At 43.6% G+C, this 72,089-nt stretch overlaps 1 protein-coding gene across 2 annotated transcripts; it reads left to right on the forward strand.

The window, feature by feature from the left end:
* Positions 1–18,814: 18,814 nt before the first annotated feature.
* Positions 18,815–53,105, forward strand: CCK (cholecystokinin). Of its 2 annotated transcripts, none has more exons than XM_068234494.1 (3): positions 18,815–18,888; positions 22,559–22,813; positions 51,709–53,105. In XM_068234494.1, exons 2-3 carry the CDS (start codon positions 22,561–22,563, stop codon positions 51,846–51,848), a joined length of 393 nt encoding a protein of 130 aa, XP_068090595.1. In that variant the 5' UTR covers positions 18,815–18,888; positions 22,559–22,560; the 3' UTR covers positions 51,849–53,105. The 2 variants fall into 2 exon arrangements, with proteins under 2 accessions (XP_068090595.1, XP_068090596.1); XM_068234495.1 differs by having other exon boundaries at positions 51,712–53,105.
* Positions 53,106–72,089: the final 18,984 nt, after the last annotated feature.

Below are 72,089 nucleotides of genomic sequence, written 5' to 3' on the forward strand. Positions count from 1 at the left end.
CCGTGTCAGCCTGCACCACCACCCAGCCCCAAGGATCAGTTGCCCACCTTCCTACATCAGGGAAACGGACCACGGGGATGGACACTTCTTTCGGACTGATTGTCGGTCCCAGGGGTGGTTTTAATCTGCAGCCAAAAAAGGTATCTGCCTCTGTCTCTCTCCTCTTGCCTTGGTTCTTTCTCTTTCTTCCTCAGTCTCTCTTCAGCTATCACTTGTCTCTTTCTCTATTCACTCTTTTCCAGGACACACTGCGGGGCATCTGGAACTGCTGCGGAGCTGAGCGAGCGCTGCCAGTAGATGGCAGGCTGCTCCCCTCACGTAGCATTCCAGACTTCCCCACGCGTCCTTCACTATAGTTATGGCCTGTATGTATATATAGGTATGAATGCCCCCTTAATATGGTAGCCCCCAAGTTAGGTAGTGAGTGACAGGGACCCCCAGGTTAGCTAGTGAGTGACAGGCACCTCCAGTTAGGTAGTGAGTGACAGGGACCCCGATAGTGAGTGACAGGGAGGCCCTTTAGGTAGTGAGTGAGTGCCAGGGAGCCCCTTTAGGTAGTGAGTGAGTGCCAGGGAGCCCCTTTAGGCAGTGAGTGAGTGCCAGGGAGCCCCTTCAGGCAGTGAGTAAGTGCCAGGGAGCCCCTTCAGGCAGTGAGTGAGTGCCAGGGAGCCCCTTCAGGCAGTGAGTGAGTGCCAGGGAGCCCCTTCAGGCAGTGAGTTAGTGCCAGGGAGCCCCTTCAGGCAGTGAGTGAGTGCCAGGGAGCCCCTTTAGGCAGTGAGTGAGTGACAGGGAGCCCCTTTAGGCAGTGAGTGAGTGACAGGGAGCCCCTTCAGGCAGTGAGTGAGTACCAGGGAGCCACTTCAGGCAGTGAGTGAGTGCCAGGGAGCCCCTTTAGGTAGTGAGTGAGTGACAGGGAGGCCCTTTAGGTAGTGAGTGAGTGCCAGGGAGCCCCTTCAGGCAGTGAGTGAGTGCCAGGGAGCCCCTTTAGGTAGTGAGTGAGTGCCAGGGAGCCCCTTTAGGTAGTGAGTGAGTGCCAGGGAGCCCTTTAGGTAGTGAGTGAGTGCCAGGGAGCCCCTTTAGGTACGGAGTGAGTTTCAGGGAGCCCCTTTAGGTAGTGAGTAAGTGACAGGGAGCCCCTTTAGGCAGTGAGTGAGTGACAGGGAGCCCTATTAGGCAGTAAGTGAGCGACAGGGAACCCCTTCAGGCAGTGAGTGAGTGCCAGGGAGCCCTTTCAGGCAGTGAGTGAGTGACAGGGAGCCCCTTTAGGTAGTGAGTGAGTGACAGGGAGCCCCTTTAGGTAGTGAGTGAGTGACAGGGAGCCCCTTTAGGTAGTGAGTGAGTGACAGGGGGCCCCTTGAGGTAGTGAGTGAGTGACAAGGAGCACCTTTAGGTAGTGAGTGAGTGACAGGGAGCCCCTTTAGGCAGTGAGTGAGTGACAGGGAGGCCCTTTAGGTAGTGAGTGAGTGCCAGGGAGCCCCTTCAGGCAGTGAGTGAGTGCCAGGGAGCCCCTTTAGGCAGTGAGTGAGTGACAGGGAGGCCCTTTAGGTAGTGAGTGAGTGCCAGGGAGCCCCTTTAGGTAGTGAGTGAGTGCCAGGGAGCCCCTTCAGGCAGTGAGTGCCAGGGAGCCCCTTCAGGCTGTGAGTGAGTGCCAGGGAGCCCCTTCAGGCAGTGAGTTAGTGCCAGGGAGCCCCTTCAGGCAGTGAGTGAGTGCCAGGGAGCCCTTTAGGCAGTGAGTGAGTGACAGGGAGGCCCTTTAGGTAGTGAGTGAGTGCCAGGGAGCCACTTCAGGCAGTGAGTGAGTGCCAGGGAGCCCCTTTAGGCAGAGAGTGAGTGACAGGGAGGCCCTTTAGGTAGTGAGTGAGTGCCAGGGAGCCCCTTTAGGTGGTGAGTGAGTGCCAGGGAGCCCCTTTAGGCAGTGAGTGAGTGCCAGGGAGCCCCTTCAGGCAGTGAGTGAGTGCCAGGGAGCCCCTTCAGGCAGTGAGTGAGTGCCAGGGAGCCCCTTTAGGCAGTGAGTGAGTGACAGGGAGCCCCTTCAGGCAGTGAGTGAGTACCAGGGAGCCCCTTCAGGCAATGAGTGAGTGCCAGGGAGCCCCTTTAGGTAGTGAGTGAGTGACAGGGAGGCCCTTTAGGTAGTGAGTAAGTGACAGGGAGCCCCTTCAGGCAGTGAGTGAGTGCCAGGGAGCCCCTTTAGGTAGTGAGTGAGTGCCAGGGAGCCCCTTTAGGTAGTGAGTGAGTGACAGGGAGCCCCTTTAGGTAGTGAGTAAGTGCCAGGGAGCCCCTTTAGGTAGTGAATGAGTGCCAGGGAGCCCCTTTAGGTAGTGAGTGAGTGACAGGGAGCCCCTTTAGGTAGTGAGTGACAGGGAGCCCCTTCAGGCAGTGAGTGAGTGACAGGGAGCCCCTTTAGGTAGTGAGTGAGTGACAGGGAGGCCCTTTAGGTAGTTAGTAAGTGACAGGGAGCCCCTTCAGGCAGTGAGTGAGTGCCAGGGAGCCCCTTTAGGTAGTGAGTGAGTGCCAGGGAGCCCCTTTAGGTAGTGAGTGAGTGCCAGGGAGCCCCTTTAGGTAGTGAGTGAGTGACAGGGAGCCCCTTTAGGTAGTGAGTGAGTGCCAGGGAGCCCCTTTAGGTAGTGAGTGCCAGGGAGCCCCTTTAGGTAGTGAGTGAGTGACAGGGAGCCCCTTTAGGTAGTGAGTGAGTGACAGAGAACCCCTTCAGGCAGTGAGTGAGTGCCAGGGAGCCCCTTCAGGCAGTGAGTGAGTGACAGGGAGCCCCTTTAGGTAGTGAGTGAGTGACAGGGAGCCCCTTTAGGTAGTGAGTGAGTGACAGGGAGCCCCTTTAGGTAGTGAGTGAGTGACAGGGGGCCCCTTGAGGTAGTGAGTGAGTGACAAGGAGCCCCTTTAGGTAGTGAGTGAGTGACAGGGAGCCCCTTTAGGTAGTGAGTGAGTGACAGGGAGCCCCATTAGGGAGTGAGTGAGTGACAGGGAGCCCCTTTAGGTAGTGAGTGAGTGACAGGGAGCCCCTTTAGGTAGTAAGTGAGTGACAGGGAGCCCCTTCAGGCAGTGAGTGAGTGCCAGGGAGCCCCTTCAGGCAGTGAGTGAGTGACAGGGAGCCCCTTTACGTAGTGAGTGAGTGACAGGGAGCCCCTTTAGGCAGTGAGTGAGTGACAGGGAGGCCCTTTAGGTAGTGAGTGAGTGACAGGGAGGCCCTTTAGGTAGTGAGTGAGTGACAGGGAGCCCCATTAGGGAGTGAGTGACAGAGAGCCCCTTTAGGTAGTGAGTGAGTGACAGGGAGCCCCTTTAGGTAGTGAGTGAGTGCCAGGGAGCCCCTTCAGGCAGTGAGTGAGTGCCAGGGAGCCCCTTCAGGCAGTGAGTGAGTGACAGGGAGGCCCTTCAGGTAGTGAGTGAGTGCCAGGGAGCCCCTTCAGGCAGTGAGTGAGTGACAGGGAGCCCCTTTAGGTAGTGAGTGAGTGACAGGGAGCCCCTTTAGGTAGTGAGTGAGTGACAGGGAGCCCCTTTAGGTAGTGAGTGAGTGACAGGGGGCCCCTTGAGGTAGTGAGTGAGTGACAAGGAGCCCCTTTAGGTAGTGAGTGACAGGGAGCCCCATTAGGGAGTGAGTGAGTGACAGGGAGCCCCATTAGGGAGTGAGTGAGTGACAGGGAGCCCCTTTAGGTAGTGAGTGAGTGACAGGGAGCCCCTTCAGGCAGTGAGTGAGTGACAGGGAGCCCCTTTACGTAGTGAGTGAGTGACAGGGAGCCCCTTTAGGTAGTGAGTGAGTGACAGGGAGGCCCTTTAGGTAGTGAGTGAGTGACAGGGAGGCCCTTTAGGTAGTGAGTGAGTGACAGGGAGCCCCTTGTAGTGAGTGAGTGACAGGGAGCCCCTTTAGGTAGTGAGTGAGTGACAGGGGGCCCCTTTAGGTAGTGAGTGAGCGACAGGGAGCCCCTTTAGGTAGTGAGTGAGTGACAGGGAGCCCCTTTAGGTAGTGAGCGAGTGACAGGGAGCCCCATTAGGGAGTGAGTGACAGAGAGCCCCTTTAGGTAGTGAGTGAGTGAGTGACAGGGAGCCCCTTTAGGTAGTGAGTGAGTGCCAGGGAGCCCCTTCAGGCAGTGAGTGAGTGCCAGGGAGCCCCTTCAGGCAGTGAGTGAGTGACAGGGAGGCCCTTTAGGTAGTGAGTGAGTGCCAGGGAGCCCCTTCAGGCAGTGAGTGAGTGACAGGGAGCCCCTTTAGGTAGTGAGTGAGTGACAGGGAGCCCCTTTAGGTAGTGAGTGAGTGACAGGGAGCCCCTTTAGGTAGTGAGTGAGTGACAGGGGGCCCCTTGAGGTAGTGAGTGAGTGACAAGGAGCCCCTTTAGGTAGTGAGTGACAGGGAGCCCCATTAGGGAGTGAGTGAGTGACAGGGAGCCCCATTAGGGAGTGAGTGAGTGACAGGGAGCCCCTTTAGGTAGTGAGTGAGTGACAGGGAGCCCCTTTAGGTAGTGAGTGAGTGACAGGGAGCCCCTTCAGGCAGTGAGTGAGTGCCAGGGAGCCCCTTCAGGCAGTGAGTGAGTGACAGGGAGGCCCTTTACCTAGTGAGTGAGTGACAGGGAGCCCCTTTAGGTAGTGAGTGAGTGACAGGGAGGCCCTTTAGGAAGTGAGTGAGTGACAGGGAGCCCCTTTAGGTAGTGAGTGAGTGACAGGGAGCCCCTTTAGGTAGTGAGTGAGTGACAGGGAGGCCCCCCCTCTAGCCGCCGCCGCTCCCCCCTCACCTGGCAGTGTAGTCAGACCTCAGGATCAGAGGCGACCCGACCAGTAGTACAAGCGGGTGCCGGACGCACCCGCTCAATATGCGGAAGTGATGTCACTTCCGCATATCAGTGCGGGCGCTGGGTCCTAGCGCCCGCACGATTGGTCGCCGGCTCGCCGCCTGATCCTGACGTCTGAGTGACGTGGCGGCGGCGGCTGGAGGGAGCCGCTGACAGAGGGGAGGGGTGGCGCGAAGAGGTCCATGGCACCCCAGGACAGATTGGGGGCACGTGCCCCCCCAAAATAGGGCTAGCGACGCCCCTGGCTGTATGTATATATAGGTATATGCTTACTTTATACTACTGTACCTGATTGTATGTGTGGATCGCATGTAAGTGTTTGTACCATCTCCAACCCTGTATGAGCCAAAAATAATTCCGGGTACAACCCCCGTTGTACTTGGCGAAATAAATATGATTCTGATTCTGATTCTGATTCTGAAATTCAATTTTGAAAAATGTAAAGTCATGCATCTTGATTGTACCAATGGTCTAGCACCGTACGTGATATGGATGGGGACATCAAACTTGGAGAGGGACTTAGGAGTACTGGTTGACAACAAGTGAAACAATCATATTAAATGCCAAGCAGCTGCAGATAAAGTAAATAAATGCTAGGATGCAGTAAATGTGAAAAAACTTGGGATCCTAGCATAAAACTGCCCCTGTTTAACTCTCTTGTATGGCTGCATCTAGAATTCTGGGAACTGCATTACAGAGAGGACATTGCATTTTTAGAGCAGGTGCAGAGACGAGAACAAAATTGGTCAGAGGGATGGAAGGTCTCACTTACCACTAGTAATGGTTAGTGAAACTGGGATTATTTAGCTTGGAAAAAAAGACACCTAAAGGCCTGTACCCACCTTGCGATTTTTCCAACACTTTTCCAGACGACTGGCAATTTTTTAGAGAGGCGAGCAGTGGTTTTCCGCGATCTCACGATCAGGATCACGCGTCACGATCTTTAAGATCCCAGACGACTCCGCGCAAAGAACCACGATCACTTAGCTCCTATCGTGTGATGTTGCATGAAGTCGGGGAGCGTTTGCCAACGTGGGATGTCGCTGTGATCCATCCTTCGTTGCGAGGTGAGTATTCAATTTGTACAAAGGCGCTGCGTAATATGTTGGCGCTTTATAAATACAATAAATAATAATAATAATAATAATAGGGGACATGATCTGCGTATGGGGGAAATAGTTTTTTGCCATCTAGTTAAGGTAAATGTTATATCTGCTTTTAAAGTCAATGGGAATCGGTTTTATTAAAAAAAAAAACAGATACTTACCTAAGGAGAGGGAAGGCACTGGGTCCTATAAAGCCTTCCCTCTGCTCTCTAGGTCCCCGTCAGCGTTGGCTACTCCGTAGCAACCAATTTGATCAAATACTGCTGTCTCCAGCGATGAAGGGAGGCTTCAGGGGTCCGAGTGCTCCCAAAGATAAGCCGTTCCATACTGCGCATGCATGAGCGCCCTCTTTCACACGTTTGCACGTGCGCAATATGGAGCCATCTTTCTTCGGGAGGACCCGACTCCCGAAGACGTCCAAAGTCTCCTACAGTGGGGGATTCGAACGGAGAAGCTGCTGCTGCAACAAGGGGACTGAGAAAGGAGTGGGAAGGCTCTATAGGACCCAGACCCAGTAAGTATCTGGCTTTTTTTTTATAAGACCGATTTCCATTGACTTTAAAGAGGGCTTGGGTGCTTTCCTTGCATTGAAGGACATTAAAGAGAATCTGTATTGTTAAAATCGTACAAAAGTAAACATACCAGTGTGTTAGGGGACATCTCCTATTCCCCTCTGTCACAATTTTGCCGCTCCCCGCCGCATTAAAAGTAGTCAAAAACAGTTTTAAAAAGTTTGTTTGTAAACAAACAAAATGGCCACCAAAACAGGAAGTAGGTTGATGTACAGCATGTCCACACATAGAAAATACATCCATACACAAGCAGGCTGTATACACCCTTCCTTTTGTATCTCAAGAGATCACTTGTGTGTTTTTACCTTCTGTCCCCTTCAGCTCTCCTGCACTGAATACTAGTGACAGGCTGTAAGGCTGATGCTTTCTTTCTGTCTAATTCCTCAGTATGTGTCAGCCCAGCTCCTTTCACAGCCTAACAGAGGAGGATTTTTATCCAGCTCTCTTCTATCACTGATAAGATAGCAGAGACCTGCTGGCTTATGTAAATAACACACACACTGGAGTGTGGCCTGGAGGGGTGTGCATAAACAGACCAGCACGGAAGAGTTGGCAGCCTTCCAGACACAGGGCGACAAGTCCGATAGGGGAAAGATAAGCGGATTTATTACAGAGACAGTGAAAGTAGAAAGTGCTGCAGTAAGCCAGAGCACATTAGAATAGGTTTAGGAACTTGAAGGATGGTAGAAAAAACGTTGTAATTTTTGTTACGGAGTCTCTTTAATGGCTATAATCGCTAGGAAATTCCCAGCAGTGTTGATCCAGAGATTTTATATGATTGCCATCTGGATTCTGGAAGGATTTTTGTTTCCTTTTAGGACTGATTAGTCCAAGCTTTGTAAAGGTGTGTACACTACACACGCACTACATCCGGCAACGACGGGTCTGTCAGACCTTCCCGCTGGGCGGATGTTCAGCCGACAGTAGTGTGTGTGTACGCGCTGTCGGCGGACTGATAAGGCTGTTTCTGAACGATCCGCTGAATGTCCGCCCAGCGGGAGGGTCTGACGGACCTGTCGTTGCTGGATGTAGTGCGTGTGTACGCACCTCAAGGGTTTTTCACCTTCCTCTAGACCAACTGAGATACGTGAGGGTGCAGGACAGCATTATACCTTATTTTCTGGTTGAACTCGATAGACATACTTTATGCTTTTTTCCCCCTCAGCTAACTGTGCAACTGGTTTTTACTTTAAACAGATTTCACAAATTTCACCTACTCATTTCCTACATATGACTGGACAATTTAAGTAATGCTAAATCTGGACCTTGCATGTACATTGAGACATATTTATCAATATGGGCCAAATAAACTGGATCAAAAGTAGACAAGCTGACCAGAGCAACCAATTAGGTTTTAATTGTTGAATGATTTTTTTTTCTCAGCATCTATGCTGGTTTTAAATTAATACAGTTTTGCATCTGATGTAGGATTCTCATATCTTACAGTATTATCAACTAATTCAGCAAAGCAATGAAAGCAGGGATGGTTCTAGACTTTTTGCTGCCTGAGGCAAACTTGTGAGGATGCCACCCCCCCCCCCACCCCCCGGTAGCCTGGAGGAGGTAGCAGCCAGGAAGGGAGAGCAGTGGGCACAGCGTTGGGGAGGGGGGTCAGACCCCCCTCCCCCATCCCTCACCTGGGGCTCCCCCATCTGTGCTCCCCCTCCAGCTATTTTTGCTAAATTTAGAGCGGGCAGCAAGCAGGGAAGCAATTACTCACCTACTTCCTTGCGTTCCACTGCTCGTGGCATCACTTCCTGCACTGCTGCCCACTGTACTTTAGTGTGCGGCATTGCAGGAAGTGACGCGGCGATCAGTGGATCACAAGGAAGTAAGTGAGTAATTGCTTCCCCACTCATTGCCGGCTCTAAATTTTGCAAAAATAGCTGGAGGGGGGAGTGCGGACGGGGAGCCCCAGGTGAGGGAGGGAGTTCTGACCCCCTTTCCCACTGCTGTGCCCGCTGCTCCCCCTTCCTGGCTGCTCCCCCATCCAGCTCGTGGCCCCCAAGAGCAGGCGGGCGCAGCCCCCTCCCCCCCCACACACACTTGTGCCGTCTGAGGAACCCGCCTCACCCTGCCTCATGGGCAGCCCGGGGCTGAATGAAAGCATCAGTGATAATGTGCAAAATGGAATAATCCAAAAGAACTAATCACTGATCAAGACTTAACTGATCTTACCAACATAAACATAACCATTTCCAGATTAACTGTCCTTCACACAGCACTTCATTTGGCTCTTCAACACTGAACAAACCTCAGACTCTCTACATTTAACTAGTAAGTAGTATGGTAGAAATCTGTAACTCGGAGCTTTATAAAGTTAGGGTGTGAAGGGGTTAAACATAAGCACTTTTGTTGAACTGGTGAGGAGAGGTTACAGTAATGTGTATAGATATATATTTGTTAGGATTCTCCTTGACGTACACAGTCCACCTCACTCAACCTGTCCAGCATATCAATGACACATCACCAGGAGAAAGATATTGGCATATGTTCTTAATTATATCCACCGGGAAAAGAAGTGTATTGGAGAGGTGCACTGACTAATAAGATGTTATGACCAGGCTTAGCCTACCCAGCATGATAAAGCATCAGCAAAAAAATTTGACTGAGATTATAGACCATGTCTGCTTTCATTTTCCCCCCTAAGAATTACATGTTTATTAGTTAGCAGCAGAGGGTACGTTCAGTATATTTATAGTGGCTGGATAATTAATTTTTATAGACAAACATTATGGGCCCCTTGTGTTCCTGGATCCCACAACAATCATATAGTATATAATGTTAACATGATAACCTTAGTTACTACCACTCTCTTAGGGCCCTTTTCCACTTGCGGCAATTGCGATGCTGAATCGCAAAATCACAAATCGCTATCGATTTTTAAATCACTAGGGTTTGCTAAATAATATAGGAATTGCGGTAGGTAATTTTCACTACCGCGTTTCAATTCTTACTTCAGCGCGGTCGTGTCTCGGAGCGATTTATACCACAATTTTGCTATGCAGTGCACTGCATAGCAAAATTGCAATAACCGAAAAAAAATTAGCAACTTGCTGAATTGCAATCGCTAGCGTTTAGCGCAAACTCTAGTATTGCAAGTGGAAACGGGGCCTGACACATTTTTTCAAGTCTTAAAGCCTACTTAAAGTGACATTTGACATGATGAGATAAAAATATTTACTTTAGTACTAGTGCTAATAAGAAATTGTCTGAAGTCCTCATACAGCAAGAGTTAAAAAACTTGAGTTGTTGAGTTGGTCTATGCAAAAAAGCTTGTTGAGCAGCTAGTCAAATTCAATCCAGTTTTCTGAAAAGTAATTATAATCAAAAACAGCTGAGAAACAGTTGGATAAAGCTTCTAATTAGGTTTTACTGCAGGAGGGTTCAAAGCAGAGCCGGGACAAGGTCCCCCAGCACCCAAGGCTGAGCCACCAAAGTGCTCCCCCCCCATCCCTCCCAGCTGTCACACACTGATTGCTATTAGACTAAGAGGTGGCCCAGGGCTCCCCCCCCCCCCCCCCCAACACCTTAATCTCTAGTTATCCGGCTTGCAGTCACTGCCATGTATCCCCTTTTCTTATGTCTCTCTGCTTCAAACACAATAGGGGAATGATAGCTGAGTGAGTTGTGCGTCCCCTCCTACACTGTGCCCTGAGGCTTGAGCCTCTCTTCCCTCTGCCTCGGGCTGGCCCTGGTTAAAAGGGTTATTACTTCACATACAAGAAAAAAGCTGCAGGGGATTGTCACTAGTAAAATATCGCTAAAATTAGTTATATATACTGCTAGTTTTAGATAATAAAATATCTGTAATATTTACTATTATTTTACTATGGCTAAACCTAACCCTAGTCTCACACAGAACCCTTACCTGGCTGGTGCCTAACCCTAAGAGCCCACTGGTGGTGCCTAATCCTAAGTCTTCCCCCCTGGTGGGGCGTAACCCTAAAACACCCCTTGGCGATGATTTTCCCTAAGACCCCCCCCCCCCCCCCCCCATCCTGGTAGTAACTAAGGCCAACCTCATTCCCCCCCCCCCCCCCCCGGGTTCCTAACCCTAAATCCCCTTCCTAAAGCCTTATCCCCACCAGGGGGCTAAGAAGGTAAGTTTCCATGCCTGCAATGCAATTTTCTTATTTGGGTTTCAACAAGCCTTTCCGCCGATATTGCACCCTCTTGCTGCTAATAGGGTGCCTCCAGGTGCTGAAATTTACAATTTATAGAGGAAATTTTTTTTTTATTTTTTTTCAAAAAGACCTTATAGTTTTTGAGAAAATTTATTTTAAAATTATCGAAGGAAAAAAGTATACATTTAAATGCGTAAATGACAGTTTTTAGTGAAACAATTTCCCTCCAAGGCTCCCCATTGGTTCCTTAACAGACCAGTGGGGACACTGACTGGCAGCAGGACAGCGGCACTCTTGTTCCTCCGTGATGCATATATGTGTCATCTTACGAGAAACGAGATTTGACGGGAGCTCCCGTCAGTCTACGCACCGGGCCCCAGCAATCAGCCTGCCAGCAACTTATCAGATCTTTTTAGGCTGTTTTGTTTTTTTTTTTTGGGAGGGGGGGGGAATTAAACATTTAAGTATTTATATAGCACTGACATCTTACGCAGCACTGTACATAGTATAATCTTGTCACTTAACTGTCCCTCGGAGGGGCTCACAATTTAATCCCTACCACACTCGGTCTATGTACAGTATGTGTAGTGTATGTATCTTAGTCTAGTGCCAATGGGGGGGGGGGGGGATAAAAAAAATATATGCAAAAATTTGGGTAATTTCTAATTAATAAAAAAAACCTAAAAACAGCAGCAGCAGCAATCAAATACAACCAAAAGAAAGCTCTATTCGTGAGAAGAAAAGGAGGTGAAATTAATTTGGGTGCTAAATTGTATGACGGAGCAATAAACTGTTAAAGTTGTGAATTGCCATATTGTAAAAAATTGCCTGGTCATTAGGGGTATAAACCTCTGGAGCTCAAGAGGTTAATTATGTCATAAGTTTATTTTCACTTCAGGTTCACTTTAACATCTATGATGAGCAAGTCTAGCACAGTGCTCTTATCATGAATAATAATATATATCTTATTAAATTGTGAATGTAAGTTCCTGAACTCCATGTCATGACTGCTTGAATAGATGCCAGACCGGACACCAAAGGAGTTCATTAACAAAAAAAGGGAAGCAAAAACTACTTGTGAAGTTATTTTCTTCATCTGCTACCACTATGGACATCTACACAAGCAGCTTTAGCTTACTTTGCTTTCGTTTTTTTGTAATTAAGCCAAATTTTGTGGCAGTTTTTTACTACAGGCAATTGGGCACAGAGGTTAACCAGGATGATACTGCAGGCAAATAGGCTCAGTATAGTGTAGATGAGCAGCCAGGCATCCTGTAGGTAAATTGTAAGGATGAATTGTGAGGGGAGGTTAGATGGATATTAATATTATTTATTTATAAAGCGTTAACAGCGCTATTCAAAGTAAGAAACAAACATGGAGTACAAAATAATATAGACAATGGTATACACCGATGATTGCTAGACAGAGAGATAGAGAGATAGATAGATAGATAGATAGATAGATAGATAGATAGATAGATAGATAGATAGATAGATAGATAGATAGATATGCAGGCACTTATAGTGTGAGCTATGGCATGGTACATGAGTTTAATAGATGGATCCTACAGAGCACTGTTCAGCAATAGACAGATTTCGTGTGTCACACAGTGAAACTATGCATAAAGATAAATGTTACAAAATATATTGATAGGTAATGTACAAATGTTGCAGAAAGAATCTGTAGAAAAGTATATAGCATATTTCAAATAACTAGGTATATAGACTGCATGGATTTCAGCCACAGCATATAAGAAAATGTTAAACAATTTAATAATATAATGCTGGGTTGGATTCCAATTGACAGGAATCGAGCAATTAATTCCGTCAACTCCGATCTGCTCCTGTTCGATACCAAGCTCGTTTTTCTGAAGTGATCATGGAAAAATTGATCCCGTTATCGATCGGGAGCAGTTTGGACATGTACAGACAATGCAACTTCCTGTCAGATTACCCATCAATCGCACAGGAACTTGCATCTTAGGTTACCAGCCGAGGCGTTTCAAACCACAGGCACTACAGGTGGTCACCTGCAGGGCAGAGCAGTCTAGAAAGGCTCTGTAAATTTGCTGACAGTCCAGGAAAAAAAGAGAAGTTCATTTTCCCTGTCCTGAGAGCAGGGCCAGTTCTAGATTTTTTGCTGCCTGAGGCAAACTTGTGAGGATGACCATGCTGCTCTCCTGCCTCCCCCCTCCTCACTCATTGTCAGACTCCTCACACAGCACAACAAGATGCTTTTCCCTAATGATGACCTTTCCACCTCATTCTTCTCTTGCTTCTCCTCCTACTTTGACTGCATGCTGTTTGTGTAAACACAGTACAAACATGCTGCCCCTGTAATCTCAGCACCTGATGAAAATGTTTCACCTTGCTTCATGAGAAAACTGACCCTGCCTGAGAGACTGACAACTAAGTGTGCGGAGAGAAAAGCATTCTGCTCTCTGCACAATTATTCTAATGACTTCATCTGCTCAACCACTGATAAGGAACAGAGATGGGACAAGGTCCTCCAGCACCCAAGGCTGAGACACCAAAGTGCGCCTCTCCATCTCTCCCAGCCCAGCCGCCACACACTGATTGCTATTAGACTAAGAGGCGCCTGACCCCAATACCTTAATTTATTGTTATCTGGCTTGCAGTCACTGCCATGTATCCCCTTTTCTTATTTCTCTCGGCTTCAAACACAATAGGGGAATGATAGCCGAGTGAGTTGTGCGCCTCCTCCTACACGGCGCCCTGAGGCTGGAGCCTCTCTTGCCTCTGCCTCAGCCCAGCCCTGATAAGGAATCAAACAAAGTTTTGTAGACAAAGATTTGTAGACAGTCCCTATTCAGTGTGCAGCAGGGTCTTGTGTATGTCCCTCCACCTCCTTTCCAAGTGCTGTATAGTGTAGTAATGCTGGAGGAGTCTGCAGAGCCAGTTCTGCTGCATCAGAGGTGGACAGAGTGAGTTCAATAAGAAGCTGGGACTGGAGGAAAATTCCTTTGTCAGTTTTTTGTGTGTTTTTCTGCACACCCTGTATGTCTGTCTGTGTGAAACCATGCATGTTTTATCACAGAAGCTAATGTAATTGATAGAGAAAATGTGTGCAGAACTTCACAGCTGTCAGTTTTTATCTGCATGTCAAAACACATTCAAGTGTGCATTAGCTAATTGAATAACATTGTTGTTCAGTTTTCCTGGGGAGAAAACATACAAACAGACAAGTGTGCTCCCAGCCTGAGGACCGGAACAGCATAGTGAGATCAGGACCCAGGAGTAGCATCTGGGAGAGACATGTGCCCCAGCGAGTCTCTGTTGTCTGCATAGTGACTTGCTGTGGGTGTAGCAGCAGGTCTCAGGGGCGTAACAACAGACCCTGCAAGAAATGCCTCCGCAGGGGGGCCCAGAAGCCACAGGGGGCTCGTGGGGGTAAAAGTTTGAGAGACTGACAGCTAAGGGCATGGAGTGAAAAAACGTATTCTGCTCTCGCACCATTGTTATATTGACTTCATGTGTCCACCACACAGATAAGGACTCATACACACTTTGGAATTTGTACACTGTCCCTGCTCCCTAGGGTTTGTAAAAACATCTGTCTCACACTGCAGCTAAGTTCTGATGGCTCCATGTACAACCTAACAAACAAAGGAGTCACATTTTGAAAAAAAGTTGTAGACTTTCCCTTTTCTGCAATCACTTTGAAAGGATTCCTAGATTCTTATCTCGCAAGGGCTAAAGACCTTATGGCCTCTATTTACTTTTACAACACAATGGAGTGGAGATTGATGTCTTACTGTTGCTGCTTCATTGAGAGCTTGTTGTCTCAATGAAGTCCAAGATCCTGTAATAACAGTATCAATCAGTGACATTCTGAATGTTTTGCCAAAGTTACAGTAAATACTATATCTTATGTTCAGCATGTCATTGTTGTTCCTCCATATAGCATGTGCTCTCATGTAGTAAAATAATACGATTGTGTGTGTATTAATGTACTGGGAGCAGAGCTGCAACGAGGGACTTGTCGGCTGCAAGGGGCTGGAGGAAGCCCCGGGTAAGTAGATCTAGGGGTAGCATAGATTGCCTGACGTTTCCTTTAAGTCTAGGTGTTTTTATCTGTATGGGAAAAACACATTGGTCCTCAGTTTACCTGTGCAGAAAGCGAGGGGGATGGGGGGCCCCATCCAAAGTTTCGCAGGGGGGCCCAATGATGTCTAGTTACGCCCCTGGCAGGTCTGTGTTCTTATGGAGGCTCTGTGACTTGTGGAAGGCATCTTCTAAAGCTCTTAAAGGGACCCTGAGCAGTGCAAATAAACAAAATCGGTACTTACCTGGGCTTTCTCCAGCCCACCATAGGTCGGGAGGTCCCCCGGCGTCCTCCTGGCTCCTCTCCCTGTCCCGCTGCACAATCCATCAACGGCAACAGCCGGGCCATGTGTCGGGCTGACACTTTCTTATCGGTGTCATCACGCCGCCGCTACGCGTCATCACACTGGCCGGCGTGACAGTACTGCACATGCGCGGTTTTCTAACTCTAAACCGCGCATGCGCAATACTGTCACGCCGGCCGGCGTGATGACAACGAGCGTCACCGTTAACAAAGTGTCAGCCCGACACTTGGCCCGGCTGCTGCCGGTGATGGATTGTGCAGCAGGACCGGGAGAGGAGCCAGGAGGACGCCGGGGGACCTCCCAACCTACGGTGGGCTGGAGAAAGCCCCAGGTAAGTACCGATTTTGTTTATTTTCACTGCTCAGGCTCTCAGAGACGCACGCAGAAATCAGCTGATTCACCAGGTAAGTTGGTTTATATTCACTGCTTAGGGTCCCTTTAAAGTAAAATGTGAGAATTGAGTATATTCTTTTTATCATCAGGGATTTTGGGGCCACTCCTTGTCTCTGGCCTTCGTGTCCTGCTGCCACTGTAGCAGCCATTGTTTCCACTCCGCATGTCCTCTTTCTGCACACTCCCGCATGGCTGTGTGTAGCAACCACTGACAGGAGCATATTGGGCGTGGTCACAAATGTTTCCTTACTGCACATGACTAGTAGGAGTCAGTCACAAGTCTCCAAATGTCTGATGATGTAAAGAAGAGACAGGTATCCAAAACTTGTTTTTTGTTCCCCTATAGTATATTTTAATCATTTGTGGGTGGCTCAGCTCAGAATCTAGTGTGAGTGCAGGTGCCCCCCACCCGAGGTTATTTAACCTTCTGCCGCCCGCGTCATGCCAGTAGGCGTGGCCGCGGCGGCAGCCCCAGGACCGCCTAACGCCAAGTGGCGTAAAGTCCTGGGGCTCTGTTTTGCATGAGATCGCACGCCTATTGCCGCTCGGGAGACTGTTAGACGGCGATCACGCCGTCTATTTACTAGGTGCAGCGATGCGATGAGCAGCAGCGCATGGGGGACAAGAGAGCGATCGGCTCTCATAGGCAGAAGCCTATGACAGCCGATCGCCATAATTGGCTGGCTGTGGGGAGGGAGGGGGGGAGGGAAGGAAGAAATTTAAAGAAACAGGGGTTTTTAAAGAAAAACAACAAACAATAATATTTATTTAAAAAAAAATAAACATGGGGGGAGCGATCAGACCCCACCAACAGAGAGCTCTGTTGGTGGGGAGAAAAGGGGGGGGGAATCACTTCTGTGCTGAGTTGTGTGGCCCTGCAGCTTGGCCTTAAAGCTGTAGTGGCCAATTTTGCTAAAAATGGCCTGGTCACTAGGGGGGTTTAGCCCTGCAGTCCTCAAGTGGTTAAAGATCCAGCACAGCAAACTTTATTAGATCGCTTACCTCATCTGCCAGAAGCCATTCCATTATGCACCATGGGGTCCCCTATCCATATAGGATCAGTGCGCTTCGCTATTGTATACCAAAACGCCTCTGTACAGAGCTTGCAGTGTTACTGTCTTGCAGTGTTACTTGCAGGATTAAGCTCCATCCTTCAGGAAACACCGAAAGAGCACGTGTATGCATGTTTAGTGTAAAGCTGCAGACATACTTTAAATAACTATTTCCTGTAGATATGGTGACCCCGGGCAACAGTTTTATGAATTAGTTCTTGCAGATGTGCTCTTCAGCTGCAACCAAGTACAGTGTCCCGTACCATTTCTAATGGCTACATTTATTCCTGAAGCCAAACTTTAGTCACCCTTGCCTAGGGCCTAACCTTACTGTATGTAACCTTATGAAAAACCTGAACTAAAACATTCAAATAAGACAGCAGTGTCACACGGCTGTCCCCTGTACACGCTGCTCCCGAGCAGTGATCGCCACTCGGAGACTGAAGGTGGAGCTCCTCTCCGCCCACCAAGCAGGAGATGCAATCTCCTACAAAACAGAGCCCCAGGCATTAGGCGGTCCTGGGGCTGCCGCCGCAGCCACGCCGGGGTGCATGGTGGCAGCATGTGCTGTATGGCATACAGAACTGGATCATCCACAAGCAGGGCCGTATTTGCACTCTTTACCGCCCAAGGCCACCGTCAGCAGCTGCCCCCTTAAGTATAGGTAACCATATGTCTCCACCCCTCCCCCAATTTAGGTATCCAGATGACCCTTCCGCCTCCCTCCAGTATAAGTAGCCTGTTGACCCTTCCCGCTGTTATGATAAAGAAAGGAAACCCTGAGAGCCCAATATAGTGTAGTATGCAAAATGAGCGAAGTAGTATGAAAAGTATATAATGTATACACTCACAAGTGTGGGTTACCGCATAGGCAAACACTGTACAGGCAGGTGAGGAGATTAGACCTGTCCTCACTCAGGATTAAAAGTCACTCTCTGTAGATAAGGAAACAAGATGGGGATCAACCCCTCCACCAGGGGTAGATACTGGCAATGTAAAGGTGAACAGAGGCGCCAGCAGGATAAAATGTAATAAAAAAGCTTAAAATTCCTCAGGAGGTGGTGGTGGACTCGCCTACCCGAAGCAGACAGGGTACTGTCAGGTTTTTATAACAACAGGTTTATTTATATACTCCAAACAAAACAGTGCAACGCGTTTCACGGGTATATTCCCGCTTCCTCAGGCCATAAACAGATAAGAGTACACAGTACAGTCTTTAGGTCACGATAAGCTCCTCTGTCTAACCTAAAGACTGTACTGTGTACTCCTATCTGTTTATGGCCTGAGGAAGCGGGAATATACCCGTGAAACGCGTTGCACTGTTTTGTTTGGAGTATATAAATAAACCTGTTGTTATAAAAACCTGCCAGTATCCTGTCTGCTTCGGGGAGGCGAGTCCACCACCATCTCCTGAGGAATTTTAAGCTTTTTATCACCCACTGTTATAGACAGCCAGATGACCCCCCCCCACACCTATAGTATAGGTAGCCAGATAACCCCTCCCCCTCCTCCAGCTTAGATAGCCTGATGACCCCTCCACCTTCCCTCTAGTAAAATAAGCCAGATGATGCTCCCCCCTTCTGTAAAGTTAGCCTGATGAACACCACTCCCTCCAGGATAGGTAGCCAGATGACCCTTCCCCTCTTCCGTAGTATATAGCCTGCTGCCCACCCACCCCTTGATCCCGTGGTGCCCTATGTGTGGGCACAGGACGGTTGCCACGGGCTAGAGGAAGCCCCAGGTAAGTGGATTTAAAAAAAAAAAAAAAAACTTGGATGTGTCTTTTAAATAGGTGGCAGCAGAGGCGGCAGGAACACAGGCATAACTCTGTGTTCCACCACTGAGGTCCGATCTCTAAGTGCCACACGCTACTTCCTGATAAACAGATCCAATGCTCTCCCCTCATGCTGCAACCCCTCCTGCCCCAAAAACAGCACGGGTGCAGGGGCTGAAGCCCCTATTGTTACACCACTGCTTGGAGTGACGAAAAGGCTAGAAACAGCCCTGATAACAGCTAAATATTTCGTAGATTAGATATTTCTACAGTAAAGATTGTGTGTGCAACAACTAATTAGCCAGTGGATTTTAATATCCTAAGGTCCTGAAGTTTCTGAAGTGGCAGGTGATTTACAGGCATGGACTATCAGTAAGTGCATTTCAATCTGACCACCAACCCGAGGCAAGTAATAGAGAAGTTATACATACAGACAGGTAAGAATTGAAATAAAAATATAACATAGCACCGTGAAGCACTAGCTTTAGACTTCATTTGGCCTGGGGTGAAATGATTATGTTATGACCCAATGCCAGTCAGTGGAACATGTGGCGATCCCTGGCTTGCGTCAGCTTGTGCAAACAGATGACAGTGAGGGGTACTATATAAGCTGCTGTGCAGGCAGAGGGAGCACAGTCATTCCTGTGCACTGAGCACTGCCCTCTCCTGCTTCTCTCTGGGAAAAGCAGATCTGTCGGAAAGGTAAGCGCTCTCTTTTCATGCATAGCACTGCTGCGCTCTGTCTACTCTCTATTAGTATTCAGATAGCTCTATTGTCTCTGAAACAACTACACAGTGCATAGAGAGAACAATGCAGACAGCTGCAAGGGGAGGCTGGGGAACAGAGGGGCAGAAGGGGTTACAAGTAAATTTGGGAAGATCTCTGCTGCTAGAAATTACACCATCTCTTTCAATAGTTTATTTTACCTCATCGGTTTGTGTTTTACTAAGCGCATTGTCTGCACTGCTAGCGGATCACGACTACTTCTTGCTTCCATAAGTTGCTGTCTCCAGCAGTGAAAGGGTGCTCTGCACTTTGTATTAAGACAAAGAGAAGAGAGCAAACTTCAGCCGCTCTGTCTTATACTTGCTGCTCAGCAATGCAAGCCATGGACATTCCGGCAGCGATCTCTAATGAGAGGATCACATCTATGGAGAAATGGAACTGATATAACTTAATAATCATTTGTAATAGTTTTGGGTGAAGCGCGTTGAATGACAGAGCCAGGTGGCCACACACCATACAAGTTTTTAAATATCTGTTCAATTCAAGAATTGCAATCATTTTTTCTGATTGTATCATTTCAAAAATCTGACCAATGTACCACACACATAAGTTCAAATTTTCCTCAATTAATAAAAATGATTGGAAACTCTGAGAAAATTGCTTGGGTGTATATATTGATAAATTGACTATCTACCACACACCATTCAATTTTCATAAAAATCGTTTAGAAAAATCCACCATTCCTGATCAACGTTTAACAAATAAAAATCGGAAATCAGATCGGATTTCTTGCTTGAATAAAAAAATGTTTTTCGGGAAATCTGATCTTTTTTATCGAATTGCCATAAAATCAGATCATTTCATTTTAACGTGTCTGGCCGGCCACCTAGTTTAGTTTAGAACTAATTGAATCAAGGAGATTGGCCAGCACACAGGTATACTAAATGACAGAACTATCAAGCTGAGGCATAGTGAGGTCCTACATTACACTCTATATTACAGTACTGTGTTTTTAACAACATTTCTAAGTTACTGGAAACAACGTTTTGTGTATAAATGAAAGGCAGGGGCTCTCATGTAGTTGTAGAACTAAGATGCAGTATGTACAGCAGGCAATTCAGGTTTGTTTTAAGCTTTTTCTGTAACTCCAGGCAAGAAATCTGGTGTCACCACACCATCACCTCTTTACACATACACGCGCTCACACACACACATTGACACACACACACACACACACACACACACACACACACACACACACACACACACACACACACAGAATGACACACACACACACACAGAATGACACACACACACACACACACACACACACACACAGAATGACACACACACACACAGAATGACACACACACACACACACACACACACACACACACACACACACAGAATGACACACACACACACACACACACACACACACACACACACACAGAATGACACACGCGCTCACACACACACATTGACACACACACACACAGAATGACACACACACACACACACACACACACACACACAGAATGACACACACACACAGAATGACACACACACAATGACACACACACACACACACACACAGAATGACACACACACACACACACACACACACACACACAGAATGACACACAAACACACACAATGACACACACACAATGACACACACACACAGAATGACACACACACACAAACAAAATAAAAAAATAAAATTTACGCACACTATAGAACACTTCACATAAGATATAAACCATAAGCCATCAGAAAAGGATTCCTATGAAATGGGGCCCTAGGCAAGATAGCACTTTTTGCCCTCCACTGATGGTCACCTGGCTTATTTAGTTAGATTTGGTAGGGGCTTACATCTACCATGCTCCTAGACTCTCTCCTGGCCCTAGGCAGCTGCCTAGGTTTGCCTTGTGGATGATCCAGCTCTGTATGCCATACAGCATATGCTGCCACTATGCACCTCATATAAAAACAGCACCCACACTACAAAAAGAAAAATGACAGAGGAGTGTGCTCCCATTCCCAACTTCTCATTACACTCACTCTGTCCACCTCTGAAGGAGCAGAATTGGCTGTGCAGACTCCTCCAGCATCACTACAGTACACAACACTTGGGAAGGGGGGTAGAGAGGCTGGGTGCTGGGCACTGTACACAAGAACCTGCTGCACACTGAGTAGGGACTCTCTACAAATCTTTGTCTACAAAACTTTGTATGATTCCTTATCAGAGGCTGAGCAGATGCATTCATTAGAACAATTATGCAGAAAGCAGAAAGTTTTTTTTCTCTCTGCCCCCTTAGTTGTCAGTCTCCCAGGACAGGGAAAATAAACTTTTTTTTCCTGGACTGACAGACAATTTACAGAGGCTTTCTAGACAGCTCTGATCAGCATGGGTAATTCGGGGGTCCTGGCGATTGCAAGACCCCGAATTACTTCTCCCTCTGAGTTGCTATGACTCCGAGGGGGAATAGTATTTTATGCTGCCGGGAATTAGATCAGCAGCAGGATGAGCCGTCAATTTGGCTCAAACGGCACCAAACTCACCGGTGGTGTATAAATACGTAAGCCCATTTTAGGATGTCTAGTATGCAGCTGCTTTATCAAGTCATAGGAACACATAAAGTAGGAACCAAATGTGGAACAGTTTCCTATAGCAACCAATCAAAATCTTGCTGTACTGTATTTGAAAAATAAAGCTCTATTAGTCAACTGTGACTTTTGTGACAGTTTTTATAAATTAGCCTAGGGTATCATTTATGTCAGAAATTGCTATATCAAATTACAGGGTACCTTTACAGCAAACAGTCTCTCTTATCATGTAAAAATTGGATAAAAATAATCTAGAACAAATGATGCGACTGTTATTGTCTGTAAATGTCTGAAAAGTTGCTTGTTTTATTTTATGGTAATATAACAGGCAGGATTGCTGGAGAACGGGGGGGAGGGGGGGGGAAGCTACTATCACTAAGCATTAAGTTCTGTTACTGTATATGTGATATACCAGTCTATACAGCTCTGCAGTATATGGCTATGTTAAAGAAATAATAAAAGCAAAATTGCATGCATCACAAAACCTATTGTGGCAAGACAAAATCATGATGTGCAGGATGTATAGAAAGAGTTGGACACATACATTTATGCCGGTGTAAAAACTGTAAATCTGGACCACCTTCTAACATCCCATTGGAAATCAATGGTATGTCCATTAAGGCATCACCAGTTCATTAGAACATATAGCAACCAATAAACTATTAATTTATTGTGTCCAGAATAGTGTACTGTGACTTCTTTTTTGATGGTTTGGGTTACTGTATTTTCATGTTCTCATTGTTCATATTATTTTCTCTAAATCCTAATTGAATAACAGGTTGCACAGTTTAGGAGAAGTGCAATAATGAATGGTGAGGGTCATATTGTAATTACTGAGAAATATAAACCTAAGGTGACTTACAGCCTAAGGAACAAATAATCTAATGTTTCTCTATTCCATAGAATGGAAAGCTGATTGTGTGCTCCATTGATTCTCAGGGGTAAAATATTGATGCGAAAGGCTATTTGTGTCAACATGTGTAATTGTGATGAAAACAAGTGCAGTAATGAAGAATTGAATTCATGTCTCCCCAGCTATGTACAGTGGAATATGCATCTGTATATTACTCGCTGTGCTGTCGGCAACTTCAATGGGACAGCAAACAGCGGGCTCTATAAATGAAGATCCTGGAGTCGGTGAAAGAGCACAACAGAGTATATTACAGCACCCACGACATATTCGCGCCTCCTCTTCGAACCAGCTAAAGCCCTTCCAGCGTGTTGATGGAAACGGTGACCAAAAAGCCATTTTTGGAGCAATGTTGGCTAAATACCTACAGACCAGAAAAGGTAAGATGAAGCCATGCAACCAAGTTTCCATCTTATCATCCGTCACTGGCAAGGGGAACTCTGCCTTTCCAAAACATAAGATAGTTGCAAGAGTTTAGAATGAGCAAGAAGTTACCCCCATAATATATCATTTTTGGGTCACTGAATATGCAAATCACCCCACTAGTTTTTCTTCTTTCAGTGGCCAATCCAGATATGATGAAACAACATCAGTTGGGTGACTGATTAATGTCACACATTTGTATCCTCTATATTATTTGTCTTCTATCCAAGCATTGCAGAATAATTAAGGGACACTGTAACCTAACAGAGGTAATTTCAATATTTCATAGCTGTATATTTGTGCGCCTAGCAAAGTGTTGGGCATGCAAATCTGTGTCCATAATGATCGCTAGGTCCAAATTCAATATAAGTGCAGTCTGTATCACACAGACAGATTCACAAATAAAACAAATGTCTGGCTCAACATACATGAAGCCAGCAGATACAAATATCTAGACCTGAGGTCAAAATTCAGATTTGAATGCAAATGCCATTGGATTTGAAAGTAATTCAGTAAAACCTTGCTACTGGTTAGTTAACCCATTACAAGCTAAATGATTATTTATCAGCCACTGGGTTTGATAGGCTCAGCTTCTGTTCCTTTGAAGTTTGGAGTCCAAGATGAATTTGATGTTCATCATCTGTACGCATGGCACCTCCACTATATACACATATTTGTCGGGTCTACATCTATCTATCTATCTATCTATCTATCTATCTATCTATCTATCTATCTATCTATCTGATCCAATATGAAGGGAAATTTGAGGTTTGTACTCAGTGAATGCTATGACATCCTAGACACATATGCTGTGTGTGCTAATTTATCTATTTTCAAGATGCATATATTTGCATACTAAATGTGCATAATACTGCATCAACTTGTAATTATTTGCATCCCATTAACCATCCCTAGGATCATCCCTAGAATTGATAAATCTCTGTTTGTATTGGAGCTATCATGCGTATCTACTGGTTTCTCTTGCTGTGAGTTGCGATTCTATTGTTTTGGCTATGCAGTTGATTGCTCCATGCAGCTTACCAGTTTGAATAAGTGACTGAACTTCAATTATTTTTTTTTGTTTAGCTTAGATCCTCCCTGTGCAGTAACAATTACTATAATGAAACAGTGAGACATCCTGGGGATTATAATACAGCTCACACAAGCAATGGCTTGCCATAGCAGGGATGCTACCATGAGCTGAATAGTGTCCACTTGTGAGACTTGGGTACCAAAAAGTGTATTGTTTTCATAAGTAGTGCTGGACACAGAGCTTAAGCTACCACAGCAACATAAATTATATGAATTTAAAGTTTACCTTCTTTAATGACTATGAACGAAATAATTTACATGACCAGCAAGGCTGAAAGAATGCAACAGGTCAAATAGCAGTTAACCACCACCACTAAATTTTCTGTGCAACCACAGATCTTTATCTTTTTATTTATTTATTTATTGTAAATTAATTGGTAGATTTGTGTTAGCTATCATGTCATAATAGGATTTATGCATGTAAATAAGCCTACTGTACACATATAATTCGTTCTGTCATTTGCACTAATTATTTAGTTGTTATACAGCTGAAATGTGTAACGTCAGGTAATAACAATAGAGAATATCGGTAATTATGCCAATATTCTACTACTGCCCTCTGCACCCTTATTCTCTCACTAATACTCCTCTATCTATACCCAACACCAAACTCCTAATATCTACACTAACCTTCCACTATCTACTCCGAACACTAAACTCCCCCCCCCCCCTCCCCCACACTCCTAACTCCAAACCCAGTAATTAAACCAGCCAAGTAAGGCTGGTAATGAAAAAGTCTGGAGTTTGGCTGCAATGTAGCCTCCTTCAGCAGGAAGGTAATTAAAAAGTACAGAGTTGCTGCTGCTCTGGTGTACTACTGCCCCAAGTAAGTGGTTATATAGTCACTCAAAACCACATGCCCATTGCTGTCTTTGCATAATTCCGTTAGGTAGTAGTGGAGCTCCAACGCTGCTGTTTTGCTCAGGCACTTCTTTTTCCCGATGCTCACTTTTGTGGCTGTAATTGCTAGTGTTGGTGTTCAAATTTGGCATGACTTGCGTGCCACGTTGTGTTTCACGTGACTTCCGGTTTGGTAGGAGGAAGCATCACAATCACATGAAGCATAACTTGACATGCAAGTAAATGAACTCTTTTTGATCCTGTTCACTTGTTCGAATGCTGAACAGCAGCAGTCAGGGGTATCCGAGTGTTGCAAATTCGCTATGCCGAATTCAAACACAACACAAGTAATTGCTAAATTTAACATGGGCGTCTATGTTGGGACCAAAATATCCCAGCTACAATCGTGCCCAAATTTGCAGTTTCACAAGTGTTTGATGGCACTGTTGATCCAATAAATTAATTTCATCTTTGTAAAACTGTGGCAGGTTAACAAAGATCAGTTAACAATAACTAATAAAGAATAACTTTGATAAAACGCTATAATTTTCTGGAACAGGACAACCAGAATAAGAATAATCAGAAGATGCAGCTGAATGCAGTAGATCATTTTTAAGCATTCCATTGATTAAAACCCTGTTGTGGTCACAAAAATGGTAAATTGCATTAAAATCTGTATGTGTGCAACTAGCATAATACTAAGAGCTGCTTAAATCTATTAAGTAACTATGAAATATTTTTAATACCAGCTCTTAAAACTATTTTTTTTATTATAGTTCTTATACATCTTATACTCAAAGTGTGAAAATACATTATAAAAGATTGCGGAGGAAGGAGTGGAGGAGCAACCTGACAGTTTAAAGTAAAGCTGCTAATTAGGGTGGATTTCTGAAGGTGTGATGTATAGTACCAATCCCACTTTCAGTTTGCCATCTTTGTTCTTACCATCCTTACTACCTTTCTTCCAAAGCTGGCTATCCCAGTAGTCAAGAACTGTTTTTTTTTCTTGTCTTCTAAAAGTGTGTATTTCTTGTCATAGCATGGACTGATAACCTACTGCCATATAACAGGCTAAATATTATAAAGGGTCATTTTACAGAGTAAAGCGGTAATGCTAAGGAATATTTAAAGAGACACTGAAGCGAAAAAAAAATGATGATATTATGATTTGTATGTGTAGCACAGCTAAGAAATAAAACATTAAGATCAGATACATCAGTGTAATTGTTTCCAGTACAGGAAGAGTTGAGAAACTCCAGTTGTTATCTCTATGCAAACAAGCCATTAAGCTTTCCGACTAAGTTAGTCGTGGAGGGGGCTGTTATCTGACTTTTATTATCTCAACTGTTCCTGGACTATTTACTTTTCCTCTGCTAGAGGAGAGGTCATTACTTCACAGACTGCTCTGAAAGACTCATTTTGAATGCTGAGTGTTGTGTAATCTGCACATATTATAGAATGATGCAATGTTAGAAAAAACACTATATACCTGAAAATAAAAGTATGAGAATATTTTCTTTGCTGCTAATCTTCTAGCAATTATTCATAGTACACAACCAATTCATTATATCATATATTTCTTTCGCTTCAGTGTCTCTTTAAAGCCAGGTTGGTACACATTTTCAAATATGATTGACCAATCACTTACCAATTTTACCTCCTTCACATAGTATGAGGGCCAACAGATATTGAATACTAAATTACAGAGGAGAGAAGAAGCTTCCGGGCACCAGTGTGCATAGCCAAGTCACCTTTTATTCAAAGCTCCCAACACCTTCAAGACATATATGCATAAACCTGACAGCTGTTTCGCAGGATAACCTGCTTGTTCAGAGGCAGCAAATACGTGTATTTGCTGCCTCTGAAGAAGCAGGTTACCAGTGTGCATAGCCAAGTCACCTTTTATTCAAAGCTCCCAACACCTTCAAGACATATATGCATAAACCTGACAGCTGTTTCGCAGGATAACCTGCTTCTTCAGAGGCAGCAAATACGTGTATTTGCTGCCTCTGAAGAAGCAGGTTACAGCAAATACATGTATTTGCTGCCTCTGAAGAAGCAGGTTATCCTGCGAAACAGCTGTCAGGTTTATGCATATATGTCTTGAAGGTGTTGGAAGCTTTGAATAAAAGGTGACTTGGCTATGCACACTGGTGCCCGGAAGCTTCTTCTCTCCTCTGTAATTTGATATATTATCTACTGGAGGCACAGTGGCACTCTGCACCTGCCTCTCCCAACCTGCCAGAGCTTTATCTTGTGCCGATTTTTTTCTTGTCTTGTGGATTATAGATATTGAATACTATAAGCAGATTGTGTAAGTAAACTCTCATACTACGTGGAGGTGGTAAAATCGGTCTGTGATTGGCTAATCATAATTGAACGTGTGTACACACATCAAATTTTGATTGGCCAATTTAATACTTCCATGTAATTTGGGAGCTTACCTGCACAATCTGTTCATAGTTTTCAAAATCCGTTGGTCCTCACCTCATACTATATGGATGTGATAAAAGAAGTCAGTGACTGGCCAAACAAAATTGGATGTGTGTATGCACCCTTACAGTCTGACATAGCAGAGTCCCTCAACTCCTTATTGTCTATATAGTTATCTTTCCTGCTTTTTCTCCAATGTAATCCCATCTATTTGAAAATCACAAGCGCGCTCCTCATTACAGCAGCTAGCACCATAAACAGCCATCTTGCATAATAATGTAATGTACCATTCAATCTGAAAGCACAATGAGGGCCCATTCACACTTAAAGGGCAAAACGCCGGCGCTCACCGTTGGCGTTTTGCGTGAGTGATTTTTCAGCGGAAAAAATCACTGAACACTGCTGCGATTTTTCCGCAATCGCATTTAGTGGTTCTATAGCACTAAATGCGATCGCCGGGAAATCGCCTGAAAATGGTGCAGGCGACGTGTTTGTGTTTCGCGATTTTGGGTGATTTGAGGCAATTAGCGCAAATTGCCCAAGCAAGAACGGGCCCATAGGGTTTAATTACACTAGCGCTTTCAAAAGCACTAGCGTTTGAGCGTTTTGCCGCAATCGCCGGCCAAATGCTCAAGTGTGAATGGGACCTGATGGTTTTTTACTGGCCACACAGGTTTTTATCAAGGAGAGAGCATACGTCTTCTTGCAATTTGTACATATTTTTCTAATGCGTTTTTTGCAATTTTCAGCATTCATTCTGGTTTATTGGGGGAGTGCGGTGAAATACATTGGCCCATATGCAATTAACTTTTTCTCCTGAGTTTTTTCCTAGGTTATATTCTCAATACAATGCCTTTTACACCCCCAGTAAGCAAGAAAATACTCAAAATAATTTTGATAGTACTTTTTGGTACATTTTCAATTGCAAATTCCTAACAAATTATTTTAAATACAAAATGAAAAATTATCTCTTGGGACAAAAAGCAGGAGAAAAATGTAATTGCATATGGCCATTGTGTTTGGAAACATGCAGGGTGAGCAAAAAAACCAAAACAAAACACAGAAAGGTGTCTAATTTTTAAAAGCAGAAACTCAGTGATGCACATGAGTAAGGCTCTTAGGAGAAACGTTTTTGATCATTAACCCTTTCAGTCCCTCAAAACAAAAAAAACGTCTGTTCTCAGAAGTTATAATAGCTTGGCTAATGTATAGGAGCAGAGGAGAATTTTTGACTGCAGTTCTGCTTTGATGTCATTTTTCTATAAAACATGATTAAGCACTTCCCCTACCACGGGTTATTTCCCATTAAAAACTCATTGATGCTGGCCATCATTGACATGGGGACTTAGATTCATGAACGGGAACTACATTCCCATTCATTCATCTCCCCTCTAATGAGCGGTGAGGAGTTACCGCACGGTAGCGAGCAGCGGTCACCTGCAGCAGAAGACGAGGATCTGGTTGAACTCGAAGGACGTATGTCTTTTTTTAACCCAAATAACTATGTAACTCTGATTAAGTTTCCCAGGGCATAGACATACAGCAATAGGTGCAGTAAGTGGTTAATTAGCAAAAATAATAGTGGCATACCCTTATGACGTACATATTAAAAAATCTGAGTCCCTAAGGTAACTATTTGTGATTTTTTTTTTTTTAATGCCAGCACTTTTTTTTAAACAAGATTTAAATGTATGTGTATGTGTAATTTTACTTTTTGACCACCAGATGTCCCCACACTATCCTGTGCATTGAACAGTACACAGAAAGTAGTGGGAAACTGTAGCGTTCACTTTCATTTTGTGAATGACCATCAGCATCTCATTGATGGTGGATGATCATTCACCACGAGAACACATGTTCCTATTCTCCAATTAGTACTCTGCTCAGTTAAAGAAAGTAAATACATATATGGCTTTTGTCAGTACAAATACAGTAATTACAACATTTAAATCAAGTTTATTAATGAACAGGTGATAGTTTATACTAGGTTAGAATGTACATGGGTTTTGTCTGCACTTTTTGTGTTAGTGTGAGTTTCCACTCACATCTTAAAAACGTGCTGATAGGTTAATTTATCTTTCAACATAATTACCTCATCCAACTGGCATTCTGTTTTAAAGGCCAGAGGACACTTTTGACCCATAATTCCTCCTGTTAACTGTTACATATGATGGGAGATCTTTAATGGTATGGGTTTACTTTTCATGGGAGTCATTGGTTCAGTGAATGATCTGTATAAGGCTCCCTGCACACTGCAAATCCGTTTTCCAATTCCGATTCCGTTTCCGATTTTCAATTCCGATTTTCCCTGAATACATTCAACAGAAAAACGGATAAAAAAACGCAGCATGCAGTAAAGATGAAAAATCGGAATCGAATGTAAAAACCGATTAAAAAGCGGAATCGGAATCGCATGCAGTGTGCAGGGAGCCTAACTGTGACATAGCCAGTAGATATATTGCCATGTTAGACATATTTCAATCCCTTCACCACTACAATATAATATATGCCAAGGATGTCCCCATTTTCATTGTTCACTTTGCAATGCTTATCAAAAATCCAGCATGTACAAGTCCTTCTCAAAAAATTAGTATATTGTGATAAAGTTCATTATTTTCTGTAATGTACTGATAAACATTAGACTTTCATATTTTTTAGATTCATTACGCACAACTGAAGTAGTTCAAGCCTTTTATTGTTTTAATATTGATGATTTTGGCATACAGCTCATGAAAACCCAAAATTCCTATCTCAAAAAATTAGCATATCATGAAAAGGTTCTCTAAAAGAGCTATTAATCTAATCATCTGAATCAACTAATTAACTCTAAACATCTGCAAAAGATTCCTGAGGCTTTTAAAAACTCCCAGCCTGGTTCATTACTCAAAACCGCAATCATGGGTAAGACTGCCGACCTGACTGCTGTCCAGAAGGCCATCATTGACACCCTCAAGCAAGAGGGTAAGACACAGAAAGAAATTTCAGAACGAATAGGCTGTTCCCAGAGTGCTGTATCAAAGCACCTCAGTGGGAAGTCTGTGGGAAGGAAAAAGTGTGGCAGAAAACGCTGCACAATGAAAAGAGGTGACCGGACCCTGAGGAAGATTGTGGAGAAGGACCGATTCCAGACCTTGGGGGACCTGCGGAGACAGAGGACTGAGTCTGGAGTAGAAACATCCAGAGCCACCGTGTACAGGCGTGTGCAGGAAATAGGCTACAGGTGCCGCATTCCCCAGGTCAAGCCACTTTTGAACCAGAAACAGCGGCAGAAGCGCCTGACCTGGGCTACAGAGAAGCAGCACTGGACTGTTGCTCAGTGGTCCAAAGTACTTTTTTTGGATGAAAGCAACTTTTGCATGTCATTCGGAAATCAAGGTGCCAGAGTCTGGAGGAAGACTGGGGAGTGGGTAATGCCAAAATGCCTGAAGTCCAGTGTCAAGTACCCACAGTCAGTGATGGTCTGGGGTTCCATGTCAGCTGCTGGTGTTGGTCCACTGTGTTTTATCAAGGGCAGGGTCAATGGAGCTAGCTATCAGGAGATTTTGGAGCGCTTCATGCTTCCATCTGCTGAAAAGCTTTATGGAGATGAAGATTTCATTTTTCAGCACGACCTGGCACCTGCTCACAGTGCCAAAACCACTGGTAAATGGTTTACTGACCATGGTATTACTGTGCTCAATTGGCCTGCCAACTCTCCTGACCTGAACCCCATAGAGAATCTGTGGGATATTGTGAAGAGAAAGTTGAGAGACGCAAGACCCAACACTCTGGATGAGCTTAAGGCTGCTATCGAAGCATCCTGGGCCTCCATAACACCTGAGCAGTGCCACAGGCTGATTGCCTCCATGCCACGCCGCATTGAAGCAGTCATTTCTGCAAAAGGATTCCCGACCATGTATTTTTTTTGTTTTAAATACACTTTTCTTTTATTGGTCGGATGAAATATGCTAATTTTTTGAGATAGGAATTTGGGGTTTCTCATGAGCTGTATGCCAAAATCATCAATATTAAAACAATAAAAGGCCTGAACTACTTCAGTTGTGTGTAATGAATCTAAAATATCTGAAAGTCTAATGTTTATTAGTACATTACAGAAAATAATGAACTTTATCACAATATGCAAATTTTTTTAGAAGGACCTGTATATACGGTACATGGCCTGAAACTAGGACCAGATGATGACATCATTGCAATATATCCTGATGAAATTCTGCTCTATTTCAAAGATACTACACACACAGTCCAGCAAATATTTATGACAACTGAAGAATATTCCAAATTCTCAAGCCTACATATTGATTGGCAAAAATATGATATATATTGTATTGACTCCTAATAACCCACTGGTACTCTACTGATAAATAGATTTCAGTACATACTTCTAGGATGTACATAGGATCTACAGAATATTGATTCAGTTATATATTATACAATTCAATAATATTTGTAAGGAATGTTTCTCCCAAAGGACTCAAAGCACATAGATATGTCTCAGATCAATACATAGTTGCAGGGTGGACTGTGTTACAGAGGAAATGTGTTTATAAATGCTAGACCAAACAGATGGCTTTTCAGTTTGGATTTTAATGATTCCAGTGATGGAGATCTGATTAGGTGTGCCAAGGGGTTCTAAAGTGTAGGGGCAGCATGACAGAAGGCTCTGTCTCCAAAGGTTTTGTGACAGACTCTGGGGATGACCAAGTTATTAGAGCTTTTTGATCTAAGATTGTGGGAGGTGTAATGCAGTTGTAACAAATTTTTAGGTGTCTAGGGCCAGAATTGTGCAAAGATTTGAAAGTCAACAAGCCAATTTTAAAAAGAATTCTCCTCCTAGAACTTTTTATCCATAGAGGTGCTGATTGAGACTGGAGCTGCTTTGCTTTTAGCCGCAGACCTCCAATGACAAGAAGCTCAGTTTTGTAGCATGCAGGGCTGGGCCAAAGCAGAGGCAGAAAAGGCAGCGGCTTTAGGGCACAGCTCTATGTGGACGCATTCCTCTCCACCCTCCCACCACCTCCTTTAGTCTGAACTAACCTCCGTTCCTCTTGATAGTGGACATAGTGTCCTCCACTGACTGTCCGGAGTCCGGACTGGAAGGAGCTGCCAGCTAATCTTTCTATGCCACTCTGAACCCGGTGGCACATGCTCTATGCCATATCAAGCTGCACCGTCATCAGAGAGATGACGAGCATAGCTGTGGTGTCAGTTTTGCTGGGCAACAGCAGGAAAGTCAGTTTCTGCTTCAACAGAGCAGTGCCGGCTTCCTGCAGTATTGCCTAAAACTGAGAGGGGCCCCCCATTTGTTGACTGGCTCTCTGTGCAGTACTGGACGCTAGTGACCCTGGCAGGGGAACAGGACAGCAGGATGGCGGGACTCCATGTTGATAACCCTGGCTTCCTCTCTGTGTCTCAGCAACGGCGATTGTTGTCACATGTATTGTGGATGGACCAGGACAATGTAACCCAGCCCTAAACTTCAAGTATGACGGTATGGAGGAGAGGGGGGCTGATAGAGGCAATCAGGCACTTAAATTATCTGTAGTATTCTGCAGTGCAGTGAAGTTCTGAGGAGACCTCTAACCAACGCATTGGGGGGGGGGGGCTATGTGGACACATTGAGCGTGGGCATCAGGGTTTGCTTGAGGAGGGGGGAATTGAAGGTGCCTGGTTATTGCTTGAGGTACATCTGGCTACCTATACTGGGGATGAGGGAAACCTGCCTAATACTGGTTTATTTACTGGTAGGGTGGAAAACGAACACTGGGGACACATCTGGCTGTCTTTACTGAAGTGGGGAACTACCTAAAACTGAACGGAACATCTAGCTACCTATACTGGGGGTGGGGGTACCTGCTTAATACTGGGGGCACATCTAGTCATCTTCACTAGGGAGGGGGAAAAGTAACACTAGGGACACATCTGGCTACATGTACTGGGGAGGGGGACTACCTTATACTGGGGGTACATCTGTTACCTATACTGGGGGGAGGGGGCTACCGAATACTGGGGGTACATATGGCTACCTATACTGAGAATAGTGAATAAGTAGAGAACCAACTTAATAGTGGCAACACATCTGCTACATATACTGAGGTGAGCACAATTCAGGGGAACACTTTGAAAGCTTTGCCTCTGGTGCCGGGGCACACCGTATGTTAGAGGTACAGCATTGACAGTAAAGGCCCCAAGGATCAAGACAGCTAATTTTGGTGCACAGCTGGGCTGATAATTTGGGAGCCGCCATAGGCCGCAATGAAAATTGCATCTATAGCGGCGCTCAGTGTCTAATTTGTGCTGCAGCTCAAATTAGAAAAACAGAGGTACTTCAGCCCCCGGCAATAGCCGGTGCCCGAATTACATGCCCCCCCCCCCCCCCCCCCCCGAGTTGCCTCAACTCAGAGGGGGAATAGCATTACTGCCACCTGGAAGTTTCAGCAGGCGTAGGGTGAGCAGTCTTTCAGCTTCACTCTGTGTCGAAATTTATCTGCAGTGATTTTTAATGTTTGCCCATGGATACGCTTTGTGTTCTGCCAGCCAACAATGGGTTGAACCACTGGAGAACTAAGCCATCTATGCTTACTGATCCTATAATGCATGGTGGATCCGATGCTGTAAGGAGTTACCATTTAAAGTAATAAGGCACCTTTTTATCAACCTAATTAACATTCTTATTCTCCCTTTATGGACCATAAATATTTTCAGCGGACCGAATAGCTGAATCAATAGCCTTATATGGAACAGTTATAGAGCAAGGGTTGAGATGAGGACATTACAAGCCCCCAAGCCACAAGCAAGCTTATACCAGATTTCTATTTGTACTTGCTGGCAGGTCAGATAAAATATTTGTATCATGTATAGCTCACTGCTTGGAGAAACTAGTTTCTGAACTCGTTTTAGTTGAATACATTAAAACCTGGGATTTACTAGCTTTCCTAGGCAACCCCAGGCTATGGGTAATTGGAACTGGTACATCCCTTCACAGATTGGCTGTCAGGAAATGACAGGAAGCAAATATAAAGTACTACAGTTTGAAGACAAAAGACCATTTTATTTAATCAGGTCTACTCTACAGTGCAAACATTGATCCTTTTTAATGATTCTATATTCCAGGATCATACGATGCAAAGGCAGTTCTTAGCAAACTCAGTCTCCAGATCGAAATATCTTGCACATTTCAAAGCAAGTCCAGGATTGCAGAATAGAAAGTGGATTTACCTCCTCTTCATCCCTCCAGAAAATAGTTCTAGTTGTTGGGCTGTTACTGCTATAGCCATTTTCTAATTTTTTGGCAGGTCAGGTCGTTTGGGTGCCGTAACTGGCAGGCAACTCATAGACGCCTGTGTTAAATTTCGGCAATCAGGTGCTCAGCCGGTCATTTGGGCGCCCAGTGCGAGTGTTAGCCGGTCAACGCTCACAAGGGCAGGGTCATCCTCCTAATTTTTAATTTTGTAACAATATTTGTGCTGCTTGGAACTCTGCTGTACATGTGTTAGTTGTATCTATGTTTCCCTTGTCGTCTTATTGTGCTTTGTAAAGCGCTGCGGAATATGTTGGCGCTATATAAAAAAAAATAAAAATAATAATAATAACTACTACATGGAATTTAATGTTTGTAGCCAATTGTAGATAATAGGCTAAAACTTTTGGGTAGTTTGGGTGCCCAAGTTTAATGGTGACCATACATGGTACAATTTTTTCATTCAATCTTACCATTTCTATGTAATATAAGGGAACTGCCTAAATTAGCCTCAGAATATTCACTTAATTTACCCTTATACTACATAGAAATGGTAAGATTGTATGAAAAAATTGTACCATGTATGGCCACTGTAAGTAAGGTCAGGCTAGGTGCTGATATTTTACTATCCTGGCACTCAACCGATCCGGCGCTGCAGTATGAGATGTGGGAGGAAACCAGAGAAACCAGAGAGCCAAGAAGAAAGCCACAAAGACACACAGGTAATATACAAACCCCATGCAGATGGTATCCTGGGTAAGATTCAAACCTGGAAGCTTAGTACTGCACAGTGTTTCTAAATGTTTTAGTAGCGCGATTTGAAACTGGTAGGCATTCACAGTAAAGTAAAAGAAATACAAAAGAACAATATTGCACCGCGATTATTTATTGTGCAGGTCCCTGAATAAAACATGTCAATGAGATTTAGTAGAAGTGACATGACAGCAAACATTGTTTATTCATTCACTCAGAGAAGTAGTGAGGGTTGAGAATAAGGTGCATAGTGATAGCTCTGTGTGTAAAGATTGTTTCATAATCAATATTGTATTCATTGACATGAATAGTTACTAAAGTCTTTGCCAGAAAGAAAAGAACAGAGATCCCGTCTTCACTTCTTATTTACTGTTTACGGTTCTGCAACGGAAATGCTTGTACCTTGATTTATTAGCAAGGATAATTATCACCTGCCAAGCATATCTTTTAGTAAACATCCTCAGATGACCTCAGTCACACTCTTGTCCACCTAAAACACATTCAGATGTAAGGTAATTTGTATATGGTAAGTAAAATTTAACTTAAAATACACCATACCCAAGGCAAACCTATCCGAAGCAAGTACAGAAGAATGTTCATACTGGGTCTACATACCTCTCTGCATTGTCCATTTCTCTCCTTAGTCCTTATAATCACTCCTTGTTCAATTTGACATTTATCTTTGGTGTATGTGAAGAAAGTTAATAAAGAATTTTTTTGTGTGGACATTTTAAAGAGAGTCTTAAGCGAAAATAATTCTTGCTTTTTCCTGTGGCAAAAGGAGGGCATTATACCCCCCACATGTGGGCAGCGCTTCCTGAAAGAGGCAGAGCTTTGCGCTGTAGCTCTGCCTCTACTGGAGTTAATCACTGCTGATCTCCGCCTCTCCCCGCCAATCTCAGTATTCCTTCAGTGAGAGGGGTGGGGAGAGGTGGAGATCCGTGAGCAGATTGACTTCAGTAAAGGTAGAGCTACAGCACTAAGCTCTGCCTCCTTGGGCAGCAAAATCCACAACTTTGAAAGTCGTGGATGTTTTTTCCCCCAGAGTTGGGGGTGTATTAAGCCCTCGTTTTGCTGTGGGAATGCGGTGTTTCATGTCTCCTCACTCCTCATACTGCTTTAACTAAATAGCAGGTAAAAAGCAAGATTTATTTTCACTTCAGACTCTCTTTAAGCGGATAATTATTATTTTGGGTATCCTCCTAAAGATATATTAAAATTTAAACATTAAATTTACTCACCCTCCCATTCACTCCCTTTAAAGAGACTCTGAAGCGAGTCTAAATTTACTTTTTTAACAGGTAGTCATGTTAAGCAGTATAACCCCTGCTAAAACGCTGCTATCCCACGGCAAAATGAAGGGTTTATACCCCCCCAAATCCCCTTTCCTACCTCCGGGGAGCGCTTCCTGATGAGGCAGAGCTTATGGCTGTAGCTCTGCCTCTCAGCGCGTCAATCCCCACTGATCGCCGCCTCTCCCCGCCCCTCTCAATCTGCCTTCACAAAGATGGGCGGGGAGAGGCGGAGATCCGATTGACGTGCATGGAGGCAGAGCTGCAGCCGTAAGCTCTGCCTCCATGAACAGCAAAATCCACGACCAAGAAAGTCGTGGATTTTGCAGGGGGGATTTGGGGGTATAAACCCCTCGTTTTGCCACGGGATAACAGCGTTTTAGCAGCGGTTATACTGATTAACATGACTGCATGTTAAAAAAGTAAATTTACATTCGCTTTAGAGTGTCTTTAAGGGTAGAGGAAGGAATGGAAGGGTGATAGAAGGGAACATTGCAACAAGCCTACCTCTTCCTGTCTGAAAATTTGATGTTGGTAGAAAGTCACATTTTTCAAGGAGTGATTACTGGGTCAGGAGTAAACGAGGAGAGGAACGTACAATGCACAGTGGTATGTGAATTCAGCATGAAAATACTTCTATGCTTACCTTAGGGTAGCTTTGCCATGCGTCAGGTACACTTAAAGGGACACCATAGTGAGAGGAATATGAAGGCTGCCAAATGTATTTCCCTTTAAACAATGCCAATTGTTTTGTAATCCGGTTGATCCATTTGGCAGTAGTAGTGTAGGATTCAGACACCTGAAACAAGCATGTGGCTAATATGGCCAGGCTTTATTCAGAGCACATGACGTTCATGCTTGTCCTGGATAAGTGGCTGAAAGTATTAGAGACACAGGATCAGCAGGAAGTTGGCATAGTTTGAAAGAATAAAAGGCAGTCCTCACATTTGCTCACTAGGAGGTCCCTTTTAGACAGTGGTGCATCTAGGAGTTTTTGACATCAGGTGCTGATTATTTACAGACACCACCACCCTCCCAATATTTTTTTTTTTGAGTGGGGAGGGCCTAGGGCATGCAAAGTGTGTTGCAGCCAAACTGTTGGGGAAAGGAAGAAGTTTTGAGTCAGGATGATACCACTTATTAAAAGAATAAGCGTAAGCAAGCTTTTGGCTGTGCAGCCTTCGCCAGACCTAAAGAGAAACGCCAGTGAAAATAATGTAATAAAAAAGTGCTTCATTATTACAATAATTATAAATAAATGACTTGCCCAGTGTTTGCCCATTGTAAAATCTTTCCTCTCCCTGATTAACATTCTGACATTTCTCAAATGGTGACATTTTTACTGCTGGCAGGTGATGTCAGTGGAAGGAGATGCTGCTTGCTTTTTTTTGGCAGTTGGAAACAGCTGTAAATAGCTGTTATTTCCCACAATGCAACAAGGCTCCCACAGTGTGATGTCAGAACCATGGTCCTGACATCACACCGTGGGAGAGGTTTCACCACAATATCAGCCATGCACAGCCCCCTGATGATCAGTTTGTGAAAAGGAAAAGATCTCTCATGAGAAAGGGGGTAATGGCTACAAACTGCGATGAAGTTCAATTCTTGCTTACTGTTTCTCTTTAACCTCTTGAGGACCATGGTGTTAAACCCCCCAGTGACCAGCCTAATTTAACCTTAATTGGCCACTGCAGGTTTAAGGCCAAGCTGCAGGGCCGTATAATTTTGCACACAAGTGATTTCCCCCCCCCCCCCTTTTTTTCTCCCCACCAACAGAGCTCTCTGTTGGTGAGGTCTGACACCCCCCCCCCCCCCCCCCCCCGTGTTTATTTTAATTTTTTTATAAATATTTGTTTGGGGTTTTTTTTGAATATTTTTTGCTATTTTCTTCTTCTTTTTTCTAAATCCCCTCCCACCCCCCAGCCGGCCAATCACGGTGATTGGCTGTCATAGGCTTCTGCCTATGAGAGCCGATCGCTCTCTTGTCCCCCAGGGGGGCAGCCGTGTCACACTCCCGTAAACTGCTGCCCCAGGACTTTACGCCAATTGGCGTTAGCTGGTCCTGGGCCTGCTGCCGCGGCCACGCATATTGGCGTGACGCAGGCAGCAAGCGGTTAAATCCTGTTTGCTTACAAGCTGTTGGAACAGACAGCTATATACATGTCACATCAAAAGGGGATACATAGTTTTTTTTGCAGGCATAAATATATGTCATTAAAATGCCTTAAATGAAACAGAAAATCTAAATGGGGTCTTGAGAGGTTGTTTGCTGATTATTAGATTAGACCTCTTGTTTACGCAATCCCTCACAGAATTGTGACTGCGACTGTCACAGAGGCGTTGTAAATTCTGAGTTCACAAGTTTAGGTAAAAGCAGAGTGGATGCAATATTTGTCTAGGCTGAGAAAGAGAGAGTTATGGGGAGGGGGCATTAGACTACCAGGAAATAATATAGGAAGGGGAGGGGAACCACTAGACTCCAGGGAACAATATAAAAAAAGAGGGGGGCTATTAAAATGAAAATACTGTTTAGCCACATCCTATAACTCTGACCACTTTTGAGTACACACACCCTGCATAATGAAACAACCATTTACTATTTTTAGAAACCTTTATTTCTCCTTTTTACCTTTATGTGTTTATTATCATTTCAGTCCTAAAAGTACATGATGCAAGAAAACTTACCTTTATCTCAGAATCTAACATCGTTGCCATACATTGTAGCAGCAACACAATTTGGGTTTTATGATGAATTGGGGAAAAAAATTATTTGTAGATAATATTGTATAAATGTACTGTATATGTAATGTTATAATTGTATACATTTTTATCTACTATGGCACTTTTTATTTTAAAACCAAAATGGGTGAAAATTGAGAGACTGCATTTGTTCCTTGTTTTTCTTTATTTTCCCTGCATAGGAAATAATATAGTTCCTGGGGGGTGAAAGCACCCAAAGAAAGTCTCGCTTTTCCCAGAAAAATTAGGTATATACAGTACAGTATCACTAAGGTGTCATAAGTTGTGATCAAGCCATTGCTGAATAAACAGGGACATAACTAAAATGTCTAAACTGCTCTAGTTCATAAGAGAAAACAGGTCTAGGTACAACATGGTTGTTACAGGAGGCCAGGTTTATTCTTCAATAAGTAAACACTCTACCGCTATAATTTGGACTATCAGAGCTGGGCAGCTATAGCTACACATCTGGCTTCTGTGCCTGGGTGAGGAGAGGTGTGGGGAGGTCCGTACACATGTGAAGATGCAACTTCTATGGAGTAGACACTGGTGGCGACTCATAATCCAGTGGCTCTTTCTTTCCACCTACTTACCTGAGAGTTGCACTGACATATGCCATCTGCTTTCCTGAGAGTTGCACACTGACATATGTACAACCCTACCCCTGTTAAACTAGTGCTATCAACCTACAAGGTTTTGTTTGAAAACGCCTTAATTGGTTTACACCTGGTCAAAATGCCAGTGAGTTTATTGTCTGCTGTTAAAGGTGCAGTTTTGGGGTGTTCACTGTAAACCTTTGAGCACTGTTTCTCCAAGACTGATGATAAGTTAGACAGCCAAGATATGGCTGTGATTTCAAAAACAATAAGGATGTTGCACAGTTGGCTTTAGTGTTTCTTCAACACAGTAGTGGAAAAGGCATTGAATAATCTTCCTTGAAGATGGATTTGTAAATAAGGCATACTGAAGTATGTAGTTTTAAATATGTAGACATTTTCCTCAATTACCCAACCTATGTCAAGAGCATCATTGGGACCATGGCTATGGTGACTGATGTTGTGCCTAGGGTGGGCCTGTGAACCAGGCTGCCAGGAGCATTGACCTCCCTTTTTTAACTCCCAAAATCCAATCCTGTTCCTAGTGTGCCCATATTATGTCAGGGCTATGCCACAGAGAACACAGGTGAGTTGTCACTTGCAGGTAAATCAAAGGTGGAAAACACAGTAAAAACGGTAGGGTGACTAAGGGTTCTGAGTAGCTCTACAACTACTAGAGCAGTTCTACACTTACTAGAAATGTCCCTCACTGATGAGTTACTCCTGCTCTGCAGAATTAAGGGGATGCATGGTTTGAGTAGGAGGAGAGGAGGGATGGTAAGGGATGAATGATGTGGGTGGTGTGGTAGAAAGGAGAGAGGGGATGGCTATGTAATTGGGTCCTGGTACAGTAGAAGGAAGGAAATATAGTGTGTGTGTGTGTGTGGGGGGGGGGGGGGGTTGTACAGGGCTGTATACATTGAGCATGGTCAGGGTGTAAAACTTTGGCAAGCTATGATCTAGATCAGTGAATTTTGCAATGACTTTATCCATATATATGATTTGTGTATGTGTTATTCTGTGATGTCTTTACCATGGCGTGGCACAAGGTTCAGATCATTGGCAGATTTGATAACTCATTTGAGCTGGGTTATAGACTTCTTTTTTTGAAGAGCTGAATGAAATTAGACTTTATAACAGAAACAGAACTTCCGACTTTTAAATTGCTTAAATAGCCGAAAACAAAAACCAAACATCTGCACCAAAAATTATAAATAGTAGTAGAAGGAGAAAGGAAAGCGGAAAATGAAAAGAAGAGATGGAAGGAGCCTGATTTACTACGGTATCTCCAAGCATCTCCTGATTTGCTAAGGCATTTGTAAACATCATAATTTGGGATGTCCTCCTGACTAATTCAGAAAACCTTTAAAACACTGCAACCCCTATTGCCTCTGATAGAAATGACCCTAGCCCCACCCCTCCCCCCGGGCATTAGTAAGGCCAATGTTCTATGCCACCTGTCAACACTGAGCACTAGGAAAGCCTCAGGCCCTTACAGCATGTCACCAGCCTGCCTGAAGACTTGGCAGCTGGCGCCCAACCTCCATCAACTCAAGCAGCTATGAGAAGGCAAGGTCCCCACGTGTTTCAAGAATTCAACTATAATTACCTGCTGACACCACCATCATTGGCATTGTAACTAATAATGACGAGCAGGCCTACCACCAGTAGGTTGATAGAAATTTTATTTTCTCATATACTCGATCCTGGATTTACTTAAAAAGACTCTGGATGCCTGATTTACTAAGACATCCCCAGGGATCTCATGTGGGATATCATAATTAGTACAGCAAGCTTTTTTTAATTGCTTGTTATTAATTGTATGTTATTAATTGTAACAGAATACAAAACAAAAAAAGACTATCTGACATTGATAATCATAGGTTCAACATGTTGAATACACAGTTATGTAATTCCCAGGTTCAGGGCTTGTTCACACTAGGGGCGTTTTTGGCCTTTTTTCAAGCGCAGGCATTTTTTAAAATCTCCCACAAAACGCTTGTGCAATGAATTTCTATGAGAAGGTTCATATCAGCGTGGTTCAGACGCTGTGCGTTTAGCAAAGCGGTGCCTGGACCATTTTTGGGGCATTTTTGCTATGATGGAAGGTATAGGAAGAGCGCTAAACGCTCACAAAACTGCTTTATGCTGCGATTGCATTCGCGTTTTTTAGAATAAATACATTGAATTTATTATTTTCCGGGTTAAAGTGTTCAGGGAGTGAATCTCAAAACCGCTCTGGCAAAGCGCTTAAAAAAGTGTTTTTTTTTTAAATACGCAGTGCGTAGGGGAGTCCCGAGAGGGGGGAAAAAAGACAGTGCACACAAAAACGCTAAATGCTTGCATTTGCGTTTTTGTTTTTAGGTGTGAATGAGGTCTAAAGGGCATTACACAGAGACTGAAAATATGTTGTATGCAGAAATTTGACCTGAATGAGCCCATCTTCATGTGAGACAGAGATCCTCACAAAATCCTCCAACACTTCCTCACAATCACTGTCAAGGCTAAGAACATCTTTGCTATTTACATTTGCATTGGATACTCCCTGGGGATTCTCTCACCATTATTTTAAAATATGTCCCAATCGTCCCTCTTTGGGCACTAAATACCTCTGTCCATCTTTCTTCCTCATTTGTCCCTCTTTCAGGACTCATGCACAGATCTGTGTTAGTATATGGATTCTTCTACAGAAAAATGTGTTTAATAGACTCTAAACGTTGTTTCCATAATTTAAATTGATATATCGGTATTTCTTATTTGAAAATATTTAAAGGGAGGAGAACTAATGATGATAGAGAGAACCAGTGTGGTCTGCATTATAAAACTTCATCTTTTACTTTTGAATTCTTTCTGGTATCAGTGACTAGGCGTGTGGTGGGGGCCTGGTTCGGGGGTGTGTCTAAAAGTGTCCCTCCTTCTTATCTCAAAATGTTGGGAGGTATGTTTCACAGTAAATAGTGGAGAGTGACACTTTGAATAGGGATTTGCACCAGGTGATGAATACAACAAAATTGAATCACTTATGATATTTTATATTTATTGACAATTGTCTATGTACTAGTGTGTGGTTAGTGTTTGCTACGGTTTTCTTTAACTTAGTGTCAGGGGCGTAACAATAGGGGATGCAGCCCCTGCACCCGCGGGGGGGCCCGCTCAGGGCTGTTTTGAGGGGGGCAGGAGGGGTCACAGCATAAGGGGAGAGCATTGCACATCAGCGGGGAGGGGGGACAGCCCCCCTCCCTCACCTCAGGCTCTCCTCTCAGCACTCCCCCTGACCCCTTCCAGCATCTATCAGTGGAAGCAGCGGCGGCAGGCAGGACACATACCTCCATGCACCACGGAGGTCTCCGAGCCACTGATGTCCAATGCTCTCCCCTCATGCTGCGACCCTTCCTGCCCCCCCCCCCCCCCCAAAATGGCCCTGAGCAGTCACCCGGGGGGCAGGGGGTGTGGGCATCCAAATTCTTACAGGGGGACCCGGTGACTTCTAGTTACGCCCCTGCTTTGTGTTATTGAAACATTTCAGTGAATATCAGTTACACAATGCGTTCTCGATATCCAAAGAATATTGAATACAATGAGGGTCTACAGGACTTTAAATGGAATACAATATAAGATAGGCAGCACGGTGGTGTAGTGGTTAGCACTCTTGCCTTGCAGCGCTGGGTCTCCAGATCAATCTCCGCCAGGGCACCATCTGTACGAATTTAGTATGATGTCCCCGTGTCAGCGTGGGTTTCCTCTGGGCACTCCTCCCACATTCCAAAAACATACAGATAAGTTAATTGGCTTCCCCCTAATTTGGTCCTAGACTATGATACATACACTACACTAGACATATGCCTATGGTAGGGATTAGATTGTGAGCCCCTCTGAGGGACAGTTAAGTGAAAAGACAATATACACTCTGTTCAGCGCTGTGGAAGATGTTGGCACTATATAAATACTAAATAATAATAATAAAATAGAGTAAATCAATTTATAGGTCTTTATTTTGGTTAATAAAACATATTTCTTCAATTAACAAAACACCAAAAAAAGTTTATAATCAAGAGTTTAAAACATAAACCAACATACGTATGCCATAAATATAAGTATAATTTTATATTATACATCACATAATCAACAGGTATGATAACATTCCCCATAGGGGTTTATTCAATTCATAGCCTCGAGTGTGTAGGAGAAAATACAGTATTATGCTTCCCTAACTTCACTGTGGCAATACAATATACATAAAAAATGAGAAGCAATAGGTCTATAGGGCCAGGCACTTAGCTCGACGTGTTTTGTGAAATTTCACTTCTTCAGTAGAAGTGTCCAGCCCAAAAGCATAATACGGCAGAAGTGGTTAAAAGATACCCTGCACTGACAGCTGGATGAGACTCTGGTAGGGTTTTTTAGCACAGGTACAGTGGGATGCAAAAGTTTGGGCAACCTTGTTAATTTTCATGATTTCCCTGTATAAATCGTTGGTTGTTATGATAAAAAATGTCACTTAACCCTCCTGGCGGTTTGCAAAAAAATCGCCAGGGGGCAGCAAATCTTTTTTTTTTATTTTTTAAAGTCTCGCTACATGATAGCCGCTGCTCAGCGGCATCCCCCCAGCCCCTCCGATCGCCGCCGGCGATCGGAGATCCGGAGATCCCGTTCAAAGAACGGGATCTCCCGGAGGGCTTCCCCCGTCGCCATGGCGACGGGGCGGGATGACGTCATCGACGTCGTGACGTCAAAGGGGATTCCGATCCACCCCATAGAGCTGCCTGGCACTGATTGGCCAGGCAGCGCACGGGGTCCGGGGGGGGGCGGCTGCGGCGCGACGGATAGCGGCGGATCGGCGGGTAGCGGCGGCGATCGGGCACTGCACGCAGCTAGCAAAGTGCTAGCTGCGTGCAGCAAAAAAAAATTATGCAAATCGGCCCAGCGGGGCCTGAGCGGTGCCTTCCGGCGGCTTACCCCGAGCTCAGCTCGGGCTTACCGCCAGGAAGGTTAAATATATCACATAGGAGACATTCACAGTGATATTTAAGACTTGAAATTAAGTTTATTGGATTTACAGAAAGTGTGCAATAATTGTTTAAACAAAATTAGGCAGGTGCATAAATTTGGGTACCAAAAAAAAGAAATGAAACCAATATTTAGTAGATCCTCCATTTGCAGAAATTACAGCCTCTAAGCATTTCCTGTAGGTATCAATGATAGTCTGGTTTCTAGTTGAAGGTATTTTGGACCATTCCTCTTTACAAAACATCTCTAGTTCATTCAGGTTTGATGGCTTCCGAGCATGGACAGTTCTCTTTAACTCACACCACAGATTTTCAATTATATTCAGGTCTGGGGACTGAGATGGCCATTCCAGAAGGTTGTACTTGTTCCCTGCATGAATGCCTTAGTGGATTTTGAGCAGTATTTAGGGTTGTTGTCTTGTTGACAGATCCAGCCCTGGGGCAGCTTCAGCTTTGTCACTGATTCCTGGACATTGGTCTCCAGAATCTGCTGATATGGAGTGGAATCCATGCGTCCCTCAACTTTGACAAGATTCCCAGTCCCTGCACTGGCCACGCAGCCCCACAGCATGATGGAACCACCACCATATTTTACTGTAGGTAGCAGGTGTTTTTCTTGGAATGCTGTGTTGTATTTCCTCCATGCATAACACCCCTTGTTATGCCCAAATAACTCAATTTTAGTTTTATCAGTCCACGGCAGCTTATTCCAAAATGAAGCTGGCTTGTCCAAATGCGCTGTAGTATACCTTTGTTTGTGCTGTGGGAGGAGAAAAGTCTTCCTCTGCACCACTCTCGCATATAGCAACTCCATCTGCAGCAAGATGATGTTGTAGGTCTTTGGTGCTGGTCTGTGGGTTGACTCTGACTGTTCTCACTATTCGTTGCTTCTGTTTATCTGAGATTTTTCTTGGTCTGCCACTTTAAGCCTTAACCTGAACTGAGCCTGTGGTCTTCCATTTCCTCAGCATGTTCCTAACTGTGGAAACAGACAGCTGAAATCTCTGAGACAGCTTTCTGTATCCTTCCCCTAAACCATGATGGTGAACAATCTTTATCTTCAGGTCATTTAAGAGTTGCTTTGAGACCACCATGTTGCTACTCTTCAGAGAAACTTAAAAGAGGAGGGAAACTTGCAATTGACCCCCTTAAATACTCTTTCTCATAATTGGATTCATCTGTGTATGTAGGTCAGGGGTCACTGAGCTTACCAAGCAAATTTGAGTTCCAATAATTGGTTCTAAAGGTTTTGGAATCAATACAATTACAACAGTGCCCACATTTATGCACCAGCCTGATTTTATTAAAACAATTACTGCGCACTTTCTGTAAATCCAATAAACTTTATTTCACTTCTCAAATATCACGGTGTGTGTCTCCTATATGATATATTAAAGTGACATTTTATATCGTAACAACCAACTTCTTATACAGGAAAATCATGAAAATTAACAAGATTGCCTAAACCTTCGCATCCCACTGTAATTAATGGGTATTCTGTGTAGTGTATAAAAGGGTCTCCTTAGGAACAAGGGAAAGTTCAATTGGGAAGGGAGATGATTAAATGAAGGTCATGATCAAATGAAGAGAGACCTATAGATGCTAAAAGCCAGGTGGTAGAATGTATGCTCCAATAATGGAATAGGTAATGTAGACTTGTGCCCTGAGAGTGTCTGTCCTATAAGTCCTGCTTACAGGGTGTACGCCACACAATCTACACCAATGGCAAATTTATTAACCAAACTAATGGCCTATGACTGAGTTGATTTAGTATCCTAGAATGTATCTTCTTTAAAGTCCCATAGACCCTCATTGTATACAAAATTCTGTTGAAACATGGAAACAAGTGATTTATACTCTACTTATTTATTAGGTTACATATACACCCAAATTGTGGGTCAAAGAGTGACATACAAGACAGAATAGATCAGCATAATACAGTAAGGGTAGGGTTTGCTATTCTTAATTGGGGAGAGGTTTATAAAGTAGTGGGGACATGACTACAAGAGGCTATTTTTTTAAATAAATCCAGGACAGAAACGGTTTAGTTGAAAATAAAATTCTTGCTGCAGGTGTCTGCAGGCGACTTCTATTTCACAACTGGCAATTTACTAAACATTCAGCAATTCTTGCTTTGCCAATATAATAGAGGTGAGGGTTGCAGTCTTTTATCATGTGTTGAAAGTAAGTGCAGGGATTTACTCCTGCAGCAAGGCAGGAGTTTCTGGAAAGTATCATAACAACTGTATTCCTAGCAAAAAAAAAAAAGTACCATGTGCTAAGGCTGCAAAAAAAAAAAAAAAAAAAAAAAAAACCCATTTGCGCTTACTGTCACTATTGGAAATTCTTAACTGGCTGCAGTTATCTGGGGAAGGGGGAGACCTGGGGACGTCGCTGCCTATGTAACCCTTGACTACTGCCTACTGCCATGCTCCTGCTTCCTTTCAAGCTAGATCTTCCATCCGGACCAATTAATATTTTGGGCCAAAAATTGATCAAAATTATGCTTTATTGGCCATGTTGGAACATCTATTTCAAGCAAATTTGATCACAGTGATTTAATCTGCAAGGGGAAATCGATTGATTAGTGTGTGGACATCTTGATAAGTATCCCATGACTTATAGTCTTTGAAGGAAGTATGGCTCGGCTACTCGCAAATGACAGAGATTTGAAACTGCATAGTTTTAGTTTTTAACACCTGCTCTGGTGGACACCTGAACGATGCAGTTCTCCAATTGGTTCTATTTATGGCTTCTTCATCTCAGCCTTTAATATAGTTAACCATCTCCTGCAGTCCTCTGGAAAATCCCCATATATGCAAAGATTCCAACATTCCGCAGCTCTTCACAGATGAAATTCATGAAAAGGTCTGTCATTTGATTTCTTTCTGTCTACACAGGTGGTCCTAAACCATCACAATGGTGGACAATTGCTATTATGCACTGCTCAGTTGTTGGTAAGGAAAACAATGTTGCCACTAAGTGTAATCCACAAAAAAAGGTTTTGTGTGTAAAGATCTTGAAGTGTGCATCATGGGAAGAAATTAGTTTCAGGAAATATTGAATCTGATGATATTCCAGTGATCCCTGCTGGCAAAATATGTGTCTATAAAGCATTGTCACTAGTCTTGTTTCACTAAAACTGGAAAGTCTATGTGTGCACCTCCTGCTGGGTTGTATGTAGATTCTGTTTTGTGTGTACCTGCTTATGTTTGGCTGCCACTTGTGCTACTTTCTGCTTGCTGGCAGTTTGGCTCTTTTTTGTTTCTGTCTTGAGCTTCTGTGTGTGCTTCCACAGCCTCTGCATTGAGAGTAATTTCAACTGTGATCAAATCAATTGGTGGGAATGAGATGGCAAGATGTAGTTTCATGCAGCTGCCCCATCTTCTTCTCTAAACAAAAGTTGGTTTCCAGAAAAGAAGTAACTAAAGAACACCATGGTAACATTTTATTGGGAACTGCAGCTCCAGGTACTGTTGAGCATTGAGGCCCTCATCCCCACCATGATGATTTCTCCAATCCCCATGCTCTATTCATTGGTGCTGGATATAATGATTTCCCTTTCTCATGTAGATCTTTTGATTAGCTGAGTAAGTTACACTTTAGATCACGTTTCCAGTAACCTTGGCCACCTGATGATCTCCTTTTAGTATTCTGGCTGTGATGATGCAGATCCTTTGTCGATTGCACTCTGAGTTGCTCCTCTGGAACAATGATGCTGCTTTGGAGTTACAGAGGAACACTAAAAAGCCCATGATCTGGAAATCCAAGGTTAAGAACCTACTTCCCTTTAAAAAAACTTGTCTACCAACACAGGGGTTGTGCCTCCAAATTTAATAAAATCTGGGACCGTTTGCTTAATATATTAATTCCAGCTGATCTGGTTTTGTATAGTTATACCTCTTACTCTATTGTATTGTATGCTTTTTGTGCCTCCTTGCCTCCTCCCTTTGCCTCTGCATTCCAACGTTAAATATCGCAGATAGTTATTTTATTACTATGGTATTTTTTTGGACTCCACTGGATAACCTTGTACTCAATTGTACTAGGTTTACTATGTGAATTCTATGTTCACTTTCTGTATTGCATTCTCTTTGTTTGAACCTATTCTTCTTTATCCTTAACCCATTCGCGTTCCGTCGTTTTCACTTGAGAAATGTTCACCTCCCATTCATTAGCCTATAACTTTATCACTACTTATCACAATGAACTGATCTATATCTTGTTTTTTCCACCACCAATTAGGCTTTCTTTGGGGGGTACATTTTGCTAAGAGACACTTTACTGTAAATGCATTTTAACAGAAAGAATAAGAAAAAAACTGAAAAAATTCATTATTTCTCAGTTTTCAGCCATTATAGTTTTAAAATAATACATGCCTCCATAATTAAAACTCACGTATTGTATTTGCCCATATGTCCCGGTTATTACACCGTTAAAATTATGTCCCTATCACAATTTATGGCGACAATATTTTATTTGGAAATAAAGGTGCATTTTTTCCGTTTTGCATCTATCACTATTTACAAGTTTAAAATAAAAAAAATATAGAAATATTTCATCTTTACATTGATATTTAAAAAGTTTAGACCCTTAGGTAAATATTTACATGTTTTTTTTTTTATTGTAATGTTTTTTGTTTTTTTATATTAAACATTTTATTTGGGTAGTTTTGTGAGGGTGGGATGTAAACAATAGATTTATAATATAAATGTGTGTTTGAGTTTAATTTTTTTAACTTTTAGTTGTAGTTTTACTTTTTGGCCACAAGATGGCCATGAGTTTGTTTACATGACATCACTCTAAGCGTAACATACGCTTAGAGAGACGCATGGGGGGCGCTACAGCCAGAAAAAGCCCAGCTTCCGAGAGAAGCTGTCACTTTTTCAGCGGGGAAGAGGAATCAGTGATCGGGCACCATAGCCCGATTCACTGATTGCCTGGCTAACGAGCCGCGGCCGGGAGCGCACGTGCACGCGCACTATCGGCCGCGGGAGCGCGCATGGTTCCTGGACGTAGTTTCTACGTCCAGGAACTAAAATAGGTTAGTAACAACCTTTTGGTCAATGGATAAAAAAAAAGCCCATGATCTATAGACTGCCCTAGTTGGTTGATTTTAGATAGAGGGGCTACTGAGCATGTTAGGAATGAACTGAGAATCCCCTACTTCTTCTGGGCCTTGTGGTTATGAAAATGCCTTTGCTCTATAAATACCTAGATATAATAATTAAGTATAGTAAAGATCTGCATGGTTTTCTCTACAATCATAAAATGAAACACCTTGCTTTCTGGACATGTGTTAGAGGTGATATACTTTAAAGGCCTACTGTTCTAAAAAAAAAATTTAAAAAAATGTTGCAGTACTTAAAATGCAGTACTCTTATGTCACTGTAGTTGGAGCAGACAAATTAATCTCAACATCCTAAAACTGCAGTGCACTTGGGAAATCGTTTTTTGTGTCAGGTCCTTAGCTTACAGTAAACGGTTTATATGCACAGTATTTTTCAATCATTACTACACATATTAATATTGTTTTAGTATCTAAGTTTTCCAAATTTTTAAAGCAACAGAATACAGCAGAAAAGCTAATCAGTACCCCACACAGGGGGTCGAGATATTTAAGACAAAATAGCTACCGTATTTAAAATGATGAAGAGACTCCTGGAGGGAGGCCACAAAATATAAAAAAGACAAAATAAGTTCAGACACATACCGAGCAACACAATGTTACACCCACATAAAAATAATGACGGTACATGGTGTTATTGTACACCTACATTCAGTGCGTAATAAAAACAGACAGAGTTGGAATGCTGCTAGGGATAAAATCACCTACCCCTTAAGAAACACAATATGATAAAATAAAGTAAAGATAGGCCAAGCCTTGCTTGAGGGCCCAAAGATGCCCATAACAAAGTGCTAAACATAGTGCTAGCATAGCAGCTGGAGTCATAGGCCAAGATTCTTGCTAGATTTTTGTTGCAGAAAGATGATTACAGATAGGAGTGTTTCTCTGAGAGAGTCAAATATAGTCTGTGTGATGACAGGGAAGGTTGATCATTGTCTTTATCATTTTAACAGTTTGATAAGAATTGTAATATTACAGAAGAAAATATATGGTGGTTCAAATGGGGGTACCATACTACCCATTTGCACAGAGCATCTTGAACAATCAGCCTTAAAACATCTGTTTGTTTATCTTTCAATGTCACTGGGATTTTCATCAGTCCTCTACCCAGTTAAGCAAATAAGTAGATGCAGGGAAAATGTAATGAAGCTTTGTTCTCCTTTCCACTACTGGAGAGCGCATAAGAATTGGCAGTCATAGGATTTATTTAGGATGAAACACAATTTATTCCCCTCCCCATATTACATGCAATGTGCATAACGTGGCTTGCTTTGGCCCTCATTTACCCAATTTTGTTGTTGTTGTGTACCTGTAGAATCTTTATATGGTTAATAAATATATTTAGGTGGTGACTTAACAGTAGATAAAGCACAAGCTTGCTATAAAAATGAGTGGGGCTAGTTTTAGTGTTTGAATTCAGTTTATTGAAATTCGGAAACACGATATCACCTGTCACCACACTTTAGAATCCAGAAATGTAGGCAGGAGCGCAAATTAGTGAAACCCCCTGACCCTGTCCACATTTTTGGGTGCTGAAGGGTGTTGATGGGTGGAATCGGGTTTACGAATTTCAGTAACCCATATTTGAACACCATCACCAGTAGATGCCTTGACCGATCATCTTCTGTTGATACCCAAGATCATTTTTAATCATTAAGATAATTAATGAGCGAATGCCATACACTTCTCAGTTTATTTATTTGCAAATTCAGTATGCCTCTTGTTTGCCATTTCAGCAGGATCTTCTACTGGACGCTATGCAGTTTTGCCAAACAGGGCCATCATTGATCCCACCCACCGGATAAATGACAGAGACTACATGGGATGGATGGATTTTGGCCGTCGTAGTGCTGAAGAATATGAATACTCTTCTTAAAATGCCCTTACCTTTAAAAATGCTCCAATTTCTGTACAGATGAAATAAATTAATTTGTTGTCTTTACAAATCAGTGTTTTAAACATATATTTATTATGTACTTGTTGTAAATTTGTTTGTAAAACTAAACAATGAAATATACATATGCAGAATTTTCCAAAAAAACATTCTTTATCTTCTCAATTTTGTTTTCAAGTTTTTTTTTTCCTTTTCAATTTCTTTCCACACTGCCAATATACTATATTAAAAAATTATTTTGTTTAACGTCTCTTGTCAATCCGAGTTGCTGGGTGTTACACAATAAACTGTAGATGGAAAACTGCCCATGTTTTACTAAATAATAAAACAGTCACTATTTGTAATTCAAATGAGCTTCATCTATAGAAGCACTGAGTGGCAGGAGTACTGTCTGTGTAGACCAGTGGTCCTTAAACTAAGGCCCGCGGGCCGAATGTGGCCCCTTGAGGCTTTTTTACCGGCCCCACACACACAAATTGTATTACTTATATATGCGGTCAGCTACATCTTTAAATATTGGTGGGCCACATATAGAATAGCAGTGCTGGCACCACCCATCCCCATGGAAGCCAGAAAGCAGTAATTCGCTGGTTTCCAATCAAACTCCACATCAGGTGACACTGCTGTCCAATTAGACTTTAGGTTGTCACCTGGGTATGCTTCACTGTCTGGCCCGCAAAGACTTCTACTTCATTTTATGTATACTCTGGCCCCCCAGCAGTATGAAGTATGTTGACCCGGCTCTCGACCCAAAACGTTTGGGGACCCCTGGTGTAGACTGTGCTCCCACCAAGGACTGTCACCAATAGAAAAAGTCAGTTAAGGCCACCATCAGGTAGAGCCCTGTAGACTGGGTCATTAGCAGGGTTGAAGGATATTAAGCACACCTGAACAGGCTTAAAAATTGGACTTTTACTTACTTTAGGGCTTCTTCCAGCCCCCTCCAGTGTGTCAGGACCCTTTGCGTCCTCTGGGTCCTTTTCCATTGCTCTACTGCCAGCTCTGAAATATCTGTGAGTAGAGCAACTACTGTGCATGCATGGTCCTGTCTCCAAGAGTGCAATCTGCACATGTGCAGTTCTCAAAAGTATGAACTGCGCATGCACAGAAGGCTCCCAACTATGAGAGCACAATAGTGGATGCACACAAATGAAACCATGCATGTGCAGTAGGCGTGACTAGAGCTCCAGTCACAGGTATTTTGGACCTGACAGTAACGCAGTGGAGGGGACCTAGAAGATGTAGGGGGACCTGACACACTATGGGGGGGGGGGGGGGGGGGCTGAAAGAAGTCCTAGGTTTGTAAAAACACAATTTTTGAACCTGTTTAGGTGTGCTTTAAATGTGTCCAAACAGCTTCACTGCATAGAAACCCTATGTTGCCTATGCTGTTTACACCATTATCACAATAATCAAAATATATATATTTTGGTGTATATCCTGCACCTGCCAAGTGATCACAAAATTATTTTTAGCACCACATGCTGATTTGACTGGCAAGCATTAGAAGTTTAAAGGAGAACTGAAATGAGAATAATATGGAGGCTGCCATATTTATCTCCTTTTAAACAATATCAGTTGCCTGGCAGCCCTGCTGATCTTTTTGGCTGCAGTAGTGTCTGAATCACACCAGAAACAAGCATGCAGCTAATCTTGTCAGATCTGACAATAATGTCAGAAACACCTGATCTGCTGCATGCTTGTTCTGGGTCTATGGCTGGAAGTATTAGAGGCAGAGGATCAGCAGGACAGCCAGGCAATGTGAATTGCTTAAAAGGAAATAAATATGGCAGCCTCCATATGCCTCTCACTTCAGTTGTCCTTTAAGAAAGATTTTGCTTTACTGCTATGTAGTAAAGATATATTAACTGCATAAAAAATAATAGAGTCAAATTATCTGTCACCAAGCCTTGAGACTTGGAAAAGGAAGGTGAAGTTATTTTCTGTTCACAAAAGTTTACCTGACAAAGAAACAAAAAAAAAACTAAAACAGGTTGATTTGTAATATGATGTATATTCTTAATAAACAAACAATGAAAAAGAGGAAGATTTAATTTACTGTTACTGTGGAATACAGTAAATAAACTAAAAAAATATGCAAGCTCGTGAATTTATTGGTCTTCAGTCCGCATCTCCTTCATTAAAACAACCTTAAAATGTGTACATTTGCACTTCATTATCATATAGAGGACATTAAAGCAAACACGCGTGCACATACACACACACACACACACACACACACACACACACACACACACACACACACACACACACACACACACACACGGATGCTAAATTTTTCTACACTATTAATTTATAAATCATTTAGTTAGTGTTCCCACGTCATCAAATCTTTTTTCTCCCCCTCAATTACTTTCTGAAAAATATCACAGGCGGCAACATCTTTAGTACTGGCAGGAGAGCTCTGCAGAATGTTCGTTTATGGAGTGTCCTAATGCCAGCACAAAATATCTCTGGTCTCCCAAGATGCTTTGGGAGGGAGAATTATTAAACAGCCCAGGCTACACCTAAATGGGAGAGGGGAGCTACATACAAATATGCAGTAATATATAGCTATAGGAAATGCTTACAATGCCTACTACCTTTTTAAGATGACTAAAGCTGCCACTTGAGAGTGAATCAATGAGGTCTTAAAAAAAGGTGTATCGTTTGTGGCTAACAACCTACTCTTTCGCCATGGCACTTGCATTACAAAACTTTTTAAAGAAATTAGCCAATAATAAATATATGACAGATGCCTTAAAGGGAACCTAAACTGAGAAGGATATGGATTTTTAATTTGAAAATAATACCAGTTGCCTGACTCTCCTGCTGATCCTGTATCTCTAATACTTTTAGCCACAGCCAATCAACAAGCATGCAGATCAGGTGCTCTGACTGAAGTCAGACTGGATTAGCTGCATGCTTGTTTCAGGTATGTGATTCAACCACTATTGCCAGGCAGTTGGTATTGTTTAAAAGGAAACATTCATATCCCTCTCAGTTTAGGTTCCTTTTAATCCTTCTTAATTGCATGCACAATTACCGTATTTGCCAGTATATAAAATGCATTTACTGTATTTGTCGGCATAAAAATGCCCGTCGATACGAGCCGCCAACCCCCCAAGACATCGAGGACTCCCTGTATTGTCTCCCCGTGTCTCCTGCTCCCCCGTGTAGCCTCTTCTGTCCCCAGTATAGCCCTCTCTACCTCCCCACCGTATGCAAGTTTGAAAAGTGGTAGCATGTCTCACCTCATCCAGCAGACCAGCGGTGAACACAGACCTCTCCTGTCCTGCATGGCTCCCCTAGTGATCGCATCATCAGTAGAGGCCATCACTAGGGTGAGCCATGCAGAACTGGAGAGGTCTGTTGTCGCCACGGGAGCTGCTGGATGAGGTGAGTCACGCTGCTGCTTCTCATATTTCACACAGGGTATGGAGGAGGCTACACAAGGGACAGAAGAGGCTACACGGGGGACAGAGGAGGCAAAACGGGGGACAGATGGGACCACAGTGGGGACAGAAAGTGACACACTGGGGACAGAAGGGGACACATGGGGGCCAGAAGGGTACACAGGAGGACACAAAATTGGGGAAGGACATCTACAAGACTCTTCTGGACTATGGATGCACCAGGTTTGGTATATATGTTTTTTTCTCTGGTTTTTGCCCTCTAAACCTAAGTGCGCCTATTCCAGGGTGTCTTATACGGCAGGAAATACGGTATATGGGGTTATTTTATATGCAGGTAAGCAAAGACTGCAATGTGTTGACTGGAATGTTAAAAATGATGCAAGAGATGTGGCAGCTTCACTTGGAAGATTAGAACTGACCTGCCTGAAGAAGTTGGATCTCCTGTGCATTTTCTGAAGGATCTGCCAGGTTGTGAAGGCAAAGGGCAAACATGTGAGAGATACAATGACAAATTATACAGGTATATCTTGGCTAATTAGGCCTAAAGCCATAAAGTTTGTTTTGTACGTGATTTATTTAGGAGTCAACATATTTTAATGTTGATTTATTTGGCGGAATTTGAAGCAAAGGATTATGCATTAGGCAGAGAATTTTGGCAAGAGAGCAAATGGAAGCTGGGACTAAAGAAGGAAAATGAACAGTGGGGGTAAAGCTTGAAATCTAATCTGCGTACTACATAAAAGGAAACTAATCTTTTTGTAGTTTGTCAAATAGCCAGTTCCATTACAGAGACAATCCAATCTCAGCACTCTTGTTCAAAAAGTTTGGCAGCTTCTGGTCTTCTGAGAAGCAGGTTCAGAAGAACATTACAGAGAGCAAATAAACACAGGCCAGGAGCCATAAAAGCGATTAAACAATAAGTGAATTTCATACCCTTAACAAAATTAATGGCAAAGTACATATCAAATAACTTGCATGTTTAGGGACTATTTACAGTACGTAGATGTGCTGTATGACATTCAATAAACCAGGATAACATGGAAATCTTATTTTAAAGGTACTTGTGCACATCAATGTAGCCAAATTATTTTTCATAGCACATGAACATGAATTACACTGCAGAAGTACTAGGCAACAGCTCTAACTCAAGGTAGACTACTTTATTTCAACATCTGGACATTAGAAGCAGTGACTGCCCAGACAAATTGGGATATGGTAGCAGATGGTTTAAAAAACGTTCTGCAAGCTTCCCTGCTTAGTCAGGAATCTATTATTGCTGTCATTATAGCCCCATGAAATTAAACATCATTGGTGCAGAGGTGAAATACAGAGTAAGGGAGGAAATTACATCAGGATTGGCTTTAATCAGAGGCACTAAAGACAGGAAATGTCAGGGACAGTGATCAAAAAACTGTTTTTTGTGAACATACAAAACATAGGTAAGTTAAACTAGTAGTTATCTTTTTTTTTTTAATTCTTTTCTCTTTTTTTTTCGCAAACAATCAGCAGCTTTACAAAAAGCCATGTCCCAACTGTTAGCTTGGCTTCATCAGGACCCTCCCATGGTTGGGGGTGGTTTGCATCATGGTTTGTGTTAAACTATAAACACATTTATTACATAATAGTCTACGAAAAACTAAAACAAAAGCTAACTCCTTAAAAAACCAATAAGGATAAGCGACACACCCCCCCACCACAAACAGAGTCATACTTCTGCGACCCCCCCACTACGAACTACCGAGGCCTACTACTTCCTCTACAAAAAAGGCAAAAAAGGAAAAGAGAGAAGCTCCCACACCAAAATTTCAACAGTAGGCTACTCCCTCCCCTTCCCACTCCTCCTCACATTAATCACCTTACAACTTTCATTCAGTCCACACATTCACACCATCCATTTGTTCACACCATGGGCTCGATTCAGTAAACGGTGCTAACCCAGTTAGCACGCCTAAAGGCTTTGGGCGTGCTAACTAGGGTGCTAAGTAGTTAAAACATACAAACTACTTAGCACCGTAGTTAGCACATGCAAACTTAGCACCATAGTTAGGACATGCAAACTACTACTTAGCACCGTGCTAACTAGGGTGCTAAGCTCCATGGTTAGATACCCCTGGTCTTGCTAATTATGATCTTGTATAAGATAAAATATTTGGAAATGTAAATTCAATCTGAGCTCTATATATTATGTGACGATCATTATATTATTGTTAACAATACCTCTCATCTTCCACAGTGATAATTGATGCTGTAGCTACTGTTGGAAAAGTTAGGAGGCGCACTGCTACACTGCATATTCTGTCATATGTTCCTTTTCTTTGTTGAATAAACACAGATTTTTTTTTAAAACTAGGGTGCTAAGTAGTTTACATGTGCTAACTACGGTGCTAAGTAGTTTACATGTGCTAACTACTTAGCACATGCAAAGCATGTTAGCACATGCAAAGTGGCTTTTCACTGGCTTGCTAACACTTAGCACCCTTTTCTGAATCAAGCCCCATCCATTTATTCCAGGTCAGGTCTTTCCCACCATTAAATTGAGATTATAACCTGCTAATCCACAGTGCACATATTTCTTTCCCTATTCTACGGATGGGTTGTATTCTATCGTCTCCTTCTTCTGCCATCTCACTTCCTATTTCATCCTCCAAAATTGTTGTCATTTCAGTTACCCATTCCTGAACTGATGGTGCCCCTTGTGCTTTCCATAGTTTTATAATAAGTTTCCTCGCGACCGCTGTTCCCAGGATTAGCAATGACTCTCGCGACTGACCCAATCCCTGAACCCCGTCCAGCACACCAAACAGAGCCCCCTTAATGTCTATGGTTAGATTCATACAAAATTTGTCTCTTAAGAAACTTTCCACCACCACCCAAAAACTTCTCACTACAGGGCACTCCCACATCATATGTGCCAAGGTACCACATTGGTTATTGCACTTCCAACATAGATCATTTACTGTTAGGCCATTACTTGCCATTCTTGCCGGGGTGAGGTACCATCTCGCTATTAGTTTGTATTGGGTTAACTGAGTACTTGTATCTGAAGTAATCCATATCGAGCGGAAAATCTTATCTAGACTAAACTAGTACTTATCTTCTGATTATACGTTTTCTTTTTTCACTTAACTTTGACTCATAATTTTGCTTTAAGCCTGAGATGTCCATCTCCAGTCCTCGAGGACCATAGATATCTATGCCAGTGTTTTGGATGGACAGAGAATGTGTTCTACTTGATGACTCGCACCTTTCCTGATTCAGTCCCATTCATTAATTTTAGCTGTGCCAAAAATGTGTGAGATCCTCAGCCCTTGAGGACGGGAGTTGGACATCCCTGCTTTGAGCCTACTATTATTCGGAGTTTTTAAATAGACATCCCCCCCTCCCCCATACACACAGCTGTTGGCCAGTGCCTAGTGCTACTTCTGTTCTTAAACTAAACTTAAAGCCTAAATTTCTGCCTGACCCCAAATCTTGCCCTGAAAATTACCGTATATCTCGAGCACCAATGTGGCTGCCTGAATTATCACAACAAAGGTTCCCTGCATAAAAACATACCTACAGTAAGCTATCCTTTCTTGCCATCACGCCATGTATCTCATCCAGCCACTGGTGCCAGCAATAGTAATTGCAACTAGTAACCTTTTGTAGGCTAGAAGAAACCAAAACGTACAGCATCAGTGAAGTGATTATTTCAGTCTTATTTTAACACAATGGAAACTTAAAAGTGCAAAGTGATCCCAGGCGATCTACGGCAGCCAAACAGCAGAATGTAACAGCCTCTGTCAATAACTTCTGGGTGATGTCATTTCATTATAATAAAAGCGTACCTTAAGTGACATGTGACATGAGTTAAACATATACACATATGGTTCTATCCCTCCTAAAAATTATCTGACATCTCTTTCTGTTTTCTAGTACAACAAAAGTTAAAACTATTGTTATCTATAAAAAAGAGCTCGTTTTACAGCTTTGTCAAATTCAGTCTTTTCCTGAAAAGTAAAAAGAAAGAAGTTTTGAATCAGGTTGATACCATTTATTGGCTAACTTAGAAGAAAAGGAGTAGGTCAATAAATGGTATCAACCTGATTCAAAACTGATGGCTAACACAGCACAATAATAAATAATGAAATAAAACATATGAGACTTTTCTATACTACTAATATTCTATCACCCATATTATACAGACAACTCATTTTTTTACAAGTGTATACTTTAGGTTCACTTTAAAACCAGAAATGCATGTAGGCTAATTGGAAAAAAAGATTTAGACAACATTAATCATTGAGAGAAATAGTGCTCTAATGACTGAGTAAAATTCTAAAAGTAAACCTGCAGCAGCAATGAGTTATACAGGAATAATAGCCTTTGCGCTGTCTGCAGAATTGCATTTGTCCATCACAGAACAATTTCAGTTCAGTCAGTATGATTTTTATCCAGTGTCATTTCCTTGAAAGCCATCTCCATTCACAGATGCCTTCCTATCCACTGGAGAGATTCATATACAGTGACAATGGCTGGAGAATGTGTCATGAAAGTTGACAGACAGTGTATTAATCTCCACAGAAAAAAAACAGCTGACATACATTTAACTGATCTTCATAGACCAGTGCGGGAGTGAAGCATAGAACAGCACTAAGAGATAATAACATTACAGGATAGCGCCTATAACGGTTTTGTTTTCCACTGAGAAAGAAATTGCTTCCAAATGAATTAGGCTGAAACAACTGAATAATGTACAGTCATTTTCCTTCTGCGGATTGTTCATGCATATTAAAGCTGAACAAAGGATATGTAGAGCTTGTTAAAAATTAAGATATATCCAGAGCACATTGTAGGTTAAAGCCTTAGTTCACCCTAGGCTTTTAAAATTGCATTTCAAAGAAACGGAGTTATAAAAAAGGTACATTAAAAATGCACTTCATGTTTGCAATACATAAATGTATACGAGAGAACACAGGTCACTAGATCCTCAACAACAGCCTCCTTCCAGCCTACACCCCCTACCATTAGTCATATGCTACCTGAAAAAACGGGGTCCACATCATGGGCAGTGCTGGCTACATTCCCCATGCAGCCATTCCCACAAGTCTAGGAGCAGTAGAGTCTGGCAGCAAAGGCCCCACTACTATTGTCCATTGACAGAGCGCAGTGGAACACTTGTTTGTTTGTCTACCGTGCAGCCATGCCTGCCTGATGACTGACAGTGTAGCTATTGACTGTCAGGCCTTAGGGGTGTGTAGCTGCAGCAGGGGTTACATTTGGCCTCACCCTTCTAAATGATGTGGACAGGCTGCATCATCATTATACCAGGTGATACAACTGACTACCAGAGTGGTGGGTGGGTGGGGGGAGTTTCAAGGAGCTTGCAGGACAGTTTATCTAGAATGGATTCATGGAGCTTTCCTGGGATGAGTTAAAAGAACATTGGAAAAGTTGTACAATGAAAAACCTACTGTAGTGGCACATCTTACAACCAGTTAGGTTGATTGGAAAGAGGTCAGCAAACTTAATGAGAATAAAAAAGCATCCCAGAGAAGCTGATTAAGGGGTGAAGCTGAAGAAGCTACTCTGTGAAACAATGTGTGGGCAAACAGCATATCAATTTAAGAATAACATTCTTGAAGGTAAACATTCGAGAAATCTTGATGATTTCATTATCTATAATGCATTACATTATTTCAAGATGTAGCGAATCAGAAGTCTCCTTATGCAAGGGATAAGACTTACTGTAAACAATGGATTGCTAAGTTTTGTTTCCACATGGGATTTGTATACTACAATATTCATTGAGGATATTGGTATAAAAGTTTGCCATTTCCCTTCAGCATCTGCCCTTGTAGTATACTATCTGAGTCCACTGAACTTACTGTATCCCTAAGTTGATTAAACCTTGCTTTTCTAAAATTCATACTTTTAGTTGTTCCATTGCTCCATGTTTTGTTAATAACCAGGTCAAGCATAATGATGTTGTGATCTCTATTCCCCATTTGCTCTTCAACCAGCACATTTGATACATTATCTAGAAATGGCCAAACCTAGTCTTTGCCCCTAGTAGGTTCAAATATCACTTGAGTCAAGTTATTATCTTGTAGTGTTAATAGAAATTGGAAAAATTTACTAGAACAGTTAGCTTCAATATCTCAGCTGATGTCTGGATAGTTGACACCCACAACTATGACCTCATTTTACTTGCAGCTTTTCCAGTCTGTTTCCAGTAGTTGCAGTTCTCCAGTACCATTGATGTGTGGTGGCTTATAGCACACTCCAACAGGCAATTGGCAACTGTTATTGCCACTGAGAAAATAATTTTTACCTAAGGCCAACCTTTCCACCTTTTTTGTCTGATCTATCTTTTGTAAACCTCCAAATTTGCTATCCAATCATGGCCATCATTGCTGGCACAAAAGTCTAAATTAGTATTCATTTTTCAAAGACAACATTTCTCAGTTCAAGACATTTCTATGTTATTTTTGTACCATTTTCATTTTCAACATAAGATTTAAATGGTTTGAATTATATGATGATACAAATCATCACACTGTAATTTTATTTACATGTTACACAGCATCCAAACGTTCAAGCTGTTTTCACACTGTACCGGATGAAAAACTGATCCTGAAAAAACTGATTCGTTGTACATCAGGATCAATTTGTTACAATGGCATCAATTTGGCATCTGTTTTTTTTTTTTTTTGTTCCACTGTGGTGTTGCCACCTTCCGAGAACCAGTAGCTGTCACACTCGCGTTCCACCACCACTGCTGGTGCCATTGCTTAGGTCTTCTGTAAAGAAGAAACTTCGGTATACATATCTGAGGGCCCATCAGAGGCATTAGTCCCCAAACGGTTTGCAAAAGACAAATAGGAAGTCTCCCTGAACGCCAGGGAGGATTCCCATTGGTCCATTGCAAACCAATTTGTAGCCTGATGTTTCTTTTGTACTGTAGCTCTCAGATCTGCATAGCTGCACTTCTGTGCAGTGGACCAAGCAGCAGGGGCAGCAGCAATGGAGGACCTGAATGTGATGGGGACAGGTGGGTAAACATTTGCGAAACATATGCAGTAACCAGCCTAATGACAAGTAACTCCATCTGTTCTCATAGGCTACCATTGATTTGTCAGCATCTGCTTTGTCCGGCTAATTTAAAAAAAAATATATAGAATCAGAATCAGAATTTTATTTTCCGCGAAGCACGACTGGGTCGTGCCTGGAATTGGGCTTGGCACGAGCAGGGCATAGAAACAGTAAATGACACACACCAGAGATAGCAATACATCAAAACAAATCAAATACAATACGGTACGGTACAGTAATTACATAACAGCCATTTCCAAAAAAGAGTTCTGCAGTGCAGGCATGCTTAAAAGACTATTCTAGCTAGTGAAGCAAGCGGCCTAAGGAGGGGCCGCTCTTCTTTTGGTGGTGGAGGATGGGAGTGAGTCCAGAGAGTTCAGTGATTTGACAGCTGAGGGGAAGAAGCTGTTCCTGTGCCTTGAGGTCCTGGTGTAGATGGCCCGATACCTCTGGCCTGAACGTAGACGACAGAAAAAGCGAGAGCCTGGTGTGCGAAGGATCATTTGCGATCCGCAAGGCTCTGGAGCGCAGTCTGGTGTTGAAGAGTAGGTCCAGTGGGGGAAGTGGTTTTCCGATGATCCTTTCTGCTGATCTGATGACTCTCTGTAGCTTGTGTCTGTCGCTGGCAGAGGAGCCAGCGTACCAGACAAGGATAGAAGAACAGATGATGGATTCGATGGTGGCTGAGTAGAAGCTCGTCAGCAGTTTCTGGTCCATGCCGAACTTCCTCAGTTGTCGGAGGAAGAATAGTCTCTGCTGGGCTTTCCTCTGGATGTAGGTGGTGTTGGCCTTCCACCTCAGATCGTTGGAGATGGTTGTGCCTAGGAGACGGGCGCAGGGGACTCGTGCGACTTCCGTGTCGTCGATGTGGATTGGGGGTGGTGTGGGTGCACGCTTCCTAAAGTCGATGATCATCTCAATGGTTTTTGAGGTGTTGAGAACCAGCCCGTTCTCCTTGCACCAGTTGCAGATTTTTTCAACCTGATGACGGTATGCCTGCTCATCGTTATTGGTGATGAGGCCCACAATGGTGGTATCATCTGCAAATTTGATAACTTTGACAGAGTTTTCAGTGGATCTGCAGTTGTTTGTGTACAGGGAGAACAGGACTGGTGACAGGACGCAGCCTTGTGGGGCCCCTGTGTTGGTGGTCCTTGTTTGGGAGAAGGTAGTGCCCAGCTTGACGACCTGAGATCTGTTTGTGAGGAAGTCAGTTATCCACAGGCGCAGGGTGGGGTGGACTTTGAGCTCAGCAAGGTTCTCCTGAAGTATTTGTGGGCTGATAGTGTTAAACGCTGAGCTAAAGTCAAGGAGGAGGATCCTGGCAAATGAGTTTGGTCTATCCAGGTGCTCGTTGACTGTCTCCAGGCAGATGTTAATGGCGTCATCAGTGGACCTGTTTGCTCTGTACGCGCACTGGTGTGGGTCCAGCAGGGGCTCTGTGGAGACTTTTAGAAGAGGCATAACCATGCTTTCAAAGGCTTTCATAATGACGGATGTGAGAGCCACAGGTCTGTAGTTGTTGAGGTCGGTGACACCCTGTTTTTTGGGGACGGGAATGATGGTCGACCTCTTGAAGCATGCTGGGACTTTACCTTCCTGGAGGGATCTGGTGAAGATGGAGGAGAGAATAGGAGCTAGCTGTTGAGCACATGCTTTTAGGCATGCTGGTGACACTCCGTCTGGGCCTGAGGCTTTCCTAGCATTTAGCCTTGATAGGTGGCGCAGGACATCATCCTTGTTCACAGCCAAAGAGGGTGAGATTGGACATGGAGCAGATATGGTGGAGGAGGGAGCAGGTGGCTTCGGAAGACCTGCAGGTGCTGCTTGGTTCTCAGATCTGCAGTAGAAGTCACTGAGGTTCTCGGCAAGCTCAGTGCTAGGAGTTGCATGTTGAGGGGGGGGGGGGGGCTTATAGTTGGTGATCGCCTTAAGCCCTTTCCAGACAGCTCGTGAGTCATTTGAGAAGAGGTTCTGTTCCAGCTTGTCTGCGTAGTTCTTTTTGGCAGTTCTCAGTTCCCTGTTTAGGTTGTTTTTTTGCCCTTCTATAGGACAGGACCTCTTTGATCAGAGTGATTGAATCTGCAGGGAATCGACATGAGCAAGAGTCAGATGAGAGGACAGGGTCAAATAGCTTTTTTCTGAACTCTGTTGAGATAATGCAGTTGTGGTTTTAGTCATAGTCAGTATTCTGGTAATCATGATAAAATTTCAATTTGTTTGTAATTTTGGATGTGGTCTGTTTCCTTATGCACATGTAGAAGAGAGCAGAATCTGTTTAGGGAGTTTTGGTAAAGGCTTGCTAAAAGAGAAACCTGGGCAATTCAAACAGAACATTCCTCCAACAAGTAGCCATATGTAGCTATAGAAAAAATATGAGCAGTCTTTTTTTACTGACAAGCAAGTTCAGCTAGCAGGCTCTGCACTTATTGGGAGATTTCTCAAAAGGCTCATTTTAATGGAAACAAAAAATGAGTGGTCTTAACAGTACCGAAACTTCATACAAATGTGTCATTTTATAGAAACTGTATTTAGGATAGGCTTGCTATATGCTGAAAAAAAAATATTTTCTTTCGTATCCCATCGCTTGTATTTAAAGAAACGGCACAGCAAATCCGTTCATTAGAGTGTGGCAGATCTCAAGGTAATAGCTGGATTTAAACTTGAGATAGGTGCACTTGAGAATCAGTTGAACAATTCAAAACAAAAAAAAGTGTGTAAAATTAAGGTTGAGCTGACTTTTGTTGTTGAAATATATTAACCACTTGAGGACCTAGGGCTTTCTAAACCTTTAGGATTTCACTGGTCATTTTGCGAAATTTCGTTTCAAGACTACTCCTCACGGTTTAGGGCCCCTAAAATGCCAGGGCAGTATAGGAACCCCACAAATGACCCCATTTTAGAAAGAAGACACCCCAAGGTATTCCGTTAGGAGTATGGTGAGTTCATAGAAGATTTTATTTTTTGTCAAAAGTTAGCGGAAAATGACACTTTGTGAAAAAACACAATTAAAATCAATTTCCGCTAACTTGTGACAAAAAATAAAATCTTCTATGAACTCGCCATACTCCTAACGGAATACCTTGGGGTGTCTTCTTTCTAAAATGGGGTCATTTGTGGGGTTCCTATACTGCCCTGGCATTTTAGGGGCCCTAAACCGTGAGGAGTAGTCTTGAAACGAAATTTCTCAAAATGACCTGTGAAATCCTAAAGGTACTCATTGGACTTTGGGCCCTTTAGCGCAGTTAGGGTGCAAAAAAGTGCCACACATGTGGTATCGCCATACTCGGGAGAAGTAGTACAACGTGTTTTGGGGTGTATTTTTACACATACCCATGCTGGGTGGGAGAAATACCTCTGTAAATGACAATCTTTTGATTTTTTTGCACACAATTGTCCATTTACAGCGGTATTTCTCCCACCCAGCATGGGTATGTGAAAAATACACCCCAAAACACATTGTACTACTTCTCCCGAGTATGGCGATACCACATGTGTGGCACTTTTTTGCACCCTAACTGCGCTAAGGGGCCCAAAGTCCAATGAGTACGTTTAGGATTTCACAGGTCATTTTTGTTTCAAGACTACTCCTCACGGTTTAGGGCCCCTAAAATGCCAGGGCAGTATAGGAACCCCACGAATGACCCCATTTTAGAAAGAAGACACCCCAAGGTATTCCGTTAGGAGTATGGTGAGTTCATAGAAGTTTTTATTTTTTTGTCACAAGTTAGCGGAAATTGATATTAATTGTTTTTTTTTCACAAATTGTCATTTTCCGCTAACTTGGGACAAAAAATAAAATGTTCTATGAACTCACCATACTCCTAACGAAATACCTTTGGGTGTCTTCTTTCTAGAATGGGGTCATTTGTGGGGTTCCTATACTGCCCTGGCATTTTAGGGGCCCTAAACCGTGAGGAGTAGTCTTGAAACCAAATGTTGCAAAATGACCTGTGAAATCCTAAAGGAGAAGTAGTATAATGTGTTTTGGGGTGTATTTTTACACATACCCATGCTAAGTGGGAGAAATATCTCTGTAAATGACAATTGTTTGATGTTTTTTACACACAATTGTCCATTTACATAGAAATTTCTCCCACCCAGCATGGGTATGTGTAAAAATACACCCCAAAGCACATTATACTACTTTTCCTGAGTACGGCGGTACCACATGTGTGACACTTTTTTGCAGCCTAGGTGCGCTAAGGGGCCCAACGTCCTATTCACAGGTCATTTTGAGGCATTTGTTTTCTAGACTACTCCTCGCGGTTTAGGGCCCCTAAAATGCCAGGGCAGTATAGGAACCCCACAAGTGACCCCATTTTAGAAAGAAGACACCCCAAGGTATTCTGTTAGGTGTATGGCGAGTTCATAGAAGATTTTATTTTTTGTCACAAGTTAGTGAAAAATGACACTTTGTGAAAAAAAACCAATAAAAATCAATTTCCGCTAACTTTTGACAAAAAATAAAATCTTTTATGAACTCGTCATACACCTAACAGAATACCTTGGGGTGTCTTTTTTTCTAAAATGGGGTCACTTGTGGGGTTCCTATACCGCCCTGGCATTTTACAGGCCCAAAACCGTGAGTAGTCTGGAAACCAAATGTCTCAAAATGACTGTTCAGGGGTATAAGCATCTGCAAATTTTGATGACAGGTGGTCTATGAGGGGGCAAATTTTGTGGAACCGGTCATAAGCAGGGTGGCCTTTTAGATGACAGGTTGTATTGGGCCTGATCTGATGGATAGGAGTGCTAGGGGGGTGACAGGAGGTGATTGATGGGTGTCTCAGGGCGTGGTTAGAGGGGAAAATAGATGCAATCAATGCACTGGGGAGGTGATCAAAAGGGGGTCTGAGGGGGATCTGAGGGTTTGGCCGAGTGATCAGGAGCCCACACGGGGCAAATTAGGGCCTGATCTGATGGGTAGGTGTGTTAGGGGGTGACAGGAGGTGATTGATGGGTGTCTCAAGGTGTGATTAGAGGGGGGAATAGATGCAAGCAATGCACTGGCGAGGTGATCAGGGCTGGGGTCTGAGAGCATTCTGAGGGTGTGGGCGGGTGATTGAGTGCCCTAGGGGCAGATAGGGGTCTAATCTGATAGGTAGCAGTGACAGGGGGTGATTGATGGGTAATTAGTGGGTGTTTAGGGTAGAGAACAGATGTAAACACTGCACTTGGGAGGTGATCGGACGTCGGATCTGCGGGCGATCTATTGGTGTGGGTGGGTGATCAGATTGCCCGCAAGGGGCAGGTTAGGGGCTGATTGATGGGTGGCAGTGACAGCGGGTGATTGATGGGTGGCAGTGACAGCGGGTGATTGATGGGTGGCAGTGACAGGGGGTGATTGATGGGTGGCAGTGACAGGGGGTGATTGATGGGTGGCAGTGACAGGGGGTGATTGATGGGTGATTGATAGGTGATTGACAGGTAATCAGTGGGTTATTACAGGGGAGAACAGATGTAAATATTGCACTGGCGTAATTGATAAGGGGGGGTCTGAGGGCAATCTGAGCGTGTAGGCGGGTGATTGGGTGCCCGCAAGGGGCAGATTAGGGTCTGATCTGATGGGTAACAGTGACAGGTGGTGATAGGGGGTGATTGATGGGTGATTGATGGATAATTAGTGGGTGTTTAGAGGATAGAATAGATGTAAACGCTGCGCTTGGGTGGTGATCTGATGTCGGATCTGCGGGCGATCTATTGGTGTGGGTGGGTGATCAGATTGCCCGCAAGGGGCAGGTTAGGGGCTGATTGATGGGTGGCAGTGACAGGGGGTGATTGATGGGTGGCAGTGACAGGGGGTGATTGATGGGTGATTGACAGGTGATCAGTGGGTTATTACAGGGAAGGACAGATGTAAATAATGCCCTGGCGAATTGATAAGGGGGGGTCTGAGGGCAATCTGAGCGTGTAGGCGGGTGATTGGGTGCCCGCAAGGGGCAGATTAGGGTCTGATCTGATGGGTAACAGTGACAGGTGGTGATAGGGGGTGATTGATGGGTAATTAGTGGGTGTTTAGAGGAGAGAATAGATGTAAACGCTGCGCTTGGGTGGTGATCTGATGTCGGATCTGCGGGCGATCTATTGGTGTGGGTGGGTGATCAGATTGCCCGCAAGGGGCAGGTTAGGGGCTGATTGATGGGTGGCAGTGACAGGGGATGATTGATGGGTGATTGATGGGTGATTGACAGGTGATTGACAGGTGATTGACAGGTGATCAGGGGGGATAGATGCATACAGTACATGGGGTGGGGGGGTCTGGGGGGGGTCTGGGGAGAATCTGAGGGGTGGGGGGGTGATCAGGAGGGAGCAGGGGGCAGGGGGGGGATAAAAAAAAATAGCGTTGACAGATAGTGACAGGGAGTGATTGATGGGTGATTAGGGGGGTGATTGGGTGCAAACAGGGGTCTGGGGGGTGGGCAGGGGGGGGGTCTGATGGGTGCTGTGGGCGATCTGGGGCAGGGGGGGGGGAAATCAGTGTGCTTGGTGCAGACTAGGGTGGCTGCAGCCTGCCCTGGTGGTCCCTCGGACACTGGGACCACCAGGGTAGGAGGCAGCCTGTATAATACACTTTGTAAACATTACAAAGTGTATTATACACTTTGTATGCGGCGATCGTCGGGTTAACATCCCGCCGGCGCTTCCGTATGGCCGGCGGGATGTTGCGGCGGGGTGAGCGGCGCCAGGCGGAGGATCGCGTCACTGATGACGCGATCGCTCCGCCCATGCGCCTACAAGGACCGCCGCCATTTGTCAATACGGCGGTCCTTGCGGGGTCCACTTCCCGGCCGCCAATTGTATATACGGCGGTCGGGAGGTGGTTAAAGCAGACTTGAACTCTTGAACAGGAGAACACAGAGAAATTCACTGTGCGTCCACCCTGCATGTGTTTATAGAGAAAATCCTGTCTAATTCTCCCTTCTCAGCAAGTAAAGAGCTAATGTAATTTTAACTCACAAATGTCTGCCGAGTCTGTTGAGAGCTAATATGTAAACACAGGAGTTTAACTCTTTCTGTGCTCCCAGCAAGCCAGGAAGTAACTTCACTGTAGCATCGCTGAAGGAGCTCCATAAGCTGGAACAAACAAATGTTTTTTTTCTGTAAAGGTTATTATGCCATTGTTTATCTTTAAGAGCAGAAAGAAGGTTCTGAGTTCAGGTCCGCTTTAAAGTACCAACACTTGTGTGAGCACCATGGCTGTGGTGTACTTTCAAATGCAACAATAAATGTGTACAAAACATTCAGCATGTCCTCATGAAACTATTTCCATGCTTGTAAAACTACACACCACAAACTCCCCTTACAACAGAGTAACCAAGCAGGTCGGGGTGACCCAAACCACTAGGAATGTATAGGGGGATAAAAGAGATCAAAAAGCCCCCCTATTAAAAAGCAATGCTTGGAGAAATGTGCCTTTTTAAAACAGAAGGAAACTTGCAATAATTCAGCTATAAGTGAACATTTGTGGTTACCCACAATGCACCACTACTGAATATGCAAATTATCTCTTTTTGCCCCTGTAAGCCAGGCCAGCATCCAGAACCGCTGGTGTGAATAGCAAGCCTATAGCTTTAAATTTTACACAGCCACATCAGCCCCACATGTAGACAGCAGTTCTGGATGCTGGCCTGGCTTACAGGGGCGAAAAGAGATAATTTGCATATTCAGTAGTGGTGCATTGTGGGTAACCACAAATGTTCACTTATAGCTGAATTATTGCAAGTTTCCTTCTGCTTTAACCACTTGCCGACCGCACACTCATAACGTGCGTCGGCAAAGTGGCAGCTGCAGGACCAGCGACGCAGTACTGCGTCGCCAGCTGCAGCCTAATTAATCAGGAAGCAGCCGCTCGTATGAGCGGCTGCTTCCTGTCAAATCACGGCGGGGGGCTCCGTGAATAGCCTGCGGGCCGCCGATGGCGGCTCGCAGGCTAGATGTAAACACAAGCGGAAATAATCCGCTTTGTTTACATTTGTACGGCGCTGCTGCGCAGCAGCGCCGTAAGGCAGATCGGCGATCCCCGGCCAATCAGCGGCCGGGGATCGCCGCCATGTGACAGGGGACGTCCTGTCACTGGCTGCATAGGACGGATAGCCGTCCTGTGCAGCCCCGATCACCGGGGGAGGCAGCAGGTAGGAGAGGGAGGGGGGAATTTCGCCGCGGAGGGGGGCTTTGAGGTGCCCCCCCCGCCACCCACAGCAGGCAGGAGAGATCAGACCCCCCCAGCACATCATCCCCATAGGGGGGAAAAAAGGGGGGCAATCTGATCTCCCTGCCTGCACCCTGATCTGTGCTGGGGGCTGCAGAGCCCACCCAGCACAGATCAATCAAACCAGCGCTGGTCCTTAAGGGGGGGTAAAGGGTGGGTCCTCAATTGGTTAAGAAGGCAAATTACACCACGCATTTGCTTTTAACAGGAGAGTTTTTCGGTCTCTTTTATCCCCCTATACATTCCTAGTGGTTTGGATCATCCTGAGCTGCTTGTTGTACTGGTTGTACTGGTCCAAGCCCTATGCCATACAGCTATATCATTCCCTGCCATGTACTGATGAGGGTCAAAAGTCTGAAACAGGCTGTCTACATGTGGGGTTGATGTGGCTGTGTAAAATTTAAAGCTAAAGGCTTACTATACACCAGCGTTCTGGATGCTTGCCGGGCTTACAGTAGCGAAAAGAGATAATTTGCATATTTAGTAGTGGTGCATTGCAGGTAACCACAAATGTTCACTTATAGCCGAATTATTGCAAATTCCCCTTACAGCACATAACATAGACCAAGTATGATTATGAATGTATTTACACTAATATGTTGGAAACCAATGAGGAGTCACAATATTAAAACCACTGACAGGTGAAGTGAAAAACATGTATTATCGTGTTACATTTGGCCAAGGGATGGTACATAAAAAGCAGCAAGTGAATAGACACAAATGGAAGGTAAGGTATTCAAAGAAACAAGAATGATGAAGCATAAAGATTTGTCCTTTGACTAGGACCAAATTGTAATTTGTAGATCAGATGATTAGGTAGGTAGGTTAGTAAGTATGGGGGGGGGGGGGTAATTCTGGTAAAAAGTAGTAAGTACCTCAAAGCTGGAGAATATTTGACAGGAATATATCTTGCAGGATTTATAGGCCTATGCAAGACAAAATGGAATGTGGAGAACGAGAGGGAACTATACATTGTAATAATTAATAGATGAGGCAATAATAAGCTTCATAGAAGCACAAAGAATAGCACGGATTAGGCTCCTGGAGAGAATTTTTAAAGCAAAATGACAAATACAATAGTACAATGGAAACCAAAGGGCCAGACAAAATGGAAGGCCTAGAAAGAGGCGTTTGGATCATATGCTGGAGGATATGAGAGGGATAGGAGAAGCATAGGCTGTCCGATAGGTCAGTGTGGAATAATATTGTGAAGCACACAAGCAAGCCAAGGTCAACCAATTACTGCAGCGCTGGTCGAAGAAGAACAGTAGCTAGTAAGTATTCAAAGTGATACAAGAAAGAACAACCTGTGAAGCAGTGACAGGCTCATGGGTGCCCAAGACTGGTTGATGCACGTGGGGAGTGAAAGCTACCACTTCTTGTCTAAAGCTACAGTAGAGCTACATATTGTGTTGATTGATGAGACAAAAGCAATGTAAATGTTAACATGGTTTATTGTAAATCACGTCAGAACTACAAAAAGCACATTCTGTATTTAATAAGGCTGTAATTTTATTATAT

Source organism: Hyperolius riggenbachi, chromosome 5 (genome assembly GCF_040937935.1).
Source record: "Hyperolius riggenbachi isolate aHypRig1 chromosome 5, aHypRig1.pri, whole genome shotgun sequence".
NCBI lineage: Eukaryota > Metazoa > Chordata > Amphibia > Anura > Hyperoliidae > Hyperolius > Hyperolius riggenbachi.

What these genes read in the sequence shown, in the direction of transcription:
- CCK (XM_068234494.1), top strand. Translation starts at nt 22,561, where the DNA reads ATGTACAGTGGAATATGCATCTGTATATTACTCGCTGTGCTGTCGGCA. An exon ending in ATACCTACAGACCAGAAAAG is followed by an intron (nt 22,814 to 51,708) that starts GTAAGATGAAGC and finishes TTGCCATTTCAG; the next exon opens with CAGGATCTTCTACTGGACGC.